Source organism: Prionailurus viverrinus, chromosome B1 (assembly GCF_022837055.1).
Source record: "Prionailurus viverrinus isolate Anna chromosome B1, UM_Priviv_1.0, whole genome shotgun sequence".
In the NCBI taxonomy this organism is placed as follows: domain Eukaryota; kingdom Metazoa; phylum Chordata; class Mammalia; order Carnivora; family Felidae; genus Prionailurus; species Prionailurus viverrinus.
The window spans coordinates 63,467,689-63,539,777 of record NC_062564.1 but is presented as its reverse complement, the minus strand read 5'-3'; the positions used below and the strand labels follow the sequence as shown (position 1 = coordinate 63,539,777).

The 72,089-nt window shown below is 39.7% G+C and overlaps 2 protein-coding genes across 2 annotated transcripts; one reads left to right on the top strand and one right to left on the bottom strand.

Moving 5' to 3' along the window:
• Positions 1 to 6,513: 6,513 nt before the first annotated feature.
• Positions 6,514 to 7,363, bottom strand: LOC125163899 (transcription factor BTF3-like). The gene has a single exon (XM_047856185.1). The coding sequence runs from the start codon at positions 7,256 to 7,258 to the stop codon at positions 6,770 to 6,772; it is 489 nt and encodes a 162-aa protein (XP_047712141.1). The 5' UTR covers positions 7,259 to 7,363; the 3' UTR covers positions 6,514 to 6,769.
• Positions 7,364 to 42,251: 34,888 nt separating this feature from the next.
• Positions 42,252 to 62,990, top strand: APELA (apelin receptor early endogenous ligand). Its single transcript, XM_047857631.1, has 3 exons — positions 42,252 to 42,442; positions 43,812 to 43,901; positions 62,783 to 62,990. Exons 1-2 carry the CDS (start codon positions 42,367 to 42,369, stop codon positions 43,898 to 43,900), a joined length of 165 nt encoding a protein of 54 aa, XP_047713587.1. The 5' UTR covers positions 42,252 to 42,366; the 3' UTR covers position 43,901; positions 62,783 to 62,990.
• Positions 62,991 to 72,089: the final 9,099 nt, after the last annotated feature.

Here is a 72,089-nt window from a genome sequence, read left to right as displayed (position 1 = left end):
GAGAGACAGAGCATGAACAGGGGAGGGGCAGAGAGAGGGAGACACAGAATCCGAAATGGGCTCCAGGCTCTGAGCTGTCAGCACAGAGCCCGACGCGGGGCTCGAACCCACAGACCGTGAGATCATGACCTGAGCGAAGTCGGACGCTTAACCGACTGAGCCACCCAGGCGCCCCTCAGCAAATACTTTTTGAACAACTATTGTGTCAGGCACTGAAGTTGGTTAGACACCATACCTGTCCAAGAAATTTCAGTCTGGTGGATCCAAGGGCAGAATGGGGTTGGGGCACAATGCATGGTGGTAAAACTTATTTATTTGTGTCAGTTATGCCTTCCATTGTCTTTTCATAGTTCTAATATAAGCACTTAGCAGAAAGAGTGAGATCAGAAATGAAAGACTGTTTCTATGCCTCTGATCCCTGTCTTTAGAAATGAATAATAATAATGAAAAAGAAATGAATTAATATTTGTTATCATTTGGTTCTTCCCTAGCATAGTCTCTGTCTCTTTTGCGCACACACGCTCATGGATCTTCCAATAAATGACCTTTATTTGTCACTGCTGAAAAATGTTGATTCGCTTATCAATAAATGAGAATTTTTATATAAACGAGGGTTCCAAGAATTGAAAAATGCATAAGAGACAAATACATAAAGTATTAGCTTTAGGGGCACCTGGCTGGCTCAACCTGTACATCATGTGACTCTTGATCTCAGGTCATGAGTTCAAGTGCCACATTGGGCATAGAGATTACTTAAAAGAAAAAAGTTTTAGTTCTAGATTAGGAAGACCATTGCTATGTGAATATAATAATGGACATCAAAGGGGCACATGGATGGTTCAGTTAAACATCCAACTTTGGCTCAGGTCATAATCTCACAGTCCATAGGTTCAGGCCCCTACTTGGGCTCTATGCTGACAGCTCAGAGCCTGGAGCCTGCCTCAGATTCTGTGTCTCCCTCTTTTTCTGCCTCTCCCCTGCTCACACTCTGTCTCTCTCAAAAATAAATAAGTAAACTCTTAAAAAAATAATACTGGACATCAAGAGAGTAACCTGAGGCACCTGGGTGGCTCAGTCAGTTAAGCACCTGACTCTTGATTTTGGCTCAGGTCATGATCTTGCAGTTCATGTGATCGAGCCCCACGTTGGGCTCTGTGCTGATGGCATGGAGCCCTCTTGGGATTCTTTCTTTCTCTGTCCCTATCCCTCTCCCTCTCAAAATAAATAAGCAAACTTTAAAAAAAGAAAAACAGAGAGTAACGTGGCCAGAGAGGAAAAATGGTATTGGAGGGTGAGTAAAGCAGAGTATGCTGTATGTGGGTCAATAGGTACAGTAGTAATTCTCTTCTGATTGCTCCTACTTTAATCAATGAAATAGTGAATAAACGAAGTCAAAGCAGGAGGAAGAGAGGAAGGTGTTGGAAGTTTGAAGGGAAAGAAACAATGAAATAATTACCCAGGACTTTTTTTTTTCTTAAATACCATGTAAGATAATTTTTTAAAACTATGTCCTCACACATTTTTGAGTTGACATTTAAAATTTTTTCATTAGGAGTTTAAAAAGTTGCCAAGGATGTAATGTCTGGTACATTGCAAATATAGGTATTTAAAATTTTTTTTAATGTTTATTTTTGAGAGAGAAAGACTAAGAGGGCATGAGCATGGGAGGGGCAGAGAGAGAAGGAGACACAGTATCTGAAGCAGGCTCCAGCCTATGAGCTGTCAGCAAAGAGCCTGACATGAACCTTGAGAACATGACCTGAGCTGAAGTCGGACACTCAACCGACTTAACCACCCAGGCACACCTGTAAATACAGATATTTTAAATAAAAACTTTATGTTACTTTTTAAAAATGTAGATACTGGAATCAGCAAAAGTATAATTTACAAAATTAAAAGCATGATTCATAGAAATATAAAATGAGAATGTATTGAAGATTTATTTAAGTCATTGATGAGGGAACCAGCAGGAAACTAAAGCAGGTTCAAAAAATTATAGGAAAGAGTGTTTATAGTTTCTGAAAGGATGTATAATGGAATAAGATTGCTAAATTAGACATAAAACTAGTTAATATGCCAGTAGTTAAAAATGTAAACTCTGAAAAACAGTGTGGAGTTTCCTCAAAAAATTAAAAATAGAACTACCCTACAACCCAGCAATTGCACTACTAGGCATTTATCCAAGGAAACAGGTGTGCTCTTTCTAAGGGACATATGCACCCCCATGTTTATAGCAGCACTATCAACAATAGCCAACAAATGGAAAGAGCCCAAATGTCCATCGATGGACAAATGGGTAAAGAAGAGGTGGTATATTTGTATACAATGGAGTATTACTTGGCGATCAAAAAGAATGAAATCTTGCCATTTGCAACTACGTGGATGGAACTGGAGGGTATTATGCTAAGCAAAATTAGTCAGTCAGAGAAAGACAAATATCATATGACTTCACTCATATGAGGACTTTAAGACACAGAACAGATGAACATACGGGAGGGGAAACAAAAATAATATAAAAACAGGGAGGGGAACAAAACAGAAGAGACTCATAAATACGGAAAACAAACTGAGGGTTACTGGAGGGATTGTGGGAGGGGGGATGGGCTAAACGGGTAAGGGGCATTAAGGAATCTACCCCTGAAATCATTGTTTCACTATATGCTAATTTGGATGTAAATTTTAAAAATTAAATTAAATTTAAAAAAATGTTAACTCTGAACTGTTTTTTATAGAAGTCATTCACATCTCTACTGAAGAAAATTCCTTTGCAATTTTACTGAACAAGAATCTTTCCATTTGGGGCATCTGGCTGACTCAGTCAGTAGAATATTCATCTCTTAATCTTGGAATTGTGAGTTCAAGCCCCACCTTTGTCCTAGAACTTATTTAAAAAAAAAAAAAAAAGAATCTTTGCATTGCTATTAGTTTTCTACAATTATAGCACCTACTTTTAAAGAATTACAAAGTATTTTGATCAATAGTGTGTAATGGTCAAAAAAGGAACTAGCTTTAGAAAATTAGGTATTTCATGTTTGAGCCTGTTAGACAATATTCCTGTTAATATGACATTGAAAAGCCATATGATCTTCCTTTTGCATGTTGCAGATTTTATTTCTTATGAAAATAGCATAATAATCTGATATCCAGAATCATTCATTTTAAAAAATACTTATGAGTCTTTAACAGAATAATTTACATTTTTCTTTTTTCTCCTTGAAATACTATTTTTATATACCTTCTCCATATAATTATTGTAATTTAATATGTATATTTGAAATTCAATAGCCATTCCTTTTTTAATTTATTTTTTATTTAAAAAATTTTTATGTTTTATTTTTTATATTTGAGAAGAGAGACAGAGAGTGAGCAGGGGAGGGGCAGAGAGATGGAGACAGAATCAGATGCAGCCTGTAGGCTCCCAGCTGTCAGCACAGAGCCTAACTCCATCTCAAACTCATGAAATGCGAGATCATGACCTGAGCTGAAATCAGATGCTTAACCGACAGAGCCATCCAGACGCCCCTAATTTACTTTTTTAAGTAATCTCTGTACCCAATTGGGGGCCCAAACTCATGACCCCAAGATTAAGAGTCATATCTTCTACTGACTGAGACAGCCAGGCACCCCCTTACATAATTGAACATATTTTTATGTTTGGGGGCTCCTGAGTGGCTCAGTTGGTTAAGAGTTGGACTTCAGCTCAGGTCATGATCTCGAAGTCTGTGAGTTCAAGCCCCGCATCGGGCCCTGCATGGACAGCATGGAGCCTGCTTGGTATTCTCCCTCTCTCCCTCTCTCTCTGCCCCTCCCTTGCTCTCTCTCTCTCTGTGTAAAATTAAATAAAAATAAAACTTGAAAAAAATTTAAAATATATATGTTTTATGTTGGTTTTTATTAATCATACCTTTATCATTTCTACAACAATAACTAGTATTTAAATCAATTTTTTCTTATAAGGTTCATAAATGTTAAAAAATTATTCTGTATTGAGTTTACTAATCATTGTCACCAATACACAATTAATAAAAACAACTAAAGATTCTAATCACCAAGTACAACATATGGAGGGTTTTTCCCCCCCACACCAAGCAGTTCTCCTAAACCAGCTGGGTGTTCTAGAATTCAATTCAATTCTGAAGCTATGTACCTAGAGATAGTATCCGATCCCACAGGTTAAGGGTCCAATCTCAACAAGACTGCCCCCATCTTTTAGGCATGAGTTGCAAGCACTGGCTATCACCTGTCAAACAGCTACAGATTGGAGTTTCCAGCAACCCTCTCCTTGGGTTCAATTAATTTGCTACAGCAACTCCCAGAATTTGTAGAAATATTTTTCTCACTGGGTCACCAGTTTATGATAAAAGATATACTCAGGAAGAGCCAGATGAAAGAGATGCATGGGGCAAGGTATGGGGAAAGGGCACTGAGCTTCCGTGCTATTTTGGAATGCACCACTCTCTCAGAATCTCCACGTGTTCACCAACCCAAAAGCTCCCCCAAATCCCTGCTTTTGTGTGTTTATGGAGGCTTCATCATATAGGCAACATTAACTGACTCATTGGCCACAGGTGATTGATTCAATGTCCAGCCCCCTCTCCCTTCCTTCAAAATCAGGGGGTGGGACTCAAATTTCCAAACCTGTATTCAAGGTTGGTTCCCCCAGCAACCAGCCCCATCCGAGATGGTTTCCAGAAGTCAGCTCATTAACATAACCGCAGTTGTCATGGAAACAGGCTTGTTATAAAGAACAAGATATCTAGGGGCACCTGGGTGGTTCAGTCGGTTAAGCGTCAGACTTCAGCTCAGGTCACGATCTCACCCTCTGTGAGTTCGAGCCCCGAATTGGGCTCTGGGCTGATGGCTCAGAGCCTGGAGCCTGCTTCCAGTTCTGTGTCTCCCTCTCTCTCTGCCCCTCCCCCGTTCTTGCTCTGTCTCTCTCTGTCTCAAAAACAAATAAACGTTAAAAAAAAATTTTTTTTTAAAAAGAACAAGATATCCATTTGATCTTTATGTCTCTGAAGTGACTTCAGGAACTGAGGACTACAGATGAAATATTGCTCTTATCTCTTATCCCATTGTTCTTATGACTCAGGAAATTCCAAAGATTTTGGAAGCTGTAAGCCAGGAACAGTGGATGAAGGCCAACTATATATGAGAAATGTATTTTGGTCATCTGAATGATTAAATATGTATTTCTTATGAATCACAGTATCACACAACATAAATATATTATAATTTTAATTAAAAATTTTCAAAGTAAAATGTAAAATTTTATTGGAAAAGCATCTCTCTTTTTTTTTAAATTTATCTTTTTTAGTAATCTCTACACCCATTGTGGGGCTTGAACTCATGACCCTAAGATTAAGAGTTGCACGCTGTTCCAAATGAGCCAGCCAAGCACCCCAGGAAATGCATCCCTTCATTAAAGGATCTCCTCTGACACCACAATTTTAATTGTCCTTTTTGGGGCAACACATCAAAGTAAGAATCTGAAAAAAAAGAGAGAGAGAAAGAGAGAAAGATGATTTTGTTCTGTAAGTAGAAGAAAGATCATATTGAAAAAGAAATAGGGAGAGGAAACTCTTATTCCTCTTGCACAGGAACATACTAAAGCAGATGAATTTTTTTTTTTTTTCTGGCCTTAAAGCAGATGACATTTATTTTAAATGCCCTTTGTAAATTTTTAAGTTACTTCAACATTGATTGCTAATACAATGTCTTAAGTAGCCTTATATTGAGACAAATTTTGGGGATGATGTCCTGATTGGGGTGCAGGCACAAGTATTGTTTGTTAAATCTCTTGCAACTGTACACATCGTTTTTACTGTGTTATTTTAAAAAGAAAATGGGAGGAGCCACCTGGCTGCCTCAGTTCATAGAGCATGCATCTCTTGATCTTGGGAGTTGTAAGTCTGAGCCCCATGTTGGGTGCCGAGATTTCTTAAAGTAAAAAAATACATAAATAAATTTTTTTCAAGAGAAAAAAGTAGCCCTACTACAGTGTTACCACTTGAATTTAATTAACATAAGGTGGCATTCCTAATACAAACACTACTTTTTACACGTGTCTTACAGAATATCCTACAAGGGTTATTAAGAGATTACTTTCCTTTTTAGGTAACTTTGGGTTACAACTACAAAATGGAGCTACTCCTCCCTACTTCATAGACTGGGGATTAAATGAGAGAAAATTAAATACAATAATATATTAAAGGCACTTAGTATACATTTAAGAGATAGACCGTATTAAGAGAAAAAATTCATGCTCAAAGGAATATTTCATTCTCATTTTATAGTTATACCCATTACATAAACCACTGTAGCCCTGAGGATTGCTGGAGAAAAGTTTTAAAATATAACTTTATATCGCCTGTGTTACATTATATGGCCATTTAAAATCTTTAATCAAATTTCATCAAAGATTACCAGTCATATTACATGCCATGATTAGCTATGAATAACTTTGCTTTCTGTGTACAAATTAGTGTCAGTGAAATAAAAAATGAAACCATATACTAGGCAAAGAACTTTATTAATCTTGTTTCAAACTTTATTCCCAGGCTTCTTCAGCTTAATTAGCTGCAAAGAATGAATTGTGTATAAGCAAAAACTGAAAAGAGCTGCAGTGTCCAGGGGCTTGGGCTTAAAAATATTAGAGATCTAGATTTTATCAGATCCATGAACAAAATTTTTAAAAAGCAGTCATAATATAAAATAGCAGCTCCCAGTAACTTCTTCAAGTTTTATCTTCTTCAGAAGTTGACTCAATTCAGTTTGCTTCATTCTTGGAAGCTTCATCAAAATTCTCCACAAGATCTGGAACTTCATCATCATCATCCTCTCCGGTAGCAAGTGGTGCCTTTCCATCCACAGATTGTTTGGGCAGAGCTTCAGTCAGCCTTCTTAAACTAGTCAGACTGTCTGCACCAAGTTGGTTTAAGATACTGGGTAACATTTCTGTCAGCTGCTTTGTCTCAGCATGGCCGGTAATGGTGAAAGTGTTCGCAGCCAGGGATGCCTGAACTTTAGGGTTGTTAAAGTGGATCACTGTTCCTTGGTTTGTGAACATATTCACTTCTTCAATACCAGAGATATTGTTTACTCCTAACTTCTTTAAGGAGAACTGAAGTTTTTTATCATCTGCTGTAGCTGTTCTATGAACCACCTTCTTCTTTCGGCGAGCAGTTCCTTTCCCACCAATGCGCACTTGTGCTTGCAGTTTGGCGAGTTTCTCCCGGTTCATGACAGTTTCTTTCATCTTGTTGGAGCGGAAATGGGACCGCGCGGGGGACTAGGGTAGGCGCTCAGGGGGTCTCGGGTGGACCAGCTGAGATTAGGCGCACACACGCGGGGACGCAAGATGGCAGCTCTAAAGCAGATGAATTTTACAAAATAAATCTATGGACATTTAGGGTATAGAAATTGATTCCCTTTAAATTACTTGAGCATCCAATTCTTAGTGAGCTGCAGTTTGAAACCAATTGTTTGCAAAGTGAAGGAGAGAATGGACTGGGGCAGTAGTTCTCAAAGTGTGATTGTCTGACCAGCAGCATCACCATCACAGGGGAAACTTGTTAAAAATGTAAATTCTCAGGTCCACCTTAGATTATTGTGGAGGCTTGCCGGCCTCCAAGATGGTCCTCAATGATCCCTGCCTCCTGGTATTCACATCAGTGCCTTCCCACATCATACCAGGGTACAATTGTGTCCTTTGGGCTGTGACCAAAGGAATAAGACAGAGGCTTAAAAGACTACAACCCGTGCCCTTACCCCCATCTCCATCATCTCTCTTATGACTTGCTCTGTAAGAAAACAGCTACCATGGAGAGGCCCATATGGCAAGAACTGTAGCCTTCAGAAGACTGTAGTCCAGCCACCAACTTGACTACAACTGTGCTTGACATCCTAAGCCAGAGTCATCAATCTGAGCCTCTCCCAAGTTCTTGACCCTTAGAAATGATGTGTAATTTAAAAATAAAGAAAGAGGGGCACCTGGTTGACTCAGTTGGTTGAGCGTCTGAATTTGGTTCAGGTCATAATCTCGTGGTTCCTGAGTTCGAGCCCCACATCGGCCTCACTGCTGTTAGCGTAGAGCCTGCTTTGGATCCTCTGTCCCCCTCTGTCTGTCCTTCCCCCACTTATACTCTCTCAAAAGTAAATAAACATTTTAAAAAATTAAAAAAGAAAAAGAAAAAGGGGGCGCCTGGGTGGCTCAGTCAGTTGAGCATCCAACTTTGGCTCAGGCCATGATCTGGTGGTTAGTGAGCTCAAGCCCCGAGTCTGAGCTGTCAGCACAGAGCCTGGAGTCTGTTACGGATTCTGTGTCTCCCTCTCTCCCTCTGCCCCTCTGCCGCTCATGCTTGCTTGCTCTCTCTCTCCTCTCTCTCTCTGGAAAATAAATAAACATTAAAAAAAATAATGATAAAAAGAAAGGAAGAAGGGAAGGAAGAAAGAAAAAAAATTGTTGAAAGTTACTAAATTTTGAAGTAATTTGTTATACAGCAGTAGATGGCTAATATGCCTATTGAATCAGAAACTCAAGGTAGGGTCCAGCTATCTGTGTAAAACACTGGTGATTCTGACTCAGGTTTCAGTCGGACACCCACTGGATAGGGAAATGTACAAGGATTGCAGTGAAGCACTAAAAACAAATGAGATCATGCAACAAGGTTGTGTGTTAGTTCCAAGGATATGCGGCTCCTCAGGGACAGAGTAGACAACAGGGTAGACTTTAACCAGAGTTAGTGTTTTACCAGGGTTTTATGTCAAAACAAGAAGGCAAAGGGCTGGGTACATGCAAAAGAGCGAATGATAGACTCACATTTAAGCTGCATAAGAAGGAAAGTCAAATGATGGGATGACGGACTCTGAAAACTGCCGTTGAAGCTGGTGAATTGACAGAAAAACCACAGAGAAGTATTTTATTCACAACCCTAGAGTGGCCCCTCTTTCTACATTTTTAAATAGAGTGTGATTCTGGAAAATGAAAGAAGTAATTTAGAGAGGATTGACAATCTTTCCTACTGGAGAGGACTCTCTACTGCAATGAAACCAGCATTTGATGTCGAGCCCAGTTCTTCCCCCAACTTTATGAGACTCACACTGAGAGGCACATTTCACATTGTGGCCTATCACAAACACATGTCTGTAACTAAAACAAGTTTCACCAAACAATACGTACCCTAACTACGTACACATGACACATTCTGTTTTCTATTCTAGTCCTCTCTGCTCCATTCTAATGCACCCTGTTTAAAAAATTGTTTATAATTTTTAAAAACTTCTAGTATGTTCTAAGCCACAGCTTAAAAAATATCACTCTAAGGGCTCCTGGGTGGCTTAGTCGGTTGAGCGTCCGACTTCAACTCAGGTCATGATCTTGTAGGTTCGTGAGTTCGAGCCCCTCATCGGGCTCCATGCTAACAGCTTGGAACCTGGAGCCTGCTTCGGATTCTGTGTCTCCCTCTCTCTCTGCCCCGCCCCCATTCGTGCACTGTCTCTATCTTTCAAAAATGAACAAATGTTAAAAAAAAAATTATTAAAAAAAATATTGCTCTAAGAGCACCTGGGTGGTGCCATCAGTTGAGTGTCCAACTCTTGATTTTGGCTCAGGTCATGGTCCCAGATTCGTGAGATCAAGCCCTGAGTTGGGGTCTATGCTAAGTGTGGAGCCTGCTTAAGATTTTGTCTCTTTCTCTGTCTCTCTCTCTCTGTTTTTCTCTCTTTTTTCCCCTGCCCCTCTCCCCTACTCACACACACTTTCTCTCTAAACATTAAAAAATAAAATAAGTCCACATCAACATTGTCCAATAGAAATAAAATGTGAGCCACATGTGCAATTTTAAATTTTCTACCAGCCACATTAAAAAAGTAAAAAGAGGGGTGCCTGAGTGGCTCAGTCTGTTAAGCATCTGACTCTTCATCTTAGCTCGAGTCTTTTTTTTTTTTCAATATATGAAGTTTACTGTCAAATTGGTTTCCATACAACACCCAGTGCTCATCCCAAAAGGTGCCCTCCTCTATACCCATCACCCAACCTCCCCTCCCTCCCACCCCCCATCAACCCTCAGTTTGTTCTCAGTTTTTAACAGTCTCTTATGCTTTGGCTCTCTTCCACTCTAACCTCTTTTTTTTTTTTTTTTCCTTCCCCTCCCCTGTGGGTTTCTGTTAAGTTTCTCAAGATCCACATAAGAGTGAAACCATATGGTATCTGTCTTTCTCTGTATGGCTTATTTCACTTAGCATCACACTCTCCAGTTCCATCCACATCGCTACAAAGGGCCATATTTCATTCTTTCTCATTGCCACGTAGTACTCCAGTGTGTATATAAACCACTATTTCTTTATCCATTCATCAGTTGATGGACATTTAGGCTCTTTCCATAATTTGGCTATTGTTGAGAGTTCAGCTCCAGTCTTGATCATGAGTTCAAGTACCACCCCGTGTTGGGCTCCACACTGAGCATGGAGCCTACTTTTAAAAAAGTAAAAAGAAATAAGCAAAATTAATTTTAATAATGTGTTTTATATAATGTAATATATTCTAAATTTTATCACCTCAACATGTAATCAATAGGAACAAATATTAATTAGGCACAAGTTTTTTTTTTAATGTTTATTTATTTTGAGAGAGATTGGGAGAGAGAGAATGCCAAACAGGCTCCACACTGTCAGCACAAAACCCAATGCAGGGCTCAATCCCACCAACTGTGAAATCATGACCTGAGCTGAAATCAAGAGTTGGTCACGTATGCAACTGAGCCACCCAAGCACCCCCAGAAAACAGACTCTTAACTATAGAGAACAAACTGAGGGTTACTGGAGGGGAGGTGAGTCGGGGTGGGGATGGGGGTTAAATGGGGGATGGGGATTAAGGAGGACGCTTGTTGTGATGAGCATTGGGTGTTGTATGTAAGTGATGAATCACTAAACTCTACACCTGAAACTAATATTACACTGTATGTTAACTAAGTGGGATTTAAATAAAAACTTGGGGCGGGGGGGGGGGGGGGCGCCTGGGTGGCTCAGTCGGTTAAGTGTCCGACTTCAGCTCAGGTCACGATCTCTCGGTCTGTGGGTTCGAGCCCCGCGTTGGGCTCTGGGCTGATGGCTCAGAGCCTGGAGCCTGCTTCCAGTTCTGTGTCTCCCTCTCTCTCTGCCCCTCCCCCATTCATGCTCTGTCTCTCTCTGTCCCAAAAATAAATAAACGTTGAAAAAAAAAAAATTTAAGTGCTCGAGAGCCACATGGCTAGTGGCTGCTGTATAAGACAGCACAGATGTACACAATATTCTATCATGACAGCAAAGAACAAAAGTCAGAAAGATCAGGTTTCCAGACTCAGCTTTACCACTGACTTGATCTTGTCAAGTGACTGAAAACTTCCTGAGATTTTTTTCAACTTTAAAATGTGGATAAAACAATATCTGTCCTTACAAAATTGAGGATTATATGAGACTATGTTCTAAAGTGCTTACAGTAGTGTTAGTTGTATATGTGTAGAAGTGTTTGCTGATATTACACACTCTGCAATTCAAATTAATCAAGTCTCTTGGCTAAACAAAACCAAATTAAACTTAACAGTCTAGAGCATTCACTCCTCAGATATTTATGGAACTTGCAATACTAGATATTTTCGTCCTATAATGATAACTTCAATCTAGGGAGCTAAATTTATTTTCTTTTATTTAAACCCAACAGGGGCACTTGGGTAGCTCAGTCGGTTAAGCATCCGACTTCGGCTCAGGTCATGATCTCACGGTCCATGAGTTCAAGCCCCAAGTCGGTCTCTGTGCTGACAGCTCAGAGCCTGGAGCCTGCTTTGGATTCTGTGTCTCCCCCTCTCTCTGACCATTCATGCTTTGTCTCTCTCTGTCTCAAAAATAAATAAATATTAAATTAAAAAAAATAATAATAATAAACTAAATAAACCCAACATAGTGTTCAAACTCCAAACCCTGAGACCAAGAGTTGCATGCTCTACCAACTGAGCCTGCTAGGTACCCTTAGAGAGATAAATTTAAAAAATACAAATTACATTACAATTCAACTACAATAAATGTGAAAACAAGGATATTAATAAAATGTTATAGATTCATATTACCTACAGGCACACAGGAGATTCTAGTAGAGCAGTTAACATTTGAGCTAAAAATTAAACTTTGAGGCAGGTTTGGAGAAAAGAAGTAAAAAGCCCTTTTAAGAATGATAGGCAAAAAACACAAAAAAACAAAAAAACAAAATAATACAAAATAATAAAGACTATGGGCAAAGCTCAAGCACAAAGAAATGTGTGAAATAACAGCAACAGTGAACATGTATTGTGGGCCTACTGTGTGCTCTATACCAGCCATTCACCAGAATTCTTTTAGCGCATGACGCCTTCAGGGAAGAGTAAAGCATTGTTTTCCCTTGGCTCCCAAAAGCTCGTCCTAATGTCAGCCATGAGACCAGATATGAGAAGGTTTTACCACCCAAGGGAAAGTTCAAAGGTAAGAAAAATGTAGGGATTTTTTATAAAGCTACTTTGACAATTTTTTAAATGTCCTTGGTGCACCTGGGTGGCTCAGTCGGTTAAGCTTCTGACTTTTGATCTCGGCTCAGGTCATAATCTCCCGGTTCCTGAGATCGAGCCCCATGTCGAACTCTGCATGGACAGCATGGAGCCTGCTTGGGATTCTTCTCTTTCTCTCTGCCCTTCCCCTGCTCAAATGCTCTTTCTGTCTCTCTCAAAATAAACAAATGAATAAACATGAGAAAGAAAGAAGAAAGGAAGAAAGAAAGAAAGAAAGAAAGAAAAGAAGGAAGGAAGAAAGTCCTTCTCCTCATACAGCTACAGTCTAATGGAGGAAACAGATAATAAGTAAACTAACATACCAATATTCAAGGTAATTTTAGAGTGAGCAATGAATTAGCAAGCTTAAAACATAGATAATGTGACAATAATTGGGACTGCCTACTTTGATGGCATCAGAAAAAGCTTTTCTGAGGGAATAAAATTAAAACTAAGCAAGTACACTGGGGGCAAAACAAAAACACCTGGCTCAAAAACATTACTATACTTGTTGGTTCTTCTTAGTTCTGAAGCCAATTCCAATGTGAGGGGTGAGGGGAGGGAGGGGAGGTTAGTTGCCCTGCACCAACAAGCCATTCTTAACACCAGCAGGGTGTCTAAGAATTCAACTCAATTCTGACACTATCTACCCAAGATAGCATCAGATTCCACAGGTTAAGGGTTCAGTCCAACAGACAGTCCTTACCTCCCACCCCCCTTCAGATGCCAGTCCCAAACCCAGGTTATTGCCTGTGCTTCTGACTGACGGGTTATTAATTAGAGATTCCCATGACCTCTTCCTCGTGTTCCGTTAGTTTGCTAGAGTGGCTTACGACACCACCAGTTTATTATAAAACAATGTAACCCAAGAACAGCCAGAATGAAGATGCACATAGGGCAAGGTATGTGGGAAGGGGTATGGAACTTCTGTGGCCTCTCCAGGCACCTCCCAGTACCTCACATGTTCATTAACCTTGAAGCACTTTGAACCCTGTCCTTTGGGGTTTTATGGAAGCTTTATTACATAGTCATGATTAATTGAATCATTGGCCAATAGGGATTGATTCAACTTCTGGGCTCTCCCCCTCCCTGTAGGTCAGGGGAACCAGACAGAAAGTTCTAGCTTTCTAATCACAAAGCTGTTTCCTCTAGAGACCAGCCTCCATCCTTCTGTGATCTAGGGGCATTCCAAAAGTCACTTCATTAACATAACAAAAGACACAAGGATCACTCTAATCACTTAAGAAATTCCAAGGGTTTTAAGAGCTCAGCTAGAAAGGGGGATAAAGACTAAATACATATTTCTTATTCTTAATCACAGCATCACAGCTCCCTACCATCTAGAGACTCAACAATCAATTATATTGGACTCTAGAGCCCATATTCCAGTGCACTAAGCTATAGAAGTATGATTACATTTTGGCTTTAAGAAGAAATATTTATTAGCAACAAAGAAGTTGCGTCAAATAGAGTAGTTTAGCATATAAAGAAATGAGGAGGGGGCGCCTGGGTGGCTCAGTCAGTTAAGCCTCCTGCTTTGGCTCAGCTCATGATCTCGAGGTTTGTGGGTTCGAGCCCCGCATCAGGATCTGTGCAGACAGCTCGGAGCCTGGAGCCTGCTTTGGATTCTGTGTCTCCCTTTCTCTCTGCTCCTCCCCTGCTCACGCTCTGTGTCTCTATCTCTTTCAAAAATAAATAAACATTCAAAAAAAAGAAAAATTAAAAAAAAAAAAAAGAAACAAATGAGGAAAGTATTTCTCTTTCTCTCTCTTCCTCCGGGTTCCTGGGTGGCTCAGTCGGTTAAGCGTCTAACTTTGGCTCAGGGTGTAATCTCAGGGTTTGTGTGTTTGAACCCAACATCAGGCTCTCTGATGTTAGTGCAGAGCCCACTTCAGATCCTCTGTCTCCCTCTCTCCTCCCCTCCTTTGCCTCACACATGCTCTCTTTCTCTCTCAAAAATAAATAATAATAATAACATTCTTTGAAATTACAATAAACCAACCAACCAACCAACCAAGACTTGAATAAAGTCAGAGATTGTGCTGTGAGATACTATGAGGCCAGAACTAAGGCAAAGCCTTAATTAGAAAGCCAAAGCCAATAGGCTTGGATATGGCAAGAGGTTACCAGAAGAGAGAATCACAAACAATTCTGAGATCTCTAGATTTTGAAGGCAAGATTGTGATGTCATTAACCAAGATAAAGTCTGGGGATAACAGTATTATGACTTGTTGGCCACCTGCTGTATGTCAGCTTGAGTGCCTCATAAACATGAGCATGATAAACATGATAAATTTGGAGACCCACAGATGCTGCATTCACCCATGGGACTATGAAGTAAAATGCACCTTACTGCCTGCTGTAGACTGAATGTTTTTATCTCCCCAGAATTCATTTATTGAAACCTAATCTCCAATGTGGTGGTATTTGAAGGTGGGGGTCTTTGGGGTGTGATTAGGTCATGAGAGGTCATGATTAGGTCCTCATGAATGGGATTAGTGCCCTTATAAAAGAGACTCCAGGGAGCTATCTTACTCTTTCCACCATGTAAAGACAGAGTAAATGAGAAGGTGGCCTATCATGGACCAGGAAGCATGCCCTCAACAGATACTGGGTCTGTCAGTCTTGATCTTGGGCTTCCAGCCTCCAGAACTGTGAGAAATAATGCTTGTTGTTTAAGCCATCTTAACATAGTATATAACATCTATAACATAGTATTTTCACTATAACAGGTGGAACCACTAAGACACTGCCTTTCTGACCATGAACAATTTTACTAAGAAGAATAATGTAAAATCACAAACTTCTAGAACCCTCCACAGCATTGGAAAATGCCTGAGCAAGTGAAGAAACCTGAGCTTATGCTTCATTAGCCTGGTAAATTCTCCTTTGAAAGCCCGTTAGATAATGAGTTTGAGGGGCACCCGGCTGGATCAGTCAGAAATGCATGTGACTGTCAATCTCAGGGTTGTGGGTTCAAGCCCCACAATGAGTTAGAGTTGCCTTCATGACACCAAATGATAATGTAATTGGAGAGTTGGAATTTGGAGTCTGTAGACTGAGACAGATGGTCATAGGAGTCATTGGTCATGGTTAAAACCTTGACAGATGGTGAAGTTTCCAAGTGAGAAAATGTAGAGCAAGGAGCAAAGAGGGCTGTGTGTGGAGTTCCAGGGTAACACGAGGGTTTAGGAAAGAATTAACAAAGACACAGGATATTAGTTTCCTATTGCTGCCGTTAACAAATTACCACAAATTTAGTGGCTTAAAATAACACACATGTGTTCCTTATAGCTCTGCAGGTCACAAGTCCAAAGTCAATTTTACAGGGCTAAGCTCAAGGTCATGGCAGGGCTCATTTCTTCTGTATGTTCTGAAGGGACAATTGTTTCCTTGCCTTTCAGCATACAGTGGCTGCTTGTGGTCCCTTCTTCCTCTTAGCACATCACTCCAATGTCTGTTTGGATCATCACATGGCCTTCTCCTGCTCCAACTCTGATTGCTGCTGCATCCTTCATATGAGGACCGTTGTGATGACATCTGGCCTATAATCTCTCCATCTCAACACCCTTAACTTTTCATTTTAAGTAAGCTCTCCACCCAACCCAGGGCTTGAACTCACGACCCTGAGATCAAGAGTCACACACTCTATAGGGGCACCTGGGTGGCTCAGTCAGTTGAGCATCCCACTTTGGCTCAGGTCATGATCTCACAGTTCATGGGTTCAAGCCCCACATCGGGCTCTGTGCTGACAGCTCAGAGCCTGGAGCCTGCTTCAGATTCTGTGTCTCCCTCTCTCTCTACCCTTTCCCTGCTCGTGTTTTGTCTTTCTCAGTCTCTCAAAAATAAATAAACTTTAAAAAAAAGTTTTTTTTTGAAGAGTCACACACTCTATCAACTGAGTTAGCCAGGCCCCTCTCAAGACACTTAACTTAATCATATCTGCAAACTCTACTGTCACAAAAGGTAATATTCACAGGTTCTCAGGATTGGGATACAGATATATTTGGAGGCCATTACTCAGTCTACCACACACAGCAACAAAGGAAACTAAAATAAAGGGGGTAATAAGAAGAGGACCCCCACAAAGAAAGGTAAATGTAAGGAAAGAGGAAGCTCAAGGATGTCTTACTCAACTGTATCAATTAATTGAGTTAAATAGAGGTATAAATGGAAAAGCACTGAATGAAGGGCATTGTATTTATTAATAAAGAGCTTTGCCAGGTTGTTTTCATTTTTTCTTATTTATTTATTTATTTATTTTTGAGAGAGAGAGCACGAGCAGGGGAGGGGCAGAGAGAGGGAGACACAGAATCTGAAGCAGGCTCCACATTGTTGGTGCAGAGCCCCATGCGGGACTCGAACTCACAAACCATGAGATCATGACCTGAGTCACAGTCGGATGTTCAGCTGACTGAGCCATGCAGGTGCCCTGCAAGGTTGGTTTCAAGTAGAAACTATATCTCAGCAAATTGGAGAGCAAATGGGAAAGGAGGAGATAAAGCCAGGAAGGGTTGACTCAGCTGTTTCAAGAAGAAAAGAAAAGGTTGTTTAAGAAGATAACAGAATCCAGAGAACTGTTTGGTTTTGCTTTTAAAGGGAGAAAGAGACTCAAGCATGTTTATATCTTTACAAAGAAGCCAGTAGAGAAAAAAGGAAGAAAGAGAGGCAGACCGAGGGGGCAGAACAATCAGTGGGGGGCATAGCTACAGCACAGCTAGCTAGTCCCATCTTTATTGCAGATGTTGAAACAACCTGAAGGTCCCCTGATGGGTGAATGAGTGAAGAAAATGTGGCACATACATATAATGAAATATTTTTAGCTTTAAGAAAGAAGGAAATTCTGCCATATGTGACAACATGGATTAACAATGAGGACATTATGCTAAGTGGAACAAGTCAGTCACAGAAGGATAAATATTACACGATTACCCTTATATGAGGTATGCAAAATAGTCAGAGTCTTTGCTCATGGAAGCAAAGAGAATTATGGTTGCCAGGTACTGGGGGGAGGGGAAAATAGCTGCTAATCAACAGGTATATCAGGGTGCCTGGGTGGCTCAGTTGGTTGAGTGTCTGATGTCGGCTCAGGTCATGATCTCACAGTTCATGAGTTCGAGCCCCAGGTCGGACTCTGTACTGACAGCTCAGACCCTGGAGCCTGCTTTGGATTCTGTGTTTCCCTCTCTCTCTGCCCCTCCCCTGCTCATATTCTGTCTCTCGCTCTCAAAAATAAATATTAAAAAAAAATTTTTTTTAAAGGTATATGGCAATGCAAGCTGGTACAGCCACTCTGGAAAACAGTATGGAGGTTCCTCAAAAAACTAAAAATAGAACTACCCTACGACCCAGCAATTGCACTACTAAGCATTTATCCAAGGGATACGGGTATGCTGTGTCAAAGGGACACGTGCACCCCAATGTTTATAGCAGCACTATCAACAATGGCCAAAGTATGGAAAGAGCCCAAATGTCCATCAATGGATGAGTGGATAAAGAAGAGGTGGTATATCTATACAATGGAGTATTACTTCGCAATCAAAAAGAATGAAATCTTGCATTTGCAACTACACGGATAGAGCTGGAGGGTACTATGCTAAGTGAAATTAGTCAATCAGAGAAAGACAAGAATCATATGACTTCACTCATATGAGGACTTTAAGAGACAAAACAGATGAACATAAAGGAAATGAAACAAAAATAATAAAAAAACAGGGAGGGGGACAAAACATAAAATACTCATAAATTTGGAGAACAAACTGAGGGTTACTGGAGGGATTGTGGGAGGGGGGATGTGCTAAATGGGTAAGGGGCGTTAAGGAATCTACTCCTGAAATCATTGTTGCACTATATGCTAACTAACTTGGATGTAAATTAAACAAACAAACAAACAAGCAAACAAAAAGGTATAAAATTTCTGTTATGAGAGATGAATAAGTTCTACAGATTTGCCATACAGCAGTGTGCCTATGGATAATAGCATTATATTGTACACATCAAACTCTGTCGAGGTGCCTGACTGGCTCAGTGGGAGGAGCGAGCAACTCTTGATCTTGGGGTTCTGAGTTTGAGCCCCATGTAGGGTAAAGAAATTACTAAAAAAACAAAACAAAACAAAACCCAAAACTCTGTTAAGAGGGTAGATCTCGGGGCGCCTGGGTGGCGCAGTCGGTTAAGCCTCCGACTTCAGCCAGGTCACGATCTCGCGGTCCGTGGGTTTGAGCCCCGCGTGGGACTCTGGGCTGATGGCTCAGAGCCTGGAGCCTGTTTCCGATTCTGTGTCTCCCTCTCTCTCTGCCCCTCCCCCGTTCATGCTCTGTCTCTCTCTGTCCCAAAAATAAATAAACATTGAAAAAAAAATTAAAAAAAAAAAAAAAAAAAAGAGGGTAGATCTCATGTTAAGTGTTCTTACCGCCATAAATTTTCAGAGTTCAACATGGTAAATATTTACTGTTTTACTGCATATCCTGCATTAAAATCACTTTTATTACATAACTACATATTTGTGGAGAAAATTTTAAAGTATATACAAAAAAGGGAGAGCTATCTGTGCTCTTACCATTTAAAGATCAAGAATTGTTAAAATTTTGGTACATATTTTTCTAGATATATACAGACTATATACCTTATATGTACTTTTTTTCCCTTCAACAACATGGGATTATACTCTACAGTATGTTTTGTAACATTTTCCCCACTTGCAATATTTTATAAACATTTTTTGTAATATATATAGACATGTTAATGGCTCTCTATTATTGTGTTGCCAAAGCATACTTGTTTAACCAGTCTTCTATTTATTGGGAATTTAGTTTTGAATTTTAAATACATAAAGAATGCTGGATTAATATTCTCCTATAAACATCACTGAACATTTGTCCTATTTCCTTAAGAAAAAAATTCTGGAATTAGAATCATTGAGTCAAAAGATCATGCATATTTTTAAGGCAGAAGATCCATACCTATTGCCAAATAGTCCCCCAGAAAGGTGTTTAAAGTGGCTTTTATCAACACACCAGCTGTGAATGTCTCCTCTTAGCAGTATCAGATGTCATAGAGCACGTTGTGAAGACAGTAGGTTCTAGAAAGGTATGGTTTTGGTGTGAATCCTAACTCCAATACTTACTGATGTTTCCCCCCTGTAGTCTTAGGCAAGGAATTCAATCTCCATGGGTTCAGTTTCCTCTTCTATGAAATGGAAATAATAAATTTCCACATCATAGGGGCACCTGGGGGGCTCAGTCAGTTAAGCGACCAACTCTTGGTTTCAGCTCAGGTCATGATCTCACGATTCATGGGTTCAAGCCCTGCATCAGGCTCGGTGCTGACGGTGTGGACCCTATTCAGTATTCTCTCTCTCCCTCTTCTATGCCCCTCCCCTGCTCTCTCTCTATCAAAATAAATAAATAAACTTAAAGGTGCCTGGCTGGCTCAGTTGGTGGGTGAGCGTGAGACTGCTGATCTATCTCACGGTCTTGAGTTCAAGCCCCACTTTGGGGGTAGAGTTCACTAAAAGAAAAGGAGGGAATGTACTTGACTAGTGCCTGACTTAGAGTAACCTCCTTATAGTTATAATTATTTTTATCTGTTTTAAATTATTTTTATTGATAGTGAGATCAATATACAATTATATAAATATGCAGTTTTCTATTTATTTATTGTTAATTCTTGTTTTTCCTTTTGTGACTTGATCATTTCCTTTCCTTATTTTTTTATTTTTATTTTTTTGAGGGAGAGAGGGGGCACAAGTGAGCAAGGGGCAGAGACAGAGGCAGAGAGAGAATCCCATGAGGGGCACAGAGGGAAAGAGAGAGAAGTAGGGCTCACCCGAAGCCAGGCTCAAACTCACGAACCATGAGCTCATGACCTGAGCCGAAGTCTAATGCTTGACCAACTGAGCCACCCAGGTGCCCCACCTTTGCCTATCTTTATTGGAGTGTTCACCCTTGTTCTTGATTCATAAGTGATTTATACTTTAAGGATGATAAACTTACATAGGACATATATTTAGCAAATATTTTTCAGATTTGTCATTTTGTGATTATCAAGTAGAAGAGTTTTTCAACCTTTTATGGAAGAACAGTAAATGAAACACATTTACCAAACATTTAGATTCGACTTTTTTTTTTTTTTAATAGGTTCACACAGTGTGGAGCCCAACTCTTGGGTCTTGAACTTACAACCCTGAGATCAAGACCTGAGATGAGATCAAGAGTTAGATGCTTAACCAACTGAGCTGCCCAGGTGCTCTAATTCAATGACATTTTAAGGAATTTCCTTTATCTATTTCTATATATTTTGGTGAAAGATTTCAAAATATTTTTCAGACATCATACCATTTCTATCCACGTGCTTTATTTAGCATGCAACTGCTAAGAATTAAAACATTCTCATTTTTATCCATAAGCATCATTATTTCAAATATTGGGTACACCTAGTTTACAGAAGTTTTTAGTTGTCTCATTAAAATTCTAAAAATAGGGGTGCCTGGGTGGCTCAGTCAGTTGACATCCAATTCTTGATTTCAGCTCAGGTCATGATCCGAGGGATGTGAGATGGAACCCCATGTCGGGCTCCCTGCTGAGCCTGGAGCCTGCTTCAAATTCTCTCTCTCTCTCAAAAACTACCAAAAAACTTAAAAGCCTTAGACTTCTTTTAAAAAAAAAATCTAACAAAAAATAAACAAACAAACAAACAAACCTAATCAAAGGAGGTCTTTCAGGGACTAGGTTCCTCATTTCTAAAATTTCTAGTAGGCTTGTAATAATCTTCAGAAATCACAAGTGAAAATCACCACACTTGGCTTTTGCCCACAGCCAACTTTGCACCACAGCTGCAGAGAACAACAGAAGCAGAGAATTCTCCCGAAGCTGTGAGAAGCCCAATTCACCCCTCATCACCCCACTGTCTCTCTTTTCTAAATATTCCTCATAAAGTAATTCAAATGAGCCCAAAAGCTAAACAGAAGACAGCTGGGAAAAACCGCTTGAAAGGCAGTTGTGGAAGTTGTTAGCCTCATATAAACATGAGCAAACAGACCAAATAACAGCTTGAAATATTTAGTTTAACCCTCCATGAATCTACCGGATGTGCAAGTTATTTGTCTGGTAATTACCTCCTATCTCCTAGGCACAAATTTATCTGCTTCAAACATTCCCCAGCAGAGTTGTCTTCCTTTACACATCTTGGTGCAGTAAAAAAAGAAAGCGTGATATTCCCAGAATTTTTGTGCAACCACATATGTAACAGAGACAGATTTTTTCCCAATTGTTTCTCTTTACTCAATATTCCACCAGAAGAAGGAAATATTGTTACTGAAATCTAAACCAAATGATGCAAAATAGAGGTTATGAGATGTGTGCTCATTTTAACTCTCTCACTAATGTGACTATTGAAAGTTAGAAGGAATTCAAATATTTTACTTTTAAATATGACTTAGTAGAGGCTGGAAGTCATTAAAGACTGCAGAGCTCAGCACCTGTTCAGTGACATTTAATGAAAAGCAGAAACATCTCCCTTTAGTCATGAATTTGAACAATTTTAAATTATAACCAGGAATGGGCCTGAAACACATTATGAAAAGTGTGGGGGTTTTTTGCGCCCTGGAATTTATATCATCAGCAACTCCTTGGAAGCAAGATATTGGGCTGTATCTGCAGAGAGGAAGGAACATCTACGATACCTTGCAACAGCATAGGCATTTGTGAGAGCCCCTTCCAGCCAGCCCAGCAAGGTAAATACAAAGGGTATTTCCTTCTGTGCTCAACCACACTCCTTCCTTGCATTTAAAACTCAAATTCTAGGGGCGCCTGGGTGGCGCAATCAGTTAAGCGTCCGACTTCAGCCAGGTCACGATCTCGCGGTCCGTGAGTTCGAGCCCCGCGTCAGGCTCTGGGCTGATGGCTCAGAGCCTGGAGCCTGTTTCCAATTCTGTGTCTCCCTCTCTCTCTGCCCCTCCCCCGTTCATGCTCTGTCTCTCTCTGTCCCCAAAATAAATAAACGTTGAAAAAAACAAAAAACTCAAATTCTAGGGGTGCCTGGGTGGCTCAGCTGGTTAAACTTCTGACTCTTGATTTTGGTTCAGGTCAGGATCTCATGGTTCGTGGGTTGGAGCCCTGCATTTGGCTCTGCTCTGATAGTGCAGAGCCTGCTTGGAATTTTCTGTTCTCTGCCCTTCTCTCTCAAAAATAAATAAACAAACATTTAAAAAAGACTCAAATTCTATTCTCACATACAAATGTTACTTCTCCATATCTTATTAATGTGTCTAAAAAAAGAAGAGCACAGAATGGAAAATATGGATAAGTAATATATCCATTTAACAGGCAATAAAAGTGGGGCTCAAAGAGATTGCATGCGTTTCTTAGGTCATATAGGAAAACGATGATAGGTCTGTCTCAGCAGGTAAGTGACAGAACTGAAACATTACCAAACTTTTCTGATTGTCAATCTGGTGCTTGTGCAATCATGCCTCATGATGTAACCCTGTCATTCTTTTTAAGAGGCAGGGCGCTGGGTATTTGTGCCCTGGGCACACCCACCTCTGGGGGGAGCAATCTGAGAGGGGCTGAAGGAAATATAGGAACCGACATGCTGCTTGCTATGGTTGAGTCAAACCCCTGCTAAGTGGAAAACACAGGCGTCAATATCCATCACTATGAGAAGGAGCCTGCTATGGTTGAGTCAAACCCCTGCTAAGTGGAAAACACAAGCGTCAATATCCATCACTAGGAGAAGGAGCAAGACAACCCAGATGGAAACCACACTGCTGAGTCTCAGAGAGACAGCGCTATGCTCCAATACATTGCATGTCTGGTGGAGGATTAAAGTCAGAGCTCTGGAAAGATAATCGTTGGACACTTGCAGTCAAAGTATCAAGATTGTTAAGGATCCCAAGAATCATGAAAAGCTCAATGTTACTCAATTCAGTGCGTGATGCCACGTCCCCTATGTTCTGCCATCAGATGACAAATCCGTTTTGTTCCTTCTTACTGTCAAATCCTTTGGACGCCTGGCTGGCTCCGTCGGTACAGCATGTGACTCTTGATCTCGGGCATGTAAATGTGAGCCCCACGTTGGGCATAGAGGCCACTCAATGAAAAAAAATGGGGGGCACCTGGGGGGCTCAGCCGGTTAAGCGTCTGACTCTTGGTTTTGGTTCGGGTCATGACCTGGCGGCTTCGTGGGTTTGAGCCCTGCAATGGGCTTTGTGTCGGCAGCGCAGAGCCTGTTTTGGATTCTCTCTCTCCCTTTTTCTGTGCCCATCCCCCACTCACACTGTCTCTGTCTCTCTCAAAATAAATAAACTTAAAAAAAAAGAAAAAAGTTCAAGTTTATTTATTTATTTTGAGAGAGAGAGAGAGAGAGACCCAGTAAGAGAGGAGCAGAGAGAATGGGGTACACAGGATCCGAAGCAGGCTCTGAAGTAGGCTCTGAGCTGACAGCAAAGGGTCTGATGCAAGGCTCGAACTCGTGAACCGTGAGATCATGACCTGAGCCAAAGTCTGATGCTTAACCGTCTGAGCCACCCCAGCCCTCCCCACCCATATTTTTTCTTCTTTTAAATCTTCTGTTCCTTCTCATACACCTCATACCCAGACAAATGAAGCAGCCAGCAGGAAAGGGGATTGATTCATGAGTCATGTTATCAAGAATGAAACAACTAGATGTTTTGCAAGGTTGTGCTCATGCTGAATGGCATTTACCAGCCATTGCTGTCTCGATCTGTATGTAATTTAAAATGTAGTAGAGCTAAGAGTGAAGTGGCAATGTTGGATGAAAACCCAGTTCTGTCAGGTATTGCTACCTCTCAGTTTGTTATATGTTTTTCTGTTACAGGGCTGGAATCAATAAACTCCTGTTTTTCCCCTTAAAAATTTTTGGAATGGGGTGCCCGACTGGCTCAGTCGGTTAAGCGTCTGACTGCAGCTCAGGTCATGATCTCGAGGTTCGTGGGTTCCAGCCCCGCCTTGGACTCTGTGCTGACAGCTCAGAGCCTGGAGCCCGTTTCAGATTCTGTGTCTCCCTCTCTCTCTGACCCTCCCCCGTTCATGCTCTGTCTCTGTCTCTCTCTCAAAAAATAAATGAACATTAAAAATTTTTTAAAATACATAACCATTTAAGAACATTTAAAAAAAAAACTATTTAAAAAATAAAATACGTGAAAAGAGAGGGAAATAGAAAACAAATACATGAGATGTCATTCACATTCTTTTAAAAAGGCAAATTTCCTTTTCATGCGAAATATGCAGGCGATTGCCGCACATGCACAAAATGTCACTGTAAATGACATCAACAAGACATTTTCTACACGACACGCACGCACGGCCCAGCGATTGGTGAATGTAGTATCCACCCGGGAAGACTGCCACCTACGGTTTGGTGAAGGTGAAGACTCTTTAGTGTTTTCTCCTGACTTGATTTCCACTGAAAAATTTCCACTGCTTTCTCGCTGCAAATTGCAATGTTTTAACGCCTCTTGACTCAGTAGCAAGAGTCAAAGTAGGTAACACAGAGAAAGAATAAAAGACACACTGACATCAGCCCCTTGGCGGAAAATCATAATATATATTACTCTCCACATTCCAAAGCTGAAAACTACTGCTTTCTAAAGAATATTTATGGAGCATCCAAGTCTTCCTTGACAAGGATGCATTGATTTGATGGCTGAGACAGTGAGAAGATCTTATAATCTGCAAAAGCAAAGCCAGTTTCATTTTTATTCTTTAATTTGACCACTCTGGTTGGGTAATTAAGTACTTCTAGATTGATAGTTGAAGCTAATTTGATCGAATGAAAAAGGTTTGGAAATGAAATCATAGACGGATGGCTGAATTTGTTGGGATTATTCTAAAACGTGAAACGCTGAGGTCTTTAAGAGGTGAGCTTTGGGGCGCCTGAGTGGCTCAGTCGGTTGAGCGTCCGACTTCGGCTCGGGTCATGATCTCACAGTTCGTGAGTTCCAGCCCCACGTCAGGTTCTGTGCTGACGGCTTGGAGCCTGGAGCCTGCTTCAGATTCTGCGTCTCCCTCTCTCTTCCCCGCTCATGCTCTGTCTCTCAAAAATGAATAAACGTTAAAAAAAAAAATTAAAAAAAAAAAAAAAGAGGTGAGCTTTTCGAAAGTACCTGCCTGCCAAAATAGTACAGGTGGTCTTAATAAGCACTTTAGGTAGTTAGAAGAGGTACAAAGTTATTTGTTGCACTGTTTTTTGAAGTTAATGTTTGCTGATCGTTTTGTGGCAATAGCCAAGTCTGTGTCAAAATGCTTTACTCAAAAAAAAAAAAAAAAAAATGCTTTACTCAATGACACTTACTAGAAGAACCTTTTGAAAGAGAAATTACAGATCTGTACATTTAAGTACAACCCATGAAATACTGAAAAAGTAATAAGGACATCAATATGAAGCCTTTGGAAGCTAGATCTTTGTCTTATACGTAACCACAGCTTTCCCCTGGGGTGACAAGCTAATTGGGGAGATTAAAAAAAAATTCTGCATAAAGGTCTTGACTGTAGGGGCTCCTGGTTAGCTCAGTCAGTAGACCGTGTGACTCTTGATCTCAGGGTTGTGAGTTCAAGCCCCATGTTGGGTGTAGAGATTAGTTAAAAATAAAATCTTTAAAAAAAAAAAAAAAAAGATCTTGACTATACCTCCTCCCTGTCCCTTAATATAACGGAAATAAGATTGACTCCTTTTCTTCTTGCATCTATACTGACCTATATTAGTCCTAAAAAATGATAAGCACCCTATCATTTTAAAATTCTCTAAGTTTTGGGGTGCCTGGGTGGCTCAGTCTATTGAGGGTCCAGCTCTTGATCTCAGCTCAGGTCTTGATTTTAGGGTTGTGAGCTCAAGCCCCACACTCAAGCCCCTTTCTTTATTTTCTTACTATATATTCTACTCAAAACCTGAATTCTTTCCCAAAGGAACTCCATTAATTGGGGGGACTCTTTCTAAGTTTTTTTTCTCTCTCTCTTGAAATAAATATCACATAATACCCAAATTTGGTTAATGCAATTTCATAGCAGAATATTTATTTTCTCTATAAATCATTTATTTATTTATAAATTATTCTGAGCCACGAGAGAAAGAAAGAAAGAAAGAAAGAAAGAAAGAAAAAGAGACCATCTAAAAACCAGGCACAATTTTCTAAGGTTATTCATCACAAGACAAAATTTAGCAAGGGTAGCAATCTCATGCTGACATTCCTCTAAAGTACAGAATGATAGAACAAGTCAATCATCAAGTGTGTCCAGTGACATTTTCATTAGAATACAGGGTGACACGAGGATGAAAAGAATAGGGGAAAATATATTTTTTAAGGGAAAGAATTAAAAAAAAAAAAAAGGAATACTCCAAGACATTAATAGCAACTGCCTCTAAGGGGTAAGACTATGAGTCATTTTTTCTAGCTCTTTGAACTTTTTATACACTCTAAGTCTTATTAAATTTGAAGTGGATGCAGAAAGAACAATGACTCAAAATTCCAAAATCATAGGGAAGGAGCTTCAGATGTTATTGATCAGGAATCGTATTGCCAAGCTAGTAAGTCACCGTCATACATTCCAATATTTGATCCTTGTGTTAGTGCAGGCAACTTTCATGGAGAATAAGACCTACAGTCTTTGCCAACATGATAAAATAATAATTGAATTAAAATACTTCCTTGTGTTTAAACCCTAAGATTTCAAAGGAAATAAAAAGAATACGTAAGAGCCTTTCAATACCCCTTCTGAATTTTGGTTTTTAAACCGAAGCAATTGATTCCTTCAGACCGAAGTGTTTTAGTTTCTCAGCGTTTACAAAAATCCCTGAAATGGGTACTATTGATCTAATCTGTAAAGTACATAGATTGAAGCTTTATACTTTTGCATAAATTAAATCTACCAGTCATTAATCCAGAGGTGACCTTTGTTACTCGGGGACTGTTTTCACAAAGGGAGTAGACAGTATATTTGAATGGCTCCCTTTGTCTGGCATTTTGTGATCCCCCCAGACAGGTCTTCAGCATACAATGAGTCAGCCTGGGGCTGTATTCTCCTTTCTGTGCGGACAGTGACCGAGTACTCTTGTGAGATTTAACCCTTACCTTCATCCGGAGGCTATGCAAATTAGATGCTTTCACAAAGTAAGAACAATAACTTCCCAACTATATTCCAATGTAAACATTTTCCCTTGAACTTAATGCAGTTGAGTCATAAAAATGGTTTTTGTCATGGGTGGTCAGAATATGAAAGCATAAACAAAGAAGACAGAATTTATTCTGGAAAATATAATTTCCCAGTCTGGTAAAGGACTTCAAACGTCATGTATTTTTTTTAAGAAACGTTAAATTACATTCTGTTTGTTCTTGGTCCTTCAACCTTTCTTTGCCTTATGATTACTAAAAATAAATCAGTTCCTTTGCATATAGTGCACATATAAAGTGCACACAGGGACACCTGGGTGGCTCAGTCAGTAAAGCGTTTGACTTCGGCTCAGGTCGTGATCTCACGGTCCGTGATTTCGAGTCCCACATCGGGCTCTGTGCTGACAGCTCAGAGCTTGGAGCCTTCTTTGGATTCTGTCTCCCTCTCTCTCTCCCTGGCCCTCTAATGCTCACACTCTGCCTCTCTCTCTCTCTCTCTCTCTCTCTCTCTCTCTCTCGGCTAATCCTGGGATTCCCTCTCTCTCTGCCCCTTGCTCACTTGCACCCTCTAAATACATACATACATACATACATACATACATACATATATAGACGTATGTTTGGAAATGAAGACCCAAAGAAACAGATAAACCTGAGTACTCTTAGGCTAGGTTTGATAAAGAGTGGATAGTCGTGTAGATATGTGATAAGTTGAAGTGTGAGCTAAGTGTAGTAAACTGGGGCAGATTTTAGGAATGGCTGTTTGTTCAGATCTTTCTTGTGGTCCCTTTGACTTAGGAGATAAGGATGCTCCTTTCCTCCAGATATGGGAAGGGCGCCTCTCACATAAAGTTTTTATCACCTGTTTCATGGGATGTGGGAAGAAAGAAATGCAGAATGACCTTCCTGCTTCTACTTTTTTCTCAACTTCTTCAGATTAAAATATTTGATGTGCCATATGTTGGCATATAATGTACTAAACCCTATCACTATCCATGTGAAAATCTGAGGAAGAGAACTCCAAGAAGAGGGAAGAGCAGGTGCCAAGACTCTGTAGGAGGAAAATGTGTGGGTTTTATAGGCAATGAAACATAGGGAGGGAACGGGAAGAGAAGAAGGTAAGGATAGATGGATAGGCCACACTACAAAAGCCTTGGAAGGAATTGGTGCCATTTTTGGTTTTCTTCTGTGTTGGAAATCTATCCAAAATGCCTCTCACCATTTATGACTGCTAAAACTCAATGTAATCTTTGCTCAAGAAGAGCATCTTTTCTTTTTTTAATTTTTTTTTTTAAGTAATCTCTACACCCAACATAGGGCTCAAATTCACAACTTCACAATCAAGAGTTGCACGCTCCACCGACTGAGCCAGCCAGGCACCCCGAGAAGAGCATCTTTTTTATAAGCATATTCCAGGCCATTCCTTTGGTCACACTGATGCCTAACAAGGCCCATAAACCATTTGTAGTTTTAGTCTTTGTTTCAAGTTGTTTTTATTATCTAAAATTATTTCTAAACTATTTATTATGGAAACTTCGGACATAAATAAAAGAAGAAAGAATAGATTAACAGACCCTAAGTTTCAACAATGATCAACAAATTATTTTAACTGCACAAGCAATACATGTTGTCTGTAAATAATACAAAACAACTCAAGGAAGGAAGAGCACTTACAATTCTACAATGTAGAAATAACCACTGATAACTACAGTATGTTACATCTCCTTCCAATTTTGTTTTCTTTTTTCTTTTTTGCATGTATCTATGTAGGATGGTGTTTTGTTTCTTTCTTGTTTTTGTTGTCAAGATGGGGTGGTGCTATGCATGCTATTTTGGAGGCTTAGTCATCCTTTAAGCCATTTCTTCTACTCTCCCCATACCCTTTCCATGGAATTCTACAATTTACCTGAGCTCATGATGCATTTATTTTATTTTCTATTTTTAAAGATTTTATTTTTTTTAAATTGAGCTCCATACCCAACGTGGGGCTCAAACTTATAACCCTGAGATCAAGAGTCACACACTCAACCAACTGAGCCAGCCAGGTGTCCCCAGGTAGGCTTTCTTAGTTATATAGTTAGAAGACGGTGACTTACCACAGGTGTTGCATACGGCTTGAGGGGAAGTTAAGCCGACATCCTTGATATTTATAATTTGGCAGAAAAGTTCAGTTCACTGATAACAAATGCTTTATTTATTTTTCCCAATTTTTTAATGTTTATTTATTTTTGAAAGAGAGAGAGAGAGCGTGAGCAGGGGGAGGGGCAGAGAGAGGGAGATACAGAATCCAAAGCAGGCTCCAGGCTCTGAGCTGTCAGCATAGAGCCCGATGAGGGGCGCGAACTCACTAAGTGTGAGATCATGACCTGAGCTGAAGTTGGAAGGTTAACCGACTGAGCTGCCCAGGCGCCCCTCTGTTTTTCGTTTTGTTTTGTTTTTTGTTTTTTTTGTTTTTTTTTAAGTAAGCTCTACACCCAGCTTGGGGCTTGAACTTACCACCTGAAGATGAAGAGTCGTGTGTTCTACTGATGTACTGAGTCAGCCAGCCACCTCTCTTTCTCCATTTTACTAGCAGTGAAATTGAGCCACAAAATGGTTAATGACTTAACTGTCTCCTGAGAGCTAAGAGGCAGAGGCCGACTTAGAATTCAGACCTCACACTCTTAACCACTATTTTAATGCAGTTTCCAACAATGTAGATGGTTCACCAATACGAAAATTACTCTCAACATAACACAGTTCAGCTATGCGAGACATGTGCAAAGACTGTATAAACATTAGACATGTTAACATAAATGCAACATGGGGTGCCTGGCTGGCTCAGACTGTAGAGTGTGACTCTTGATCTCAGGATTGTAAATTTGAGCCCCATGTTGAGTGTAGAGATTACTCAAAAATCTTTAGAAAGCATATTTGCTGTTAAGTCATTAGCTGAAGTTAGACCATAAAGTCATGTTGGCGTTCTTATTTATAAATTAGTGTATCCTATCTCATATGCTATTTGAGTAACACTATTTAGTAATGCTGTATTTATATTGAAAACATTAGGCTTCTGTCTGTGTGCTAAAGAGGCTGACTAGTATCTGATCAACTCTCAGTGTGAGAGGAAGGAAAAACCATTGGTGTGGAAATAAAAAAACGTATTACCTTTCACTGATCAACCATAATGGGATTATGAGAGCAGGGCGAATTTTGCTAACACAGATCTTCATGACAATTTGAGGGATAGTTTTTACAACTACACCTAGCAATTATCTGTGCTTCCTTTGTTTTTTCTTTTAAGTTTTTATTTATTTTGAGAGAGAGAGAGAGCACATGCGCAGGAGAGGGCAGAGAGAAAGAGAGAGAGAGAGAGAAAGAGAGAGAGAATCCCACGAAGGCACTACAACGTCAGCATGGAGACTGATGCAAGGCTTAAATTCACGAACCATGAGATCATGACCTGAGATGAAACCAAGAGTTGGTCGCTCAACTGACTGAGCCAACCAGGTGCCCCTCTGTGCTTCATCTTTAATGTGTAGGTAGCATTGGGGGCACCCAGCTGGCTCAGTCAGTTGAGCATCCGACTTTGCCTCAGGTCTGATCTTACCGTTCATGGGTTTGAGCCCTGCGTCGGGCTCTGCACAGACAGCTCAGATTCTGTGTCTCCTTCTCTCTCTGTCCCTCCCCCACGTGCTCACTCTCTCTCTCTCTCTGTCTCTCAAAAATAAATAAACATTAAAAGAAAAATTATTAAAAGTTAATGGTCTCCAAAAGGGTAGAGGAGAAAGCCACCTCTTTAGCAATTCTGTCTTGAGATTTTCCTTCCCCCTTATTTTGTCAAAATGAAATGAAAAAAAAAAGAGAGAGAGAGAGACTAAAAAAGAATCAGAGAAACAGAGCATGGACTCAGCAGAAAACAAAGAGAAGAGGTTGATCACCTTTGTCAATTTTATTTTTAAGGTGACATTTTAAAGAAAATAACACCCCATTGTCCTCTGCTGCAATTGGGAGGAAACATTGATATGTTAACTATCCTCTTGGCCTCTCTCGCTGAGGTGTGATCGGATGATGAGCAAAGTATTTTCAAACATGAGATTGTAATTTCAGCCCTACGGCTTCCTTAAATCCATTTAACTTGCTATATGGCTTCTGTGTTACATTTTACCAAGAGCAATCATGTTATATGATAATTAAATGTGCAAAACAGATTTTTCGAGAAGTAAACAAATACAGACTCCCTCGAAGTTCCTTCAAACTCTCTTTTCAGCTCTTTGTCCTGCTGCCTGCACTCTTTCTCTCTTTACATCTTCCATTTTCCCTTTTACTTTGCACTTTATTCTTTTCCTTTTCAAATTACTAGATTGCAATAAACATTTTTCCTACACACACACACACACACACACACACACACACACACGTGCACCTCTCTCCCAACTGCATCTGCTACTGATTGCCTTCTTCCAAAAAGGACAAAGGGTCAGTCAGTTAGAGGAGCCATTCCTCAGTTTGCTTGTAGAGATTTGGCAGACCGGCTGAAATCAGTAGAAGTGACTGTCATTACAATGTTGCAGACAATTAAGTGATTGGATCCTTATGTGCTGGCTTACAAGTTTTGAAAAAGAAATTAACCTCACAGTGGAATTCTGATTTCAGTAAGAAAGGGTGCAGAAGTAAAAGGACACACCTATAATTATTCATCTAGTTTACCTCTTGCCAAGTTAGTATACCGTCTTTTATAGAGAATTTGTGCTCATGCTATAACAGATTTTTGTGCTTGTATTATAAGGAAACTGGATCTTTGCAAGTATTCACAAGAAAGCAGTAGCCTAGGGGAGCCTGAGTGGCGCAGTCGGTTAAGCGTCCGACTTCAGCCAGGTCACGATCTCGCGGTCTGTGAGTTCGAGCCCCGCGTCAGGCTCTGGGCTGATGGCTCAGAGCCTGGAGCCTGTTTCTGATTCTGTGTCTCCCTCTCTCTCTGCCCCTCCCCCGTTCATGCTCTGTCTCTCTCTGTCCCAAAAATAAATAAACGTTGAAAAAAAAATTAAAAAAAAAAAAAGAAAGTAGTAGCCCAACCTAAATAATTAGATTTCTTTATCATTATTTTTTAATGTTTATTTTTGAGAGAGAGAGAGTGCATGAGCGGGAGGTAGGCAGAGAGAGAGGGAGACAGAGGATCCAAAGCAGGCTCTGTGCAGAGAGTGGAGAGTCAAAGCAGGACTTGAACTCATGAGCCATGAGATCATAACCTGAGCCAAAATCAGATGCTTAACCCACTGAGTCACCCAGGCACCCCTAAATTTCTTTAAGTACATGCATGCATACCTACATAGTCCATAACTCTGTAACCATTATATTTCTGAAAAATAACATTTGACCAGTTCAGCAGAGTCAGAAATCCGATATGATTCCTTCATTTGAAGCCCAGAACATGAATGAAACTTAAAATTCAAATAAAGCTTTATTAAAAACACAAAATTGTTTTTGCTTAAATACTAAGGGAAACGGGGCCCTGGGTGGCTCAGTCAGTTAAGTGTCCAACTTCAGCTCGGGTCATGATCTCGCAGTTCATGAGTTTGAGTCTCGGGTCGGCTCTGTGTTGACAGCTCAGAGCCTGGAGCCTGCTTTGGATTCTGTGTCTCCCCCTCACTCTCTGCTCCTCCCGGGCTTGTGCTCTGTCTCTCTCTGTGTCTCAAGAAAATAAATAAATGTTAAAAAAAATTTTTTTAAATACTAAGGGAACCTTCACAAAGGTTAACGTATGATCAGGATTGTTTTACTCCTGCATCTGTGGAGAAGTAGCTAGCAACTCAGAACAGAAACTCTGGGGTCACTGAATGGATTCAAGCCATAGGTGTGTTTACCAGCTTGTAACCTTGAAAAACCGTCTCATTTCTCTCTACCTAAGTTGCTCAATTTATAAAACAAGCAGAAGACGGTTGTTGTGAAGATTGAATTAGTTAATTCAAGTGAAGAGACTACAATGCTTGGCATATAGCAGGTGATACAGAAAGGATATTTCACATTAAATTTGCTTCTAGAGGCACCTGGGTGGCTTAGGCAATTGAGCGTCTGACTTTGGCTCAAGTTGTGATCTCACAGTTTGTGAGTTCAAGCCCTGGATGGGGTTCACTGCTGTCAGCATGGAGCCCTCTTCAGATCCTCTGTCCCTCCTTTCTCTCTGTCCCTCCCCATCTCGTGCTTTCTCTCTCTCTCTCAAACAAACAAACAAACAAACAAACAAACAAACTTGCTTCTAACAAGAACCATAACTGGTGCATATCTGTTCTATCATTAACTTGCTTTGGCTTTCAGCAAGCCATTGAATACCAGTTTTCTCGTTTATATAAAGAAAGCAGATTGGACTTCATTTCTTTCTTTCTTTCTTCTTCTTCTTCTTCTTCTTCTTCTTCTTCTTCTTTTGGACTTCATCTCCAACATTCCTCCTAGATACAGTTCTAGGACCTTTGTCAGACTTCAAAAGCACATAAACTGGTTTAAATATTGTGCGTGATATTGACTCAACAAATCTAGAAAAGTCGCAGTAATTGAGTAATTGATCACAAACATTTCTAGTTCAGGGGAACTACTTTAGGGGATGCAGAAGTAACATAATAATAAATAATAAAATGCCCGTACCATTCTTGCCGGGTCGAGAGGCATAACAGAGAACTGTACCCCACATCGTTATCAAAGAGCCCCTGTGGGCACTCACTGTAGAAAGAAGAGAGTTGGAAACTATTCTTGACTAGTTATCAGGAAGACAGTCACGCAAAGAAAGTGTGGCAGTGCTAGACAACTGGGCTGAGCATCCTGGGATAACATTCATTGGACTGGATTCTCTGGGAAGGAGAAATGATGTTTTAACAGAATGCTACTAGGGAGTGAAATAAGAGTCAGGGTTGAAAGGACAAAATACTTGGAAATTGATCAACATTTTCTGCACTTTGTCAACCACACATCAGTTAGTATGATGCCATCCTACTGTTCTATCTGAGTCATGGATGCTTTGGGCTTACATTTTTATTTCTCACAAATTGGAACAAAATCTCTACATATATTAAGTGTTCATTTCATGTTTATTAATAAATTAATGAGCCCTCTTAAATTTTCAGCCAAAGGAAATTAAAATAGAGCCGAAAGCTGGGATTTCAGAGAACTTAAGATTCTATAAATTTCCAGTTAAAATACCTCACATTTTATTTTTAAAAAATTTTTCAATGTTTTTATTTTTGAGCACAGAGAGAGAGAGAGAGAGAGAGCACAAGCAGGGGAGGGGCAGAGGAAGAGGGAGACACAGAATCAGAAGCAGGCTTCAGGCTCCCAGCTGTCAGCACAGTAGGGCTCAAACACACGAACTTGGAAATTATGACCTGAGCCGAAGTTGGCTTAACCAACTGAGCCACCCAGGCGCCCCACCCCATGTTTTAAATGAAGACTCTGACAAAATAATGTGGCCCAAACCATATGACTTACTGATAGGAACCGGGACTAGAACTTCAAGTTGCTTGACTCCCACGGTCATGCTATTTCCATTACACCAAACTACCTTCACTGGTGGTGATGAACAAAATTATCACAAACCAAGTTTCTAATCTGTCAGCTTAATGTTGAACTCTAGACTGTTCAAGCTTTATTGTTCAAAAAAAATTTCAAAGTTCCATAATCTCCAAGTCTTAAATACACCTTAAAGAACTCCAGCACAAGGTTTACTAGGTTTTACCTCATATATAATACATCCAATAAACAGTAATTGTTGCTTACGAGTCACCTGGATTTATTATGAAAATTCCTGAGACATTTCTGATAAAAATAATCATATAAGCAAGGTTAAAAGTAGGAGTAGAGAATATATAAACCAAAAATGTCTCACTTATTATTTAAAAAAATTTTTTTCAATGTTTATTTTTGAGAGACAGAGCGTGAGCGGTGGAGGGGCAGAGAGAGGGGGAGACACAGAATCCGAAGCAAGCTCCAGGCTCTGAGCTGTGAGCACAGAGCCCGACGCGGGGCTCAGATCCACGAACTGTGAGATAATGCCCTGAACCGAAGTCAGATGCTTAACCTACTGAGCCACCCAAGCGTCCCATTATTTATTTTTTTTTAAAGAGAGAAATATTACTAAGTGGAATCTCTTCTATGTCAATTAAATGATTTTTACCTGATTTGGTTTTTGTTAGAAAAATATGTAAAGATCGCCAATATCCCTTTTAATGGTACCACAGTAACAAACGTCATCTTGATGTTATTTGGTCAATCACTTCAACCCAGTAAACAAGAATCACCATAACGTAGGGGGGCCATCTGGATATTCCAGATATGTTCGCACCTTTATTACTTTTGTACATGATATAATTAAGAGTCTACTCCATCTGCGACCATGTTATTTTTTCTTCAGGTTTGCCAGGCGCATGAGGGTTAGGAAGATATCTGCACTCTCAAAAGTGTGTGTGGTTTTTTGGCCTTTTCTTTTTTTTTTTTTTTTTTTTTTTGGACTTATGGTTTCTTGTGAAAATATATATTTTGGCTCAGATATTAGCTCGATGCAGCATTTATGATCAGTAATGTTTTTTCAACCAGCACATATGCCCAAGAAGACCCTGGGAAAATGTTTGAGGGAGCATTGTACTGAATACATGTTTTACCACACTCAATATTCTAATTTTATACATTTGATATTTTCAACATATCTAATTCACCATTTCCTCTAAACAGGGAGAATGCCAATTTTGGTCACTCAACTTTTCAAAATGAATAATTTTTTATTTATTATGATTTTATTTTTCTATAATTTTGGTTGTTAACTCCTCTTCAGTGTTAATTTGGGGCCCAACAATGGCAGTAAACGATTAAGGGATGCCCAGGAGAACTCGTGTAGGAAATGAAAACAAAAAGCCTGGGATTGGGGGGCCTGGGTGGCTCAGTCGGTTGAGCATCTAACTCTTGTTTCGGCTCAGGTTGTGATTTCGTATTTGGTGAGACTGAGCCCCGCGTTGGGCTCTAGGCTGTGTGGAGCCTGCTTGGCATTCTCTCTTTCCCTCTCTCTCTCTCTCTCTCTCTCTCTCTCTGCTCCTCCCCCACTCATGCTCACGTTCTCGCCACTCTCTCTCAAAATAAGTAAAACACTTAAAAAAAAAAGGGTGAAAGAACAAGTCTCTCCATTCAAGGAGTTTTTATTTCTACAGAAGTTCATATGTCCTCAAGAAACTGTCAGATCAGGATGAATGTACTATGGCCCACAAGGGAGGTATTAACTGCTACAGTGGTGCAAAGGCTATGATAACAAAGGAAACTTTCCATATCCCCAGAAGAGAACTGAAATCACTTTCAGTTGGCAGAAATCAGAAAATGCTTATAGAGGAGACCTAAGGTATTTATTTTTTAAATTAAATTAAATTAGATAAAATTTAATAAACATTAAATTCAAGAGTGGGAGCTATGTCTGAGTCCTCCTTTTACCCCCAATATCTAGAACCAGAGCCCAGAACATGGTAGTCATTTAATTACTCAACACATATTTGTTGAGCTGACCCTGAATAATTGAAGTAAACCCGAAACAACTAGTAGGACTTCAGTTAAATAAAATTGGGACACAGAGCAGTTCTTTCCAAAGAAAAGAAGCATACAGCATGAGCAAAATAAGAGGAAAATGGTAGCAGGGAGTAATCCATCCTAATTTGGATGAATTGAAGTTTTCACAGAAGAGGTTATTTGAAAGTTTAATGATTTTATGTGAGACACATAAGTTTTAGTATCGCGGTTAAAGCTGGAGTCCAATATCAGGGAGATGTACCCAAGAAGGTGGTGAGGGAGTACAGCAATCAGGGTGGACTCTTTGTTTCAGACTTCTGGCTTAATGGAGGCTGAATGAAACTGGGCAAAGACAGAATTTTTAGATTAGAGAGAGCACATTTGTAGGGAGAGAGAAGGAAAGATTCAGATACAAGCGGGAAAGAAGGCAAGTTAGATGGGGCAGGAACTCCTAGGACAAATGAGGGCACAGGATCAAAACTGAAGAAGAGGTCCAGGGCTGGATAGACATAAGCCTCATCTTGGCTTTGCTATTAGCCATTTAATTTAATTTGAGGCAAGTCACTTAATTCTCTGAGTTTGTTCTCTCACCTGTAAAATAGAGATGAAGCTTAAATCATCAGCATATGGTATGTAAATAAAACAACTTTTGTTAAATACCTGACATACATAGTATGCCACTATAAGAATAAGTGTTCTTGGGGCACCTGGGTGGCACAGTCAGTTAAGCGTCCGACTTCAGCCAGGTCACAATCTCGCGGTCCGTGAGTTCGAGCCCCGCGTCGGGCTCTGGGCTGATGGCTCAGAGCCTGGAGCCTGTTTCCGATTCTGTGTTTCCCTCTCTCTCTGCCCCTCCCCCGTTCATGCTCTGTCTCTCTCTGTCCCAAAAATAAATAAACGTTGAAAAAAAATTTTTTTAAAAAAAGAATAAGTGTTCTTTGTGGAATCATAGACGACGTATCTACTCATAGAGTATATGAACATATATCAGTGTTTTGGTTTCCTGGGACTTCTATAACAAAAGTACCACAAACTGGATGGCTTAAAACAACAGATATTTATTATCTCAACATTCAGGAGGCCTTGGCATTCCTTGGCTTATAGCAGCATAAATCCCATCTCTGCCTCTGTTGCAACATGGCCTTCTCCCTGTATGTCCTTGTGTGTTCTTGTGTCTCTTCTCCTTTTTCTTATAAGAACACCAGTCATATTGGATTTCGAGCCCACCCTATTCCAGTATGATCTCAGCCTTAACTAATTACATGTGCAAAGACCCTATTTTCAAACAAGGTCACGTTCTGAGGTTCCAGGTTGACATGAATTTTGAGGGGACGCTATTCAATCCAGTACAAGAAGTATATTCCTAACTTACCCTTACTTTCATAATGGTTTCAACAGACTATTATCATAACTAGGATCTGGGCCTTAGAGGGGAGGAAAGCAAAATGGCTGAGGGCTCTGTTCATGAAATTTGAATTCCACCCCTTCCTCTTCCAGGTTATACAGCTTTGGAAGCCACACCCTCTTTAGTTGATAGTTTTCTCATCTGGTAAACCTGAACTAGTACTTCTGAGTGTTTGGGGAGGATTATGTGAAGTAAAATAGGCAATGCCTTTAGCCTGGTACCTGGCCCAAAGGGACAGTGCTTGGCTCACTCAAAAGAGCCCGACTTGTGCTCCAGGGTGAGGTGGAGGTTTTGGTTCACATAAACAAAGAGGATCCATCTTTTTTCATCTAGTTGCCGACTAAAATCACTGCTTGCAGAGCCACTTGCATTGTTTTGATTAATCATTTTGCTACTGAGATTTCCCCATGTCTTGTTGTTCAAGACCAACGTGAATGATTTACCACTACTGGTCACTTGCATTCCATAGAAATGCTGGACCATGTGTCATCGTCCTTCAGGGTCTAGTATTTCAGTTTGCCCATCAACCTTTTTAAAATTTTTAAAAAATGTTTATTTATTATGTTTGGGAGAGAGAGACAGAGCATGAGTGGAGGAGGGGCAGAGAGAGAGGGAGACATAGAATAAACAAAGCATAGACATAGACAAAGGGAGACATAGACAAAGCAGGCTCCAGACTGAGCTGTCAGTACAGAGTCTGATGCGGGGTTCAAACTCACGAACCAGGAGATCCTGACCTGAGCCGAAGTCAGACGCTTAACCGGCTGAGCCACCCAGGCGTCCCTGCCCATTGGCTTTATAATATTTTATTGCTGTCCTCCAAATAACAGCTGCTTAATATAACCACCACCATCATCTTCTACTTCCTTAAGTTGTTTTGGAAAGAATACTATTTAAGTATATAAACAAATAGCGTCTTAAGTTTTGTAAATGTAAGATATTCTCTTGTTAAACTTTTATAACTCTTACAGGTAGAAAAGCTGATCTTTTATATCAATTTTTTTAAATGAGAAAATTGAGGGCCCCTGGGTAGCTCAGTAGGTTAGACAGCTGACTCTTGATTTTGGCTCAGGTCATGATCTCGTGGTTTGTGGGATCAACCCTGCTTGGGGTTCTTTCTCTCTCCCCCTCTCTCTACCCCAGCTCTCTCTCAAGATAAAGAAACTTTAAAACAATTTAAAAAATAAATGAAATGAGAAAATTGATGTTGAAAGTAGTTACATGATAAATACAACACTTTGTTGTATCCTGATTGATGAAGATGTCACATAACTATATCCTCCACAGGTATATATCTTGGGTTATATTGGCCATATTCTAGGAGTTGGTTGTTTATCATCTGATAATGACATACAAAAAATTGTAGTCCATATATTCAGTCTGTGGTAGTCACTATTTTATCCTAAAGAAAAGTCACTATTATACCTTTGAATATACTTAAAACATGGCATGAAGTTATATTGTCAAAATCTATATTGGTTTCCTGTTGGTTTGCTTGATTTAACACTCAATTTTGTTAGTTTGTGTCTTCCAATTTACTATACTGAGAAGCTTGAAGAACTAACGATTTGAACAAGCCCTTTGCTACTCATGATGCACTTTTATTTTTTACTTTTTTAAAAATTTAGTTTCTTTTAATTTTTAAAAATATTTATTTGAGAGAGAGAGAGAGGGAGGGAGGGCGAGAACAAGTAGGGGAGGGGCAGAGAGAGAGGGAAACAGAATCCCAAGCAGGCTCTGCACTGCAAAGTTAGACAACATGGGTCTCGAATCCACAAACTATGAATGATCTGAGCTGAAGTCAGACACTCAACCCACTGAACCACCTAGGCACCGTTGAGTTTATTTATTTTCAGGTAATCTCTACACCCAGCAAGGGGCTTGAACTTACAACCCTAAGATCAGGAATCACATACTCTTCTGATTGAGCCAGTTAGGGACCCTGATGCAGTTTTTTTCTTTTTCTTTTTTAAGTTTATTTATTTTGAGAAAGAGAGAGTGCAAGCAAGGAAGGGGAAGAGAGAGGGAGAGACAGAATCCCAAGCAGGCACCTCATTGTCAGCGCAGAGCCTGATGTGGGGTTGGAACTCATGAACTGTAAGATCATGACCTGAGCCGAGATCAAGAGTCAGACGCTTAACTGACTGAGCCACCCAGGCACCCCTAAAGATTTATTTTTCTTTTTTTAATGTTTATTTATTTTTGAGAGAGAGAGGGAGAGAGAGAGAGAGAGCATGCAAGTGTGGGAGGGGCAGAGAGAGAGACAGAGGATCCAAGTGGCCCAATGTGGGGCTCCAATCAGGAACTCTGAGATCATGACCTGAGGACGAAGTCAGGCTCAACTAACTGAGCCACCCAGGCATCACTTGATACATTTTTATATCATGAATCCAAACTCCTTAATTTCCTGATTTTGTGGAGCGACGTACAAATACAGCCCAGTAATGTAGTACTATGTTTCCAATCTCCAAATGGGCAAATAATCTTTCGTCTGAAGGACTACTGTATACTATTGCCTGTTATAAAGTGCATGCATAATTAGGCAGGCAGGGAATTTTCCAGACTGACTTGCAAAACTAAGACAAATTATGCATTAATATCAAATCTCTGAGAGTACCAACTGCCTAAACCCAGAGAAGTAAAATGCAGCAGAATGCCCCGTAGTTCGTTTGTAGCAAGTTGTATATGCTCTAGATTTGGTATTTTGGCTCTACTTGTATTCCAGAGTGTATCTATACTTTCTTTTTGGTTCACTTCACAGACAGTACAGTGATTTCCATTTATAACAGCTACATATGACAAGGAAGTGCTTAAAAAGGTCTCAGTGCACATGTGCAAGAGAAAACACTAAACTGTTTCTGTCTTCTGAATTCAGCGGGAGATGAAGTGAGAACTTTTTTCTCCGTGTTTCATTTCTGTCTGTGCTATGTTAGCCTGGTATTCCACCACATATAATTTTTTTTTTTTTTTAACAGAGCACAGATTTCATGAGTTTGTGGCTTTTTAAAAAAAAATCCTGGATGGTATCGCAGATGAAAGTGATCCCCATTACTTTTTAAATATCACTTTGCAAAATAAAAATGCAACCATTTTTGAGATTTATTTTGAAACATCCTAAAACCCCAGGAATGTCTGGTGATAGAAACCTATATGGATTAAGCAATTTAGAGATTTGGAGTAAATAGGCACCACTCGGCGGTGGGTTTGGTAAAGAGAAAGCATTTCAGCACATGTTCTGCCACAAAGTATTTGGGAGTCTTAAGTCCGAGCTTCAGAATTCCTTCTGAAAAGGACAAAAGAGAGACTTCCTGTCATTTTGATTGGTTTCTGCATGTGGGACCAATATGGGCAATGCAAAGTTTAAACAGATGCAAATGGTGAGGGGTGGCGGCAAAGCCTTGACTTGTTTTACATATTTCTCCACATCCAGATCGAAGTCAGTCTCTCCTAGGAACTTCCACGGCGGACTTCCACTAAATTACAGCACGCTTGAATGGTTTATTTCACCAATATTTGCTTATGGAAATAAAGGGGAGTGACGGGGGAGGGGGGAAGGAGAGGAGTGGAGGAGGGGTTTGAGACCGAGGGAGGCTCGACCACAGCACCAGTAACCTTGTCTGATGTGATCATTAACCTTTCTGGAAAATGCAGCTGGCAGTTCTCTGAGGCTCGTCATTAGAATGTGAGGAAAGCCACACAGATATTGCCCAGACTACTCAAAGATTGTTTGGTTTACACTGAGAGCTATTGCTCCGCTTCCGTGCGGCAGAAAAATGAGGTTGCAACAATTCTTTTGTGTTTTTTTTATTTTTGTGATGAGTCTTCTTCTTATCAACGGACAGAGACCAGGTAGGACTTTGGTACATTTGTACCGAGTAACTTGTTTATGCCTCTTTGGGTTCGTGGGTCTGAGCATGATTACGTCCTGTTGAAAATCACTTAGGTGTGCTTAGACATATTGGGGGTAAATGGGTTGGTTGGCTTTCGGAAGTATGTCATCTATCCTTTCAGATCTATTATTTGTATATTTTTAAAAGTTGATGGATTTTAAAATGATAAATATTTTGCCACTGTTTTTCTAAATTCAGAGAAAATTGATTACTAAATTATTTTAGATATGTTGTCCTTACAAGTAAAAAGAAATAGAACCGTTTGTTCTACTGATTACAGAGGTTAACAAACTTACAGATTTTGGGGTAAAATACAAACTCCAAAGCAGTTTATTGGAAGAACATATTGCTGATTAGAGTGGGGCATCGTTAACAACTTGATTTAACAACATGAACACCATGTGACAAAATACAGATAAAATCTTGTAACAGGTTATTATAGCTTTTATTTTTGGTTATATAATTCGATGTCTCGCTTAAAAAATGAAAGTTTTAGTATTATTGTGCTTATAGAGCCAAAAATGTGAAAAATATTTATGGTCAAGGTAATATTAATTTACTTGACACATTTTTCAAAGATAGTATCTGTTGTGGTTTTAGCCAACAGGAATTTAGTAAGTAGAGTTATTCTAATGTGCTTTTACTTCAAAACCAAATATCTAGGATTTCAAAGCACTGACGTGTAAAAAAAAAAAAAAGTTTTCTTATTCAGGAAAGAGAAAACCCAAATTTAAATAGAAAGGTGGTAATATCCATTCCAAATATGTTAGATTGTTTGGGTGGCAATGTACTTCTCCATTTAGAGCAGACAATGGTGCATAACTGGTTAAAAATTCAGTCTCTGCCTTTTAGTTAAACAGAAGTTTGATCACTGAGGTTATTTCGGATGACGTCCCCTGGTTTGCCCTTTTACATAAATAAGAGAAAATTTCCAAGTCAGCAATTCAGAAAGCAGTTGACCCCTTCTTCCAATTTATAGCAATTGCTAATCAAACTGTTCTGAACTACAGAATACCTTGGACAATGTTCTTGTAAAATACCTGTGATTAACTCACTACATAAGATGAAAGATCCAGAAGCATTTAGGAAGAAGTCCTGTAGAAGGAGGAGGTTATGACTGCTACATCCTGCTATTAACATGCACTGTTAGGAAAATGCTTTTGGTTTTTGCGTCACGTTAATTTGTACGTCACAATCACATCGGAGCAAGTAGCAAATACTCACAATTTAGTTTGGATCCAAAACATTCCCTTACATTCTCCAGATTAAATAACAGTTCATTTTCTGAAAAATGCTCCTAATGTTTCCTTTTTTTTTTTCCCCCTCAGCTAATTTGGCGTTGAGAAGAAAATTGCACAGACACAACTGCCTTCAGAGGAGATGTATGCCACTCCATTCACGGGTGCCCTTCCCCTGAGGTATTTCTGATAGGAAATTGTTTTACTGAATTTAGGCAATGTTCCAGATGAGATATATCAAAGAAAGTTTATTTATATTTTGTAATATGTGATAATACTTTTAAGGTGATATCAGTTCGAGGGATGCATACTAACAAATGAAACAGTGAATAATATTGTAGGAAAATCTTGATAATTTTTGATTCTGAGAGATAGTTGTATGGCTATTAATACTACTGTTTGTGTTTAACACTTTCATAACTAAAAAATCACATACCAGGAGAACATAATTTTGAGAGTATCTTTAAACATGTGTTTTGAAAAACACTGAAGAGCTCTGTATGTTCTCCAGAACAAGCACATTTCCCACCAAGACCACTGAATCCTTGAAAGCATTTGGACATATTTGTCCAACGACACCATGCAAATGACATCCTATCCTTGATATTCTAATAATGTATTAAAATAGTTTATTTTTCTTGACAATATATCTTTTAATGCATAAAATCAATTTAATATTAATAGCATGGCAGTTTTCCAGCCTTACTCATAGAATTGGTCTTGATAGTTGTTGCATCTTTAAGGATAAATTCTGAATAGAATTTTGCTCCTCTCCCCTCTTTTTTTTTCCACATTCACTGAAAGGCCAGTGATATTCTACCACCACCACCATTAACACTGCTTGAATCAATTAACTTCAAACACTGCCCAAGTTTGTATTTCTTCATACTAAAAAATAAATGACTTGGCGTTGTAATTATTTTAAGCTCTTTAATTCTTGTAAAAACATCTCATCCTTGAAAAAAATGCCGTAGAAATATCCCTCAGCTGGTTGACATACACAGGCAATTGTTAAATTAGCTTATTCAGTTGGTCTGTAGACTGTAGTGTTTATGGCACTATTCATTCATTCAGAGGAAAGAATGGTTGCCATGCCTATTGTTTAATACATGCTTTTCAGACCTGGTGAACGTCCTGTAGTAACACAGTAAATGAAGGAAGAGCAATTCAGTAATCACTTGTCAAGCAGACTAAGACAAAAAGCCAAATTCTCTACACCTGTATCTGTAACAAATGAACCTTTGCTATCAAAATATGAAAAATAGCTTTGGTGGAGACATCCAGAAAGATACAGTAAGAAATTCCTGAGAAGCCAATTAATAGGGACTAAAACATGCTTTAAAAGGATTTTCTATGCTAACAAATCCTTTGGCGTGTGTCACTAATGCATTTCAGTCTCATATACAAATAGTGGTAAAATCTGTGCTTAGGAGGAGTGGAGAAGTTCAAGACTTTCCCAGCACTCCCCCACAAATAACAAAGAGGAGAGGAGGAGGTTCACAGTAGCAAGAGAATTTCTGCATATATAGGGAAAGATACCTTGCATAACGCAAATGAAAGCCCTCAGTTAGCCACAGGTTGTATCAGCTTTCGCCACAAACCACCTGCCATAAAAGCTAGGGTTGCAAGTAAACAAATAGAGTAATGAAATTTGAATTCTCAAAGCTAAGGAAAATTTTGATCTATAAACCAAATTTATAAACCAAAGGGAAATTTAAATGCAAGCCACGTAAACCATTTACTAACAGCAATCCTTTACAAAATTTGGCTGATAGCTGTAAAGAACTGCTTAGGTTACGGCATCCATTTTGTCCGTGTTTAGACTAGTCCTACATTCCAGTTACATGTTCTTTGAAGAATGTATAAAGCTCCCATTTTTTAATCCAGAGATAGCGTAAGAGCCAATGCAGGATAAATATTAAGATAATTTTTCAAGATCTTGCTTAATGAGTACTATAGTAATGGGGTGCCTGGGCGGCTCAGTCGGTTGAGCGTCCGAATTCGGCTCAGGTCATGATCTCACGGTTTGTGGGTTCGAGCCCTGCGTTGGCTCTGTGCTGACAGATCGGAGCATGGGGCCTGCTTCGGATTCTGTGTCTCATTCTCTCTCTGCCCCTCCCCAACTTGTGCCCTGTCTCTCTCTGTCTCTTAAAAATAAATAAAAATGTAAAAAAAACAAAAAAACTTTAAAAACTGAGTGCTATTATAACAAATGCTACCTTCAAATATGAAAGCATAGTTCTCATTGTCCTAAAGCTTTCATATTTTTTAGTATGTCCTGCAACATAACTTGAGAACCAAGTAAATCACTATAGACTTAAGTAGCAGCACTTTAAGGCAGAACCTCCCTTTTATTTATCCCCCTCTGTTTTCTGCATGTGTTGTTTGTTTATTATTTCTTTATTTACTTACGATTTTTTATATTTTGTGTAAGCTCTATGCCCATCGTGGGGCTTGAATTCACCACCCCGAGATCAAGAGTTGCCTGCTCTACTGACTGAGCCAGCCAGGCGTACCTGTTTTCTGTATGTTTTAGATAAAAATCACACATTTGATTTGATTCAGTTAGGGACATGTAAGACTGTAAAAGGATAGGTAAAGTAAGCAGTTAACTTTGGAAATTTTCCAGATTAACCTTTTAAAGTAGTTTAGACTTTTAGCTTCTATAATCGGAATGCACTATTATTATCTTTACTTTGTCAATTTCACCAGCTCCTGGAGTCCTCTCAGTGATCCTCAGTGACATTTCATAACTTGCACAATTGAGTAATTAAATTTTTTTAATGTTTTATTATTTAATTTTTGAGAGAGAGAGACAAACAGAGCATGAGCAGGGGAGGGACAGAGAGAGACACACACACACAATCCGAAGCAGGTTCCAGGCTCTGAGCTGTCAGCACAGAGCCCGATGCAGGGGTCGAACCCACAAACTGAGATCATGACCTGAGCCAAAGTCAGATGCTTAACCGACTGAGCCACCTAGGCGCCCCCAATTGAGTTAATTAAATAGAAAAATCTGTGCTGTGTAAAATTCATTTTCTTGAGAATTATTTTTTCTTGCTGAAGTATGTTGGCATCACATTCAGTCCTAAGTGAATTAGAGTTGAGGAAAACAAGAGAAAGGGTGTCAGGAAATCAACTTTGCAGGTTAATGTGAGAGCTTTAGAGTGGAAAATGAGGTAGGTAGGACCTTTAGATTCTAATGATTTTCCTCTTCCAAGCATAAAATCTACATACATACATATTCTAGCTTTTTTTTTTTTTTTTTTTTTTTTAAAGTAATCCCTGGGAGCCTGGTTGGCTCAGTCAGTTAAGCGACTTGGTTTCAGCTCAGGTTGTGATCTCATGGTTCCTGAGTTTGAGCCCCACATCTGCCTATGTTCTGGCAGCATGGAACCTATTTGGGTTTCTCTCTTTCTCTCTCTCTCTGTTCCTCCCCCACTCACTCTCTCTCTCTCTCAAAATAAATAACTAAACTTTTAAAAAAATAATAATCTCTAGCCCAACATGGGGCTCAAACTCACAACCCCAAGATCAAGAGTTAGATGCTCCACTGAGCCAGCGAAGTGCTCCTATCTAGCTTTTTAGTAATAATTGTGGCATGTGTTCATGGTGTAAAATCTTTTCCTAACAGTATGAAAGAATGTAAAGTCAAAGGTGAGTCTCCCAGTCATTTCCCCGAGGCAATGGCTATGAAAAGATTTTGGTAAAGGTACATTTTAAAAATATTTCTTTATTTATTTTGAGAGAGAGAAAACGCAAGCAGGGGAGGGACAGAGAGAGAGAGGGAGAGAAAGAATCCCAAACAGAGAGGGAGAGAGAGAATCTGCGCTGACAGCACAGAGCCTGACGGGGGTCTTGATCTCATGAACTGTGAGATCGTGACCTGAGCCGAGATCAACAGTCAGACACTTAACCGACTGAGCCACCCAGGCACCCTGGTAAAGGTACATTCTAATACATTATTTTAAGTTGAGACAAGCTAATACTCTCATATCACTCTTGGTGACCATTCAAAATGTTAAGTACTTCTAGTTCTCTATTTCCTGCCTTATTCTTACCCCCTCAAAGTTACGGGCTTCTGACTCCTTTGACCAAATCTCTAGCCGTGCCTGCCAACTCTTTCTGCAATTGTCCTGTTTATTGTCTTGGCCCTGCTCACTCCGTGCTGACTCTTGGGCTGAACTGAAAGCCAACTGTCTTCAGCACAGAATCTCTACTTTTGTGGAGCACTTTATCTACAACGTTAGCAAGACTTTCTGGGAAAAGCTTCTTTTTTAAGTTTTCAACTTAATTTTCTTAGTAATGCGTACACCCAACTTGGGGCTTAAACTCACGACTCCAAGATCAAGAGTCACTCTTCCAACTGAGCCAGCCAGGCACCCCTGGGAAAAACTCTTCAGCTTACTCTTAGGTACCTCTGACTCCCATTCAGCTCTATTTAAACCTCTAGTTTCCTTGAACTTCTTAACCTTTTCCAACTAACAACGAGAGATTTCTCTTCCCAGAGAAAATGGAGATCTTCAAGCTTTAAAATCAGACTCTGCCCTCAAGCTACAAACATTTACATCTGCTATACTTCTATTTTCCCTTTGGAGTCTTTTATTAAGAGGTTCCTCTCCTGGGTATGCTTAATCTCTCTACATCTCAAGAAACTGATCTAACCGTTACTCGCTTTCTACAGATTGTTCAATATATCAAAGCTGATCTATTTCACCTTTTAAAATGAGGAAAACAGGTGCACCACTGACTCCACGGTGGTCTTTAGTGACTAGCCCATGTTCTTCTCTACATAGCCAAATTTCTTAAAAAGATGGCTATTTCCTTTCCTCCCATCTACTTCAATACAGTGCTCCCACTACATTCAGGGAAAGATCCCCAGTGACTTTCTTTTCAATCCAGTGAACACATTTTGGTTCTGGTCTCAGCTATCTTGCTATAGGTCAAATAGTGAATGGATTTTCCCTGGTTTCAATGCTCCTTTTTGATTACTAATCTCTGAAACAAATCACTATTCCTTTCAGGACATGTATAGGGTGTCCAGTTGCCTACTTGGAATCATCTTAGCTGTTCTAAGTCACTTCAAGTTCATGTCTGCAGTGCATTTGCAAATCTCTAGCATGGCTTCTGCACAGCTTATCACTGTAACTCAGTTCTCTGCTCCAATATCATGGTTGTCATCAGGAAGAACTTCCCTGATCCTTCATTTTAAAGAGCAATACCAAAGTAAACTCTTACTATAAAAAAGCAGTACCTCATTCTACCCAAGATACTTCTATTTCCCTTTTCCTGGTTTGTTTCACTCCATAACACCTAGTGCCACCTGACATAACATATATTTATCTTGTTATTGTTTAGTTAGTATCTGCCTCTCTTCATTAGAATGTAATTTCCATAAAAAACAGGGACTTTGTTTTGATCACAGCTATATGCCCAGTGATTCTAATAAGCTCCACAGAAATATCTGATGAATGAATGCATACTTAAAAGTAAACTCTTCAATTCTTCCCACTCAGATATTTCTCTTGTGTTCTGAGAATTTGGAGAATTGTAGAGCTATCATATATTAGATGTTTGTTATGTATCAAGCACTGTGCTATGAAATATACAATTTACTGTCTCACTGTAGATTTTTGAGCTGGTGCCCTATATTCAGTTCTATTTGGTTTCCCAGGTCATTGCAATTAATGTATGATATACATTTATAGGGTCAGTCATTTCTACCTTGAAATATTTTTCAACGTTTATTTATTTTTGGGACAGAGAGAGAGAGCATGAACGGGGGAGGGGCAGAGAGAGGGAGACACAGAACTGGAAGCAGGCTCTAGGCTCTGAGCCATCAGCCCAGAGCCCAATGCGGGGCTCGAACTCACGGACCGCGAGATCGTGACCTGGCTGAAGTCGGACGCTTAACCGACTGTGCCACCCAGGCGCCCCATTTACCTTGAAATATTTTTAAAAATCTGCTCCCTCCTTTTCATCTCTGTTACCATTATCTTAGTACCTGTTACATCTATCCAGCATGACTTCAACTCCTTAACTAATCACTGCTCCAGTTCTGATTCTGGAAAATCCATTTTTTCTTTTATCACCCGATCTTTCTAAAGTGTAAATCCTATCATGTCACATCTTGATTAAGATTCTTAACTATCCCTGTAGCCTTCAGGATGGTGAGAACTCCCATAATTTAACAAACAACACTTTACAAAATATACCTCTCCGGCATCATCTGTCATCTCCTCTCTCCTTCCCTCTTCTAAAGGGGATAAGAAAGAATCAAGACTGGCTTGCATGGATTCAGGCTCTGGCCACAAGCTCGTTCAGTGGTCATTGGTAAGTCACTTATCCCCTCTAAGCCTCCCTCCACTTCCAGACATTTAAGATGGAGCTAGTAATGGTATTAACTTTGCCCTACCTACCATACCTCGCACATGGCAACTGCTAAATCGACAGTAGCTAGAGTTACTATTATTGTTATTTTAATGTTTATTTATTTTTGAGAAAGAGAGAGAGCGCAAGGGAGGGAGGGGCAGAGAGACAGCGAGACAGAAGATCCGAAGCAGGCTCTGTGCTAACAGAGAGCCTGATGCAAATCTCCAGCTCACAAACCAAACCGAGAGATCATGACCTGAACTGTTCAGATGCATAACTGACTGAGCCACCCAGGTGCCCCTAGAATTATTATTATTAACGTTACTTTAAAATTAGTCAAGGGGCGCCTGGGTGGCGCAGTCGGTTAAGTGTCCGACTTCAGCCAGGTCACGATCTCACGGTCCGTGAGTTCGAGCCCCGCGTCGGGCTCTGGGCTGATGGCTCAGAGCCTGGAGCCTGTTTCCGATTCTGTGTCTCCCTCTCTCTCTGCCCCTCCCCCGTTCATGCTCTGTCTCTCTCTGTCCCAAAAATAAATAAACGTTGAAAAAAAAAATTAAAAAAAAAATAAATAAAATAAAATTAGTCAATTCTTCACCTCTTGGTGAACTCTCAAGGTATACGTCTGCCTGCAATGGCCTTTCTTTACTCTTTTCCTCGCTAATTTTTTTTTAAGATTTATTTATTTAAATAATCTCTACCCTCAATGTGGGGCTCGAACTCACAGCCCTGAGATCAAGATTCGCATGCTCTACTAAGCCAGCCAGGCACCCCTTTTCTTCACTATTCATCCTTCAAGAAACCTTTCCTGAGTGTAATACAAATTGTATTAGATGTCTACATTTTGCTCTCAACCTATTTGAGTAATTCTGTCAAAGTACTTGACTCACTGCACCTTGTTAACTGGCAGACTCCTCCCTTCCTTCCTCCACATGGTGTAAATTCCCTGAAGGCAGAATGTGGGTGTTCTGACATTGTTAAATTAAAATTTGTTAAAGCGGAGCACCTAGTACAGAACAATGAGCCAGGTAAGGCTTAGTTCAAAAGCTGACCTGAGATAAATTGAAATAGAGATGTTTATCACTCCTGGGTCCTGGAGGAAGTACACAGCCTGCCTAGAGGGGCCACATGGGGCGGGGCTGGGGTCAAGGGAGAATGCAGACCTAGAGCACATGCCTTATTAGGGACTGTGGGTGGAGTGCTTTTGGGTTCTTGGGCTGGGGTCTCATTGATCAATTCAAACCAAAAGAGCAGGGGGGGTTGGATGGGGGATGGAGGTGGAGGGTGGCCCCACGGAGGTTCTTATCTAAGGGGTACTTAAGATAATACAGGCCCTGGGAGGCAAGGGAGATTTGATCACAAGGGCTGTTGGGGAAGTGATATCAGAAGCTTGTATTTGCTTGTGACTCTGTGGCTGCTATCCATATGAGCCTGCGGGAGGGGCTTAAGTGTCCCGGCAAGGCCCCTTCAGGCCACTTAGCCACACAAAATGGATGCCGAGAAGCAGTAGCAGGGAGTGGCTCGGTTAACCTCTCAACAGTGGGTTGTATTGATCTTTGTAACATTAGCTGATGAAAAAGTGTCCCGAATACAGCAGGCACTCCATAAATGTTGCTGAGAGAAATGAAATGAAACTTTTAGTTATTATCTTAGCATTTAAGACTTACCTATAATGAGAGGGGCGCCTGGGTGGCGCAGCCGGTTAAGCGTCCGACTTCAGCCAGGTCACGATCTCGCGGTCCGTGAGTTCGAGCCCCACGTCGGGCTCTGGGCTGATGGCTCAGAGACTGGAGCCTGTTTCCGGTTCTGTGTCTCCCTCTCTCTCTGCCCCTCCCCCGTTCATGCTCTGTCTCTCTCTGTCCCAAAAATAAATAAACGTTGAAAAAAAAAAATTAAAAAAAAAAAAAAAAAAGACTTACCTATAATGAGACCCAACACACATTTTCAGGAAATAACTGAACAGTAACTGCCGGACTGAATTCTGATTTTCTCTCTCTGTGCTGGAAGTGTTTCTACTCCTAGGAATTGTTTCCCTCATCTCATTAAGTTCAAAACCTTCCCCTCCCAAAGGGATCTCTTCCAAATGCCATTTTCTTTTTTTTTTTTTTTTTTTTTTTTAATTTTTTTAACGTTTGTTTATTTTTTGAGACAGAGAGAGACAGAGCATGAACAAGGGAGGGTCAGAGAGAGAGGGAGACACAGAATCCAAAACAGTCCAGGCTCTGAGCTGTCGGCACAGAGCCCGATGTGGGGCTGGAACTCACAGACCGCCAGATACGACCTGAGCCGGGGTCAAACGCTCAACCAACTGAGCCACCCAGGCGCCCCACAAATTCCATTTTCTTTAAAATGAGGCCCACACCCTCATCCACTTAGCTTAAAATTACCTTCCACTCTCTCAACAATTACAGCATTTTTAGAAGTATTATTTTCAAAGCTATCATATTCTACTGTATTTTGCCAGATTTTTATCAGTAGTGGAATGTCAGCTCCTTGAAAGGCAAGATCTGGCCCCTAAACCTTAGAGTATAAACCTTTACAATGTGTGAATGGCCCTAAATGTAGGGGATTTCTGCACGGATGATGACATATGTAGTATCTCTTACTTGAAACTAAATGAAAATCTTAAAAAAAATTTTTTTTTAAACCTAAATGAAATATAGAAAATTACTGTTTTCTCAGTTAATTATAGTCCATTGTCCAGAAACCATGCTCCGAGAAAATCCCTAATGTTGCTTAGTGATAAAATAAAACTTTTCTGTAAAAATCATGCCTTAATGATAATATATAAAAAAAATATAATACATACTGAACATATAAATCTAGAAACTGTAGTTATGTTATAGATGATGTATTATAATAAATATTCCCCTACCAAAATGTGTATATGATAGACTAAAGCCTAATTTCAGAGTTTTTTTTTTCACTTTGGGAACCGATTTATTGTTACAAAGTGTATAATAATTATTTCTGCAGATATGTACTTAAAGTACTCTATCATGTTCAGACATCTAAAATATCTTTGTAACACATCTTTTGCCTTAATTTGTTCTCAGAGATGGATTCAATTTAGTGATCTACTGATATCTGGTGAACTTTATTATTACATACCAGTAACATTTGAAAAATATTATTCTTCGATAACAGCAAGTGAGTATTTGTTGCTATTTGGGTGACGAGAAGAACAAAATCACTTACTGTTAACTATTGCAATACATTTCACCCTTGGATGTATTTTTTTTTTACTTTTATTTTTTTTTTATAGTGGTGTGGTGAGGCGCCTGGATGGCTCAGTTGGTTAAGTGTCCGACTCTTGATTTTGGCTCAGGTCATGATCTCACGGTTTGTGAGTTCAAGCCATTTGAGCCCAGTTGCTACAGAGGTTATGGTTTGACTTCCTGCTTTGGTTGCTGTAGAGTTTGTGGTTCAGAGTTCTATTTTAACATATGGCCATTGTCCATTTGTGTGTTCAGTCTCTCAGTTCCAAAGTTATTTCATCTCCAGTTCACACCACCCAAGTGTATTACTGTCTGCCTTGCACCAGCCTCCTCATATCTACTTTTGCTTCTCTTTTACCCATTCTTCATATTATCGCTTCATACCACTCAAGATCCTTTAGCAATTTTTTTAAATAGTATTTTTTAATATTTATTTGAGAGAGAGAGCAGGTAGGGGTGGGGCAAAGAGAGAGGGAGAAAGAATCTTAAGCAGGCTCCATGCTCACCTCCCCATAAAGATAGACTCATACATCTTAGCAGGTACTCCCCGTTTCTCCCCAGCTTTCTAATCCCACACAGCTACTAACCTATTTTTTCTTCTTTTTTTTAAATTTTTTTTTTAACATTTATTTAGTTCTGAGAGACAGAGATAGAGCGTGGGGGGTGCAGGGAGAGAGGGAGTCACAGAATCTGAAGCAGGCTCCAGGCTCTGAGCTGTCAGCACAGAGCCCAACACCCGACACGGGGCTCGAACTCACGAACTGTGAGATCATGACCTGAGCCAAAGTCGGATGCTTAACCGACTGAGCCACCCAGGCACCCCTAACCTACTCTCATCTTACAGATTTGCTTACAGATCTGGAAATTTTATATACTTTTATATATATAATTTTTTCATTTGTGATTGGCTTATTTCATTTAGCCTAATGTTTGCAAGACCCATCCATATAGTATCAGGTATCAGTACTCCATTCTTTTTTAATGATTAAATAAAATTCCATTCTATAGAAAAATCACATTTTGTTTATTTTCACTATGTGGTTATTAGGAATAATTCTGTTCTGAACATTTGTTTATAATTTTTTTTTAAGTTTATTTAGTTTGAGACAGAGCACAAGCAGGGGAGAAGCAGAGAGAGGGACGGGGAGAGAGAATCTCAAGCAGGCTCTCTACTGTTAGTACAGAGCCTGCTTCAGATCCTCTGTCTCTTTCTCTCCCCCTCCCCTGCTCACGCTCTCTCTCTCAAAAATTAATAAACATTAAAATTGTTGTTGTTGTTGTTTGAGAGGCACCTGGGTGGCTCAGTCAGTTAAACATCCAACTCTTGATTTTGACTCAGGTCATGATCTCATGGTTCACGAGTCTGAGCCCCATGTTTGAGCCCCATGTTGGGCTCCGCACTTTTAGTGCAGATTGGGATTCTGTCTCCCTCTTTCTCTGCCCCTCCCCTGTTCAAAACTATATAAAACAAGGGTGCCTGGGTGGCTCAGTGGATTAAGCGTCCAGCTCTTGGTTTCAAATCAGGTCACCATCTCACAGATGGGGAGTTCAAGCCCCATACGGGGCTCTGTGCTGACAGCACAGAACTTGCTTGGGATTCTGTCTCCCTCTCTCTCTTCCCCTTCCCTGCTCGCTCTCTATCTCATTCTTTCAAAAATAAATAAATAAGCATTTAAAAATAAATAAAACATTAAAAAAATTTTGTTTGAACATATGCTTTCGATTCTCTAGAGTATATACTTAAGAGTGAAATTGCTGGTTATATGGTTATTCTATGTTTAACTTATTGAAGAACTGCCAAACTGTTTTCCATAGTGGCTGCAGCATTTTGCATTTTACATTCCTACCAGGAGTATATAAGTGTTCCAATTTCTCTGCATCCTCACCAACACTTTTTATTATAACCTTCATAGAGGTTGGTACGGTAGTCCCCCCTCGTCCACGATTTTGCTGCCCGTGGTTTGAGTTACTTGTAGTCAGCTGTGTTTCAGAAGCAGATGATCCTCCTTCTGACCTATCTTCAGGTCAACAGTTGCGTAACATGATATCCTAATGCCTACATCATTCACCACACTTCATCTCATCACGTAGACATTTTATCATCCCACGTTGCCACAAGAAAGGGTGAGTATAGTATAATTAGATATTTTGAGAGAAAGAGAGACCACATTCACATAACTTTTATTACAGCTTATTATTATAATTGTTCTATTTTGTTACTAGTTCTTGTTAATCTCTTACTGTGCCTAATTTATAAACTAAATTTTATCACAGATATGTGTGAATAGGAAAAAACATCGTATATACAGGATTTGGTGCTATCCATGGTTTTGGGTATTCACTGGGGGGTCTTGGAATGTATCCTTTGGGATAAGAGGAGAGTACTGTATCTATCTCATGGTGATTTTGATTTGCATTTCCCTAATGACTAATGATGTTGAGAATCTTTTCATGTGCTTACTGGCCACTTGTCTATCTTTGGAGAAACGTCTCTTTAAATCCATTGCCCGTTTTTCTTTTTTTTTTTTTTATTAAAAAAAATTTTTTTTTTCAACGTTTATTTTATTTTTGGGACAGAGAGAGACAGAGCATGAACGGGGGAGGGGCAGAGAGAGGGGGAGACACAGAATCGGAAACAGGCTCCAGGCTCTGAGCCATCAGCCCAGAGAGCCTGACGCGGGGCTCGAACTCATGGACCGCGAGATCGTGACCTGGCTGAAGTCGGACGCTTAACCGACTGCGCCACCCACGCGCCCCCATTGCCCGTTTTTCAATTGGCTTGTATTTTTTATTGTTGAGTTGTAGGAATTCTTTATATTTTGAATACAAGGCCCATATTAGAGATGTGATTTGCAATTATTTTCTTCCATTCTATGGGTTGTCTTTTCACTTTCTGGGTGTTCTCCTTGAACACAAAAATTGTTAGTTTTGTTACAATCTAGTTTGTCTATTTTTCCTTTGGTTGCTTGTACTTGAGGCATCAAATTGGCTAATCCAAGGTTACAAATATAATTTACACATATATTTTCTGTAAAAGTTATCTAGTTTTACACTTACATTTATGGCTCTGATCCCTTTATTTTTTTTTTTAATTCTTATTTTTATTTATTTAAGTAAACTCTACCCCAACGTGGGGCTCAAACTCACTGTTCCAAGATCAAGAGTTGCACGCTTTATGGACTGGCCCAGCCATGTGTCTCTTATGGTGCATTTTGAGTTAAATTTTATTCATAGTGTGAGGACAGGAGTTCCAGCCTCCTTTTTGTGTAGCTATCCAAATCTAGCACCATTTGTTGAAAACGCTGTTCTTTTCCCCTATTTAATTATGTGGGCACTGTTGTTGAAAATTAATTGTCCATAAATGCCAAGGTTTATTTTTGGACTCTGAGTTCTATTTCATTGATCTAAATGCCATTTCTTGTGCTAATACTGTACTGTCCTGATTATTGTAGTATTATGGCAAGTTTTTAAAAGGCATGTGTGAGCCCTCCAAATTTGTAGTTCTTTAAGATTTTTGGTCATGCTGATTCCCTTGAATTTCTATATGAATTTTAAGATCTGCTTGTCAATTTCTGCAAAGAGCTAGCTGGAATTTGGAATTTGCATAGGGACTGTGTTGAATCTGTTAATCAATATGGGAAATATTGCCATTTGACAATGAAGGTTTCCAATTCAAGAACATGGGGCGTATTTCCATTTAGTCAGGTTTTTTTCAGCAATGTTTTGTAGTTTTTAGAATATAGTTTTACACTTACTTAGTTTAATTTATTCCTAAGTGTTTTATTCTTTTGACGCTATTGTGAATGGAATTTTAATTTTATTTTTGAATTGTTCATTGCTAATGTATAGAAATACAATTTAATTTTTGTGTATTGATCCTATCTCTTGTAAACTTAGTGAAATTCTTCATTCTCATAGGTTTTTTTTTCATTCATTCTCATAGTTTTTAGTAGACCTGCTATGTATAAGCTCATGTCATCAGCAAATAGATACTTTTACTTCTTTCTTTCTTTTTCATTTTTTTTTTTCTTAAGGTTTTATTTTTAAGTAATCTCTACACCCAATATGGGGCTTGAACTCACAACTCCGAGATCAAGAGTCACAGGCTCTACCGACTGAAGCCATCCAGGCGCCCCTACTTCTTTGCTAATCTGGATGTCTTTTATTTCTTTTCCTTGCCTAATTGCCCTAATTAGAATCTCTAGTACAATGTTGTATAGAAGTGGTGAGAACAGACATCTTTGTCTTAATCCTGATTGTAGATGGAAAGCATTCATTCTTTTACCATTAAGTATGTTAACTGTGGGTCTTTGTATCTGTCCTTTATTAGGTTGAAGAAGTTCCCTTTTATTCTTAGTTTGCTGAGAGTTTTTATGGTGAAGGAGGAGTGTATTTGTTGAGATTATGGTGCATTTTTGTCCTTTATTCTATTGAAATCATGTGTCATATTAAATATTAAATGTTTGGAAGAAAACATATTAAATGTTTGGTAAAATTCACCAGCAAAGCCATCTGGCCTAGGGCTTTTCTTTGTGGGAAATTTTTAAAAAATTGCTGATGTAATTTTTATTTGTTATAAGCCTATTCAGGTCTTTTATTTCTGGGGTGCCTGGCTGGCTCAGTCAGTAGAGGCTGTGACTCTTGATATTGGGGTTGTAAGCTCGAGCCCCATGTTGGGTACAGAGCTTACATAAAAAAAATTTTTTTTTTTAAATTTCTTCTTGAGCAATTTTGGTAGCTTGTGTCTTTCTAGGAATTTGTTCGTTTCATCTAAAATATCTAATTTTTTGGCACACAGTCGTTCAGAATATTTCCTTATAATTTTTTAAAACATTTTCTGTAATGTCAACCAACAGTAATGCTTTCTATTTCATTTCTGAGTTTAGGATTTTCAGTCTTTATTCTTGGTCAGTCTAGGTAAAGTTTATCAATTTTGTTGATCTTTTCAAGGGACCAACTTTGGGTACGTTCTTTTTCTTTATAGTTTTTCATTTATTTCTGCTCTCATCCTTACTTTTTTCTTTACTCTGCTTGCTTTACATTTCATTTGCTCTTTTTTCTAGTGTGTTAAGGTGATGAGGTTTTTTTTTTTTTTTTTTTTTTTTGACAGAAAGGGAGGGCACAAGTGAGTGAGGGGCAGAAAGAGAGGGAGGGGGAGAGAGAGAAGTAGAGCTCACCCGAAGCAGGGCTTGTGTTCGCCTGAAATGGGGCTTGAACTCACCCAAAGCCGGGCTCGTGTTCACCCAATGCGGGGCTCGTGTTCACCCAATGCGGGGCTCGTGTTCACCCAATGCGGGACGCAGGACTCGAGTTCATGAACTGTGAGATCATGACCTGAGCCAAAGTCAGATGCTTAACTAACTGAGCCACCCAAGTGCTCTGTCTTCTCTTTTCATACAGATGTTTAGTTATAAATTTCCCTCTAAGCATTACTTTAGCTACATCCCATGTTTTCATGTTCATCTCAAAGTATTTTCTTATTTCCTTTGTGATTTCTTCTTTAATGGTTGTTTAGCAATGTGCTGTTTATTTCTACATATTTGTGAATTTTTGTATTTATTTGCTATTGATTTCTAACTTCATCCTGTTGCTGAATCATCTATTTCTCCTTCTAATTGTGTCAGTTTTTGCTTCATGTATTTTGGGGGCTCTGTTTTTTGGTGCATGTATCTTCATAATTCTTATCTTCCTCAATTGGCCCTTTTATCTTTATAAAATGTCTTTGTCTCTAACAACATTTTTTGTCTTACAGTTTATTTTGTCTGACATTAGATACCTACTGCAGCTGTCTTATGGTTGCTGTTTGCCTATCTTTTTCTATCCTTTCACTTTCAACCTATTTGTGACTTTGAATCTGTGTGTCTCTGACACAGAGCATAGAGTTGGATCATGTTTGTTTAGTTTAAATTCAAGTTAGTTAACATGTAATGTAGTATTGGTTTCAGGAATACAGTTTAGTCATTCATCACTTTACATATAACACCCAGGGCTCACCCAACAAACACCCTCCTTAATGCCCATCACCCCTCCAGCAACCCTCAGTTTGCCTCCCTCTCTGTTTTTATCTTATTTTTGCTTCCCTTCCCCTATGTTTATCTGTTTTGTTTCTGTTTGTTTGCTTGTTTTTTTATTCAGGCTGACACGATCTGCCTTTTAGATGGCTTGTTTAGTAGATCCACATTTTTTTTAAGTAGGCTTCATGCCCAACATTGGACTTGAACTCAGGACCCTGAGGTCAAGAGTTGCATGCTTTACCGCCTGAGCCAGCCGGTTGCCCCAGATTCACATTTAATGTTATTGATATGATTGGATGTACAGTTGACACTTGAACAACATAGAGGTTAGTAGCACTGACCCCATGGGCAGTCAAAAATTCATGTATAACTTTTGACTCCCCCAAAACTTAACTAATAGCCTACTGTTGATGGGAAGTCTTACTGATAACATAAACAGATGATTAATGTATATTTTTCATGTTATATGTATCATCTAATGTATTTTTTTACAGTAAAATGAGGTAGAGGGATAGATGTTACCAAGAAAATCATAAGGAAGACAAAATACATTTATAGCACCATATCAAAAAAGAATCTGTGTATAAGTGGACCTGTGCAATTAAAATTTGCATTGTTCAGGGGCGCCTGGGTGGCTCAGTCGGTTAAGCGTCCGACTTCGGCTCGGGTCACGATCTCATGGTCTGTGAGTTCGGGCCCCGCGTCCGGCTCTGGGCTGATGGCTCAGAGCCTGGAGCTTGCTTCTGATTCTGTGTCTCCCTCTCTCTCTGCCCCTCCCCTGTTCATGCTCTGTCTCTCTCTGTCTCAAAAATAAATAAACGTTAAAAAAAAATTAAAAAAAAAAATCTGTGTTGTTCAAGGATCAACTATATATCTATTTTACTTTCTTAGTGGTTGCCCTAGGACTTAAATAATATATATCTGAATTTATCAGAATCTACTTCAGATTATACTATTTTAAGTCCAGTGAGATATAGAAATACCTAGATAGCTATATTCTCTCTTCCCTCTTTTAATTTCAGCATAGTTATTACATCTACATACATTACACATACAACTTTGTTAAAATTACTACTTTCTACAATTTTAGGCCTTTTAAGCCTGAGAGAAGAAAGGAGAGGAAATACCTATTTATAGAGTTGCTGTTATATTAGCCTTCTTATTTACCATTTCCAGTTCTTGTCATTAGTAGATTTTTCTGGGGTCTTACTCTGTTCAGGCTGCTATAACAAAATACCATAGACTAGGGGCTTGTAAACAACAGAAATTTATTTCTCACAGTCGTGGAGGCTGGTTCATAGATGTCCATCTTCTCACATAATGTAAGGGGCTAAGGAGCCCTCTGGATTCTACTTTATAAGGGCACCCACTAATCCCAATCATGAAGGCCCTACCCTTGTGGCTTACTCACCTCCCAAAGGCTCCACCTCCATTACATTGGCAGTTAGGTTTCAACATATGAATTTTGGGGAACACAAACATTCCCTTTAGAGCAGTTGAATTAGTATTGCCCCATTTGCTCTATTCCCTCAGACAATTTCTAGAGACTTTAAATTTCCAGAGACTTTTCTTTTTTTTTTTTAATTAAAAAAAAAAGTTTGTTTAATGTTTATTTATTTTTGAGAGAGAGACAGAGAGCAAGCAGGTAAGGGCAGAGAGAGAGAGACACACACACAGAGTCTGAAGCAGGCTCCAGGCTCTGAGCTGTCAGCACAGAGCCTGACGCGGGGCTCGAATTCACAAACCGTGAGATCATGACCCAAGCCAAAGTCAGACGCTCAACCACTGAGCCACCCAGGTGCCCCTAGAGACTTTTCGTTTTAAAGAAAATTTTCACCAGCTAAGGTTGGTTCACTGGGAAGAAGAGCTCCTTATAATATTGTTTAAGAACCCTCAAGGTTATGCATTTCTTTTCTTTTAAGTAAGCTCTACATCCAGCCTGAGGCTTGAACTCACCACCCCCGAAATCAGTAGTTGCTGGATTTACTGATTGAGCCAGCCAAGCACTTCTGATCTATGCATATTTTAAACATGGATACCTAGTGGTTAATTGCTCTCTAGAAAAACTACACCACTGGGGCACCTGGGTGGTTCAGTTGGTTCAGCTCAGGTCATGATCTCAGTTGGTGGGTTCAAGCCCCACATCTGTGCTGACGGCTCAGAGCCTGGAGCCTGTTTTGGATTCTGTCTCTCTCTCTCTCTCTTTCTCTCACTCTCACTCTCTGTCTCAAAAATAAACATTAAAAAAATGGAGGGGGGCACGGGGGTGGCTCAGTTGGTTAAGCATCTCACTTTGGCTCAGGTCATGATCTCATGGTGTGAGTTCGAGCCCCGCACCCGGGTCTGTGCTGACAGCTTGGAGCCTGGAGCCTGCTTCAGAATCTGTTGTCTCCCTCTCTCTCTGCCCCTCTCCTGCTTGCACTCTGTCTCTGTATCTGTCTCTCTGTCTCTCTCTCGCAAAAATAAGTAAGCATTAAAAAGAATTTTAAAAAAAGAAAAAGAAAAGCTACACCACCTTACATTTTCAATAGCAGGTTGTGAGAATGCTTATTCCCCACACTTTTGCCAACACTGGGTGTTATTAATGTTTTTAATCTTTGCTAATCTGATAAGCAAAATACCCATCTTATTTTTATGTTCAAAATTTAGGCAGTCTGAGGTGATTTCTAGAAGAGGCATACCTGCATCTTTTCACTGCTGAATTGTTTTTTCCATCCCATCATGACTGTCAGGAAAGGGAAATGTTAAGTACATGGAAGCTTCCAAAAATGAAGCAAAGGGCTGCCTTCACGTCTTCGGGAGGGAGACAAAACAAATTGCTTAGGAAACCTTGATACCAGTGATTGTCTTCTTGTAAAAGATCCATTTTCTCTTAAAAAAAAAAAGTTAATATGTTGCTCTACCATATAGTTAAAACTTATTGCTAAGTACTAATTATTAAATAGTTTCACAACATTAAAGGATTCCTAGGGACCATTTTATCTGTTAAAATACCTCAAATTAAGATATTGGTTCTGGGGGCGCCTGGCTAGTTCAGTTGGTGGAGCGTGTGACTCTTGGTCTTGGGGTTGTGAGTTCAAGCCCCAGGTGGGGTGTGGAGCCTACTTGATAAAAGATACTGGCTCTGGTATGTTTTTGTTGACCTCCAAATTAAACTATCTTAGCCGGTATAAATCTCAGGAATCAAAATCCAAAAATATTAAGAAAATTGAGCAAATAGGTGAAAAATAATTTAGTGAAAAAATCCCTTTAATAACATGAATTCAGGCCTTTGAAGAAATATGGGTGCTATTTTCATATTGAAAGGTAAGAAAATACAAAGTTGCTTTCAGCACTGAAAAACCTTGTTAAGTTTTTAAAACTCATTATCTATTAAAAAAATTAAGCATGGGTAAATTAGTCTGCTGGATAGCATTTCTTTTTATAATGTGTTTCTTTCTTGTTTGTCTCCCCGATATAGATCTTAAGCTAACTTCACCTGGTCTGCCAGAAGAGGAGTGAATAAAAGATACCCACCCACACCATAGTGTGATTGCTAAGAAGTTCCTGTACAAAAAGGAATCATTTGAAAGCACCTGCGATGGTTTCTTAGTTTTACAGGATTCTCTTTTTCCTGGTTTCTCTTTAGAGGGGAAAATAACATAAATTCAAAAACAATTCCAATCCGAAGCACAGTTATTTGCTTACATAACAAAATCTCTCATCTTTTTCTGTATATTACTATTCTTAGATGAGTTAAAAAGAAATATACTTTTTAATGTCTTAGAACTCTGTAATAATAAAAAGTACAAGAATTAAAATTTTTCTTTCATATTCCTATAATTCTCCAAAATTAAAATAAGTGTTTATATGTTTGAGTGATTTTTTCCAAAAGTGCTAAATCTGAAATAAAATGCATTGGTCATTTGGCTTTACAGAAAAGGGATAAATTAATTGGTTCATCGATTCTTTATAGAGAGAGACTAAGAAAGAAGCTACCGACTGCTACCAATTTTAAATTATAGGCTTTAATGCTTATGAAAGTATTTTTTATTTTAAATAATATTCATAAAGTCGTAAAGAAAGTTTTAAAAACTAACTGAAATGATCATTTCTGAATCTATTTCTCATTATGTAATTATAAGAAGCCAATGTTTGATTTCCTTTGAAGTTCTGTTAGATCTTTCCAAGTTGTTAGATACACTCTTAATTTGTATTCATTGAAAAGATCACTCAATTCCATAAGGTTTTTATTTTATTGTAAGTTAATTCCAGGTATGAAATTTACAAATTCTTTTCTTGATTAGAAATTTTGCTTTGTAAACATTATAGAGTAGGAGAAGCCATAAGCCATTAACCCTTATTTTGCTAAAATAAATTTGGGATTGGTATACTCTAAAGAATTTGAGACAGAAATTCTGAAATCACAGTTTGTCTCCCTTTCACAGTTTATTAATGGCATCTTTTGGGATGAAAAGTGTTTATAGAAAGAACTGTAACTAACTTTAAACACTAAAGATGTTTTATGAAATGTGTTACCTCATTTAAATTGGATATTTTGGGGAAATTCTTTTTTAAAAAAATTTCTTTGGGGGGAGCCTGGGTGGCTCAGTCAGTTAAGGGTCCAACTTCAGCTCAGGTCATAATCTTGCTGTCTGTGAGTTCCAGCCCTGCGTGGGACTTTGTACTGACAACTCAGAGCCTAGAGCCTGCTTCAGATTCTGTGTCTCCCTCTCTTTTTGTTCCTCCCTTGCTCACACTCTGTTTCTCTCTCTCTCAAAAATAAACATTAAAAAAAATTTTTTTTAATAAATAGAAAAATTTTAAAAATTCTTTTTAATTAATTAATCTCTACCCCCAACGTGGGGCTGGAACTCACAACCCAAAGATCAAGAGTCACATGTTCCACCAACTTAGCCAAGCGCCCCTAATTTTGGGGAAATTATAAATGCTTTTCTGGATAAATCGTGATTCCTTTACACAAGTGCATTTTGATAGAACATAAGCTATTATCAGTTATATTTATTTTTAAAGCATATACTTGTTCATATACTTTGTGCAAAAAAAGGAAAGCAATGCTTTATACAGTTAAAATATGTCTCATTGAATACAAGCCAGTACTATTTCAAGTACAGACTGACATTCACAAAGTTAAAAACCAACCATACCATTGTAATGTAATTAAATGGTTGTAGATAACTGCTCATACAACTGCAGTGAGTTTTCAATAAAACAATCGAGTGTCTACTTGTCCTTATTCTGTATAAGAAATGTTCAAAGTGTTGAGCACAGCATGGTAGAAATCGTTCTGATAATTTTCTTTATTTCCATTGTTTGTTCCTTGATATATACCTTGCCACTACAGTTTTTTACTTAATCCAGGATTATCGAAGTAAGGGCAAAATTTCTCTCAACATCTACAAAAACCCAGCAATAAAATCTGAAAAAAATCAGGTATGTTGAAAGTGGCATACAAGAACGAATCCATGACAATGGAACCAAATTTATTCACCGGTGAGATGGAAGGGGAAACAGAGGAGTGTCAAAGATGTATACGGGTTGTTTTGTGGTTTCTAGAGAAAGTGAGAGGGAGTGTGCACGTGTTTATGAGTGGGGGAGGGGCAGAGGGAGCACGAATCTTAAGCAGTCTCCACGCCCAGCACAGAGCCTGATGGGGGAAGTTGGGGGGAGGGGAATCTCAATCTTGATCTCAAAACTGGAAACACGACCGGAGCCAAAGTCAAGAGTTAGCCGCTTAACCAGCTGAGCCACCCAGGTGCCCCAAAGATGTAGGCTTTAAACTTTCCCTATGATTTCGTGTTTTATTATTTTTCTATTAAAAGTTTTTTGTAATTTCTAATCTTTTCAGAACCTGAAGGAAAACGGATTTTACATAGTTTAATCAAGATGGTTAAGGGTTGGGGTGTTTGGGTGGCTCAGGCAGGTAAGTGGCCAACTTCAGCTCAGGTCATTATCTCACAGTTGACCAGTTCAGGCCCTACATTGGACTCTGCCTCGGATCCTCGGTCTCCTTCCTCTGCCCCTCCCCCACTTGCTCCATCATGCTCTCTCAAAAATAAATAAACGTCAAAAAAAAAAAAAAACCAACAACAAAAAACAAAGATAGTTAAGGGGATCAGAAGTAATGGTGCCAGCCCAATTTGGAACCATGAAGTAAGTCCATGAAGGGAGCAGATGGAGAGTGATGAAGCAAATAAGAATTGGAAATGCTGATCCCTCTCTCTTGGTTCAGTTCCTTCCAAACTCTGAAGTCAGTGCAGTCTTTGGTCTCATTTCTGCACTATTTTTACTCCTTCAAAGGGCCAGGACTAGAATATGTGGACACAAAATTTAAGGGTGTGCTCGAAACCTCACTGATCAAGATAAGTAACATTTTAGCACCGTTTTTGAAAAAAAAAAATTAGCACCACCAAAAATGCATAATGAGCAAAATATCAAACTTTTAGATAAAGACAGAACTGACTGAGCCTTGTTAGAGCCTGAGGCAAAGGGAAAAAATTAGTCAGTTTAATCTGGTAACAAGAACCTTGTTTTAGCACATTGGAGCCTGAGTTCCAGGCTTTGTTTCTTCTCCTCATTCTCACTTCCCAAAATGACTTCACTCCCTAAACTCTAGATCTGTATCCCATTTTCTGTTCTTGGCTTCCACTGTGCCAGAATGTTCATGGAAAGAACACTGGATTCTAGCCCTGGCTTCTTTTCACATTTAAGCTCTCATTCTTCTATAAAATCATAATTGGATTCCAAGGAGTCTTGGTAAGTGGTAGTGAGGTTGCAGATTTCAGGCTCCAGTCTCTGTCAACTGCTCTGCAGAAGAATTCTCAACCTCATCTGGAAGTTTGCTATTTAATTGTACACTACTAATCCATAAGAACTATCTATGTGGGGGCGCCTGGGTGGTTCAGCTGGTTAAGTATCCGACTTCGGCTCAGGTCATGATCTCGGTCTGTGAGTTCAAGCCCCACGTTGGGCTCTGTGCTGACAGCTCAGAGCCTGGAGCCTGCTTCGGATTCTGTGTCTCCCTCTCTCTCTGCCCCTCCCCTACTCATGCTCTGTCTCTGTCTCTCAAAAAATGAATAAATGTTAAAAAAAAAACAAAACTACCTATTCCATCTCTCAACTACATATTAAGAAGTATTACAAACTCAATTTTTGGAAGTTTTCAAAATATCTAGTATCAACTGTTTTGTGTCCCTTGCTATGGAGTAAGTAACTATAAAAAATTCTCTAAAGTTTTTTAACTTGGTAATGGATAAAAGTAAAAAATATTTTGGTATGTATACATTTCTCGATTTTTCTATTCTTTTATAAAGATTTGTATTTCTTAAGTAATCACTATACTTAATTGAGGGTGGGGCTTGAACCCACAACCCCAAGATCACGAAATGCATGCTCCACCAACTGAGCCAGCTAGGTGCCCCTCACTTTTTCTATTTTTAATGTAACGTCTCCTGGGAGAATGTGTTCATATGTCAGTTTCCACACTGTTTTCTCTTCCAGTGAGGTGTTAACAAAATTTTTGTGTTTCATAACTCAAATAGTTATGCTTAACTAAATATGACTTGTATACACTGAGCTGTAAGTATCATGAAAATTTCAAATACAGTAAGTAAGCCAAAACCAAAATGCTTCTAATTCTTTAACTTTTGGTAAGAGACAGCACAAGCAGAGAAGAGGGACAGATGGAGACAGAGAAAATCTTAAGCAGGCTCTGCCGTGTTTTCATGGAGCCTGACACAGGGCTCAGTCTCACAATCCTGGAATCATGACCTGAGCTGAAATCAAGAGTCAGATGCTCAATGGCTGCTTAACCGACTGAGCCACCCAGGCACCCTCCCCCTTTCTTGTAAGATCTTTTAATAATATTAGCTTTGAAAAATAAAAAAGTTCCAAACTTGCAATTTGACAAAACACCAACATGTTTTCTGTTAAGATACTCTTTCCTATAATGAGATTGTGGGTGATGGTTATTGTCCATACTGTAATTTTTGGAGTTCCTTCTGTTTTTTGGGTGTCTGAGCCTCTTTAAAAATCATTATTGGGGCACCTGGGTGGCTCAGTCGGTTAAGATTCCAACTCGGTTTTGGCTCTAGTCATGATCTCACGGTTTGCGGGTTTGAGCCCCACATTGGGCTCTGTGCTGATGGTGCAAATCCTGCTTGGGATTCTCTCTCTTTGCCCTCTCCCCCGAGTCTCTCTCTCTCTCTCAAAAGTAAATAAACATTTTTAAAAATTATCCTTTAGGTTCTGTGTTTGTTTAATTTAAAAAGTGCACTTGTTATAAAGGAAGGGAGAGGAGGGAGGGAGGAAAGGGGCTCAGCCTTTTGCAAAGTAGTTTCCCCATAATCCTGTTGGATTAAGCATTAGTTTGCCCATTTTTAGATGAGGAAACTGAAACTCTGAAAATAAGAATAAACTAAAATCACACAGCTAGTAAACTGACACAGTTGGAATATAAATCCAAGTGCTTTCCAAAAGGTACTAGGATATAAGAGGAATTTTAAATTATTACAGACACATCTTTTATAATAAAATATGGCATAAAGAATCATTTCCTGACCTGTAGCTGAAAAATGGATCAAATTTTCTGGTGTGTAGATTTTTGCCTCCTCTTGGAGGCAGACCGCTGGAGTGATCACCACTTCTGCACCTTGGCCAGAGACTTCTGTATCTTTGTTGAATTAAGTATGTGTGCCTCATACTTAATTCAACAAAGTTTGGATTCATTCCCTCTCAACTTTCCTTCTCTACTTTCAAGGAAACTTGGAAATTATTCTGCTTGCTTTAACCATTTTTTAAAGAGAAAAACAGCATAAAGTAAAAATAAAATTCTTCCTTTTATGTTTAAGCAGAATATTTGAAACTATTCTAAACATAGTTGTATAAAGGGGCTTGGCTTTTCTCTTTAAAAAATTATTTTCAAATGAAGAAAAACGTACAGATTTTATTTTTTTTAACAAGCTTTACAAATGATACAAAACAAAATGGAACACTTATACCTGTTACTTCTAAATCTCACTTCTGCTCTCAGGAAAACAGAAATAAGCATTATCAAGTGAATTTATATACAGTGCGTATGTGCTTTAACACCACGTTTTCCATGCCAGGCACTAGAGCTTTCACTCCTAAAAACTGAATACTCTAAGAGGTTAAGTTGTACTATGTCATGAGCACACTACGAAGGCACACACACGTTATTTCTTTCCACAGTGTCAGCATTAGTCAGTCATAAAGCAAAGTTAACATAATTTTAAAGCAGGTTCAGGATTTCAAACTCAGTGACATTTCACTACGTAATTAGCTTGGCTTCTTACAGGGCACACAAAGAAGAACATAAGGCAAACCGCACAACAAACGAGATAACACCGAGGGAAGAAAGTTAATGAACCAGACGGGAAGTCAGTCTGTAGGCACGCAGTATGTGGGTCTGGTCTGGGTCAGCTCTCAGCACTTACTGCTTATTATGTTCAAGCAGTGAAGGGGCTCAGTTCTGTTCAGAAATCAGTGGGGCACAGCCTTTGGCGACAGCTGCCTTTTTTCGAGTGGTCAGACATAGAGGGGTCACTGTCTGAAGAGCCTGACAGTTTGTTGCAAAAATCCTCCCTCTTTAAGGGGATTTAATCAGTCTTGAGCCCTTGCAGACCTCCTCTGCGTCTGCTTATCAGTTCTGGGGTGTCGTCAGCTGGCACTAGTCTTAGCAATATCTGGTAGCTGCAGTACCCTTAACTGCTTGCGTCATTGTCTGACACAGAGGCCCCTACTTGCCATGAGTGACTCCATCTTGCTCTCCACATACTGTTACTTCTCCATCCCCATTTTTTGTTTACTGGATGAGAAATGGGTAGAAAAGGATAACCTGCCAATTGCTTCCTGGCCTTTTGGCTAAGATCAAGTGTAAAGATAACCTGCCAAAGGTTACCCCAAGTAGCACTTGGATTTGAATTCCTGGGAGCCCGGCCCCAAAACCAGACCTTAACTGTCACTCTTTTCCCTCTATGCGTGCAGAAGCACATAAGTACATGTGTGTGCACCTACACACATAACCGTGCATATATGTGTTTCCTCCTACATATTAAAAGCTTGTCATGTGCCCTCGGGGCCTTTACCTATGTGCATGAAGGATAGGGAGAGGAGGAGCAATTTAGCATCTTGCTAAAACAAGATGGAGGAGCCAGAGGACTACACAGCATCTCAGAGAGTAACAGGCATGAAAAATATTCCTTGGCTGAGAAACTAGATCCCTGATAAGCTAGGAAGAGCTTCAGTTCTTACACAGGGGGACTAAGGGTGAAGGCCAGATTGCCTCTGAACTAGTCTTGTACGATGTGAAATGATAATAATTCTTAAAAGCAATGAGTTCAAAAGAATCCAATGCCTAACAATCAACCCCTTAGTTAGCAGGTTGGCTGGCCCCATCTGGTTGGATTATGCTGTTCCCTACGAAGCATGGCCAGCCTTTCAGGATTCAGTGTATACAGATGGGGTTTCCTGTCATAAATGATTTTTATGTCATGAACTGTGATAGGAAAGGACTCAAATTTTGTATCTCACAGCATTTAAATTAAAACCATACACTCACTCCACAGTAAAAGAACAAAGAAAAAGAGGGGAAGCAGCTGCCACCAGCAAAGGTTTAGGAACCACAGAACAGTATGTGGTGAGGATTCTCTAAATCACACCTGTATTTTATTCCCACCACTCACCACTTCTTGGATCTCTTAAAGCCACTGAATTGCAGCCAATCATCCTTCCAAAACTCAAATTTTATTATATCATGTTAAGGGTTTAAAATGCTTTACCGGCGGGGGCAGCTGCCTGGCTCAGTGGGTAGACCATGTGCCCCCTGATCTCTGGGTCCTGAGTTCAGGCCCCACATTGTATGTAGGGATTACATTTAAAAAAAAAAAAAAAAAAAAAAAAAAAAAAAAAAAGCTTCACTGGCGTTTCTTTGCACTTGATAAAGATCAAAATCCTCAATTTTGCCTGAAAAGTATTGCAGCAGCAACTCTGGCCCATCTTACCAGCTTCACAAAGGCCACTTCCCATCTTTTCTACTTCATACACCTCCCTGCTTCCCCTTGAGGTGCCAGCCAAAGGGCACATGATCCTTCATTTACCAAGTTCTTTAGAGTTAGGAGCCTCCTCACTTGACTCTTGCTTCACCCGTGAAGACTTCTACAGTGAGGACTTATTTTGAAGACTTATCCACAATGAACTCAAATTCATTCCTCAAATTTTACCTTACATATCACTGCCTCAGGAGAGACCTCGGGTAAGCCTGAGTTGAGGTGGGGAATAATTTTACAGGGTGGGACTGACCCACCCACTCCCCCACTGAGATGCAAATTGATCCATTAAGGTGACTGTTTCTCTTCCCTTTCAAGGCTTACTACCTCCTCACCTAGGATCCTAGACTACGTGAACCAGGTCCACAGCTGAGCTCTCCATTCCCTTAGTGTCAGAGAGGACGTAGGGGTGGTGGTGAAGCTTTTAAAACCAACCTGCAGCCTTACTTTGATCCTCAAATTGCTCATAAAAATACAAATAGCAAGAATATGTAAAAGGTTGCCACTGGGAATCAAAAGAGCACTTGATGACAACAATGGCTTGATTACTGAAGGAGACGCCCTTATCTGTGCTCAAGATCTCTTCCCCCCTCTCCCAAGCCACCCTGGGTCATTGAGCATGCGCAGGTCCTCACCAACCCACTTCCGGAGGGACCGCCAATCACTGCAGGGGCTAAGGGTGCGCCTCTGGCGAGGAGCCAGACCTTGCAAGCTCTTTGGGGTTTCGGGCCTACGCTGCACCAGGCTCTGGGGCCACAGCGATCTCCGGCCAGGGAAGGGCTGAGCGGTTCCAGGTAAGCTGGGTGGGCTGTCGTGAGGCTCAGCTGAGCAGGGGCTCCCTCAGCATCTACTGGGCGCCAGACCTTGGGGCCGCAGCGTGTACAAGACTGGGTCTCTTCAGACCGTGGCGACGATCTCGTGAAAACTGCAGCTGCCTGGTCTCAGACCTGTGGCATCAGAATAGGAGTGGTGGGCCTGCTTTCATTAAGTTTTAAGAGATTTTGATGTGAATGAGAATCGAGGAGTTGCTGGGTTATCTCCAAAGAGCTGCTGTCTGTGTTTGGTGGAAGAGAGGACGGAGGAGAGGTGGCAAGTTAAGTGAATGAGAACCCACTACTTTCCATTGCCCACACCTTGTGGTCAATTGCAACATCCATTAACCTTTACAAAGATCTTATAGTTAAGAATAATCATTACAACTTTGCAGATGAGCCAGCTTAGGCTCAGGCATGTCAAGAATCGTTCAGTGTGAGGGCACCAGGTGGCTCAACCAGGTTGAGCATCTGACTGGCTCCGGTCATGATCTCGGGGTTGGGGAATTTGAGCCCCACATTTGGCTCACTGCTGGAAGCCTGTCAGCACAGAGCCTGCCTCAGATCCTCTTTCTCCCTCTGTCTGCCCCTCCCCCATTTGTGCTTTCCCAATAAATAAATATTAAAAAAAAAGAATCATTCAGTATGACAGCAGTTGAAACTGAGAGCTAGGCATCTACCACAGGTTCCATTTATTCATTACTTTTTGAGCACCCATTATATGCCCAAGGACTTGAATAAGCTGGAGATACATTCCCACCAAGAAGCTTACAGTCTGGCAGAGGAGTTGGACCCTTGCTTAAGGAATTACAAAAATAACTATAAAATCAAATCACATACCTATGAGGTATGATTCGATGGGGAGCTAGGTGAAGAGGCTAGGACCAGA

Excerpts from the sequence above, each read along its gene's own strand:
- LOC125163899 (XM_047856185.1), bottom strand. The coding sequence starts at position 7,258 with ATGAAAGAAACTGTCATGAACCGGGAGAAACTCGCCAAACTGCAAGCA.
- APELA (XM_047857631.1), top strand. The coding sequence starts at position 42,367 with ATGAGGTTGCAACAATTCTTTTGTGTTTTTTTTATTTTTGTGATGAGT. Across the intron at positions 42,443-43,811 it reads TATCAACGGACAGAGACCAG|CTAATTTGGCGTTGAGAAGA; the intron begins GTAGGACTTTGG and ends TTTCCCCCTCAG.